Raw genomic sequence first — 72,089 nt, 5'->3', positions numbered from 1 at the left:
TCCACGAGGGGAACACGATGGGAACACGAGGGGACCACGAGTCCACGAGGGGAACACGAGGGGAACACGAGGGGAACACGAGTCCACGAGGGGAACACGATGGGAACACGAGGAGACCTCGAGTCCACGAGGGGAACACGAGTCCACGAGTCCACGAGGGAAACACGAAGGGAACACGAGGGGAACACGAGTCCACGAGGGGAACACGAGGGGACCACGAGGGGAACACGAGTCCACGAGGGGAACACGAGGGGACCACAAGTCCACGAGTCCACGAGGGGAACACGAGCGGAACACGAGTCCACGAGGGGAACACGATGGGAACACGAGGGGACCACGAGTCCACGAGGGGAACACGAGTCCACGAGGGGAACACGATGGGAACACGAGGGGACCACGAGGGGAACACGAGGGGAACACGAGTCCACGAGGGGAACACGAGGGGACCACGAGTCCACGAGTCCACGAGGGAAACACGAGGGGAACACGAGGGGACCACGAGTCCACGAGGGGAACACGAGTCCACGAGGGGAACACAAGGGGAACACGAGTCCACGATGGGAACACGAGGGGAACACGAGGGGACCACGAGGGGAACACGAGGGGAACACGAGGGGACCACGAGGGGAACACGAGGGGAACACGAGGGGACCACGAGTCCACGAGGGGAACACGAGGGGACCACGAGTCCACGAGGGGACCACGAGGGGAACACGAGGGGACTACGAGGGGAACACGAGGGGAACACGAGGGGATCACGAGGGGACCACGAGGGGAACACGAGGGGACCACGAGACCACGAGGGGACCACGAGGGGAACACGAGTCCACGAGGCGAACACGAGGGGACCACGAGAGGAACACGAGGAGAACACGAGGAGAACACGAGGAGAATACGGGGAGAACATGAGGAGAACACGAGGAGAACACGAGGAGACCACGAGGGGAACACGAGGGGAACACGAGAGGAACACGAGGAGAACACGAGGAGAACACGAGGGGAACACGGGGGGAACACGAGGGGAACACGAGAGGAACACGAGGAGAACACGAGGAGAACACGAGGGGAACACGGGGGGACCACAAGGGGAACACTAGGGGAACACGAGGGGACCACGAGGGGAACACGAAGGGAACACGAGGAGAACACGAGGAGAACACGAGGAGAACACGGGGAGAACACGAGGGAAACACGAGGAGACCACGAAGGGACCACGAGGGGAACACGAGGGGAACACGGGGAGAACACGAGGGGAACACGAGGAGAACACGAGGAGAACACGAGGGGAACACGAGGAGAACACGGGGAGAACACGAGGGGAACACGAGGGGAACACGAGGGGAACACGAGAAGAACACGAGGGGAACACGAGGAGAACACGAGGAGAACACGAGGTGAACACGAGGGGAACAGGGGGGGACCACGAGGGGAACACGAAGGGAACACGAGGAGAGCACGAGGGGAACACGAGGGGAACACGAGGAGAACACGAGGGGAACACGTGGGGACCACGAGGGAACCACGAGACCACGAGGGGACCACGAGGGGAACACGAGTCCACGAGGCGAACACGAGGGGACCACGAGAGGAACACGAGGAGAACACGAGGAGAACACGAGGAGAATACGGGGAGAACATGAGGAGAACACGAGGAGAACACGAGGAGACCACGAGGGGAACACGAGGGGACGAGGAGAACACGAGGGGAACACGAGGGGAACACGAGGAGAACACGAGGGGAACACGAGGGCACGAGGAGAACACGAGGGGAACACGAGGGCAACACGAGGAGAACACGAGGAGAACACGAGGGGAACACGAGGGGAACATGAGTGGAACACGAGTCCACGAGGGGAACACGATGGGAACACGAGGAGACCACGAGGGGAACACGAGGGGACCACGAGTCCACGAGTCCACGAGGGGAACACGAGCGGAACACGAGTCCACGAGGGGAACACGATGGGAACATGAGGGGACCACGAGTCCACGAGGGGAACACGAGGGGAACACGAGGGGAACACGAGTCCACGAGGGGAACACGATGGGAACACGAGGAGACCTCGAGTCCACGAGGGGAACACGAGTCCACGAGTCCACGAGGGAAACACGAAGGGAACACGAGGGGAACACGAGTCCACGAGGGGAATACGATGGGAACACGAGGGGACCACGAGGGGAACACGAGTCCACGAGGGGAACACGAGGGGACCACAAGTCCACGAGTCCACGAGGGGAACACGAGCGGAACACGAGTCCACGAGGGGAACACGATGGGAACACGAGGGGACCACGAGTCCACGAGGGGAACACGAGTCCACGAGGGGAACACGATGGGAACACGAGGGGACCACGAGGGGAACACGAGGGGAACACGAGTCCACGAGGGGAACACGAGGGGACCACGAGTCCACGAGTCCACGAGGGAAACACAAGGGGAACACGAGGGGACCACGAGTCCACGAGGGGAACACGAGTCCACGAGGGGAACACAAGGGGAACACGAGTCCACGAGGGGACCACGAGGGGAACACGAGGGGAACACGAGGGGACCACGAGGGGAACACGAGGGGAACACGAGGGGACCACGAGTCCACGAGGGGAACACGAGGGGACCACGAGTCCACGAGGGGACCACGAGGGGAACACGAGGGGACTACGAGGGGAACACGAGGGGAACACGAGGGGATCACGAGGGGACCACGAGGGGAACACGAGGGGACCACGAGACCACGAGGGGACCACGAGGGGAACACGAGTCCACGAGGCGAACACGAGGGGACCACGAGAGGAACACGAGGAGAACACGAGGAGAACACGAGGAGAATACGGGGAGAACATGAGGAGAACACGAGGAGAACACGAGGAGACCACGAGGGGAACACGAGGGGAACACGAGAGGAACACGAGAGGAACACGAGGAGAACACGAGGAGAACACGAGGGGAACACGGGGGGAACACGAGGGGAACACGAGAGGAACACGAGGAGAACACGAGGAGAACACGAGGGGAACACGGGGGGACCACAAGGGGAACACTAGGGGAACACGAGGGGACCACGAGGGGAACACGAAGGGAACACGAGGAGAACACGAGGAGAACACGGGGAGAACACGAGGGAAACACGAGGAGACCACGAAGGGACCACGAGGGGAACACGAGGGGAACACGGGGAGAACACGAGGGGAACACGAGGAGAACACGAGGAGAACACGAAGGGAACACGTGGAGAACACGAGGGGAACACGAGGAGAACACGAGGAGAACACGAGGGGAACACGAGGAGAACACGGGGAGAACACGAGGGGAACACGAGGGGAACACGAGGGGAACACGAGAAGAACACGAGGGGAACACGAGGAGAACACGAGGAGAACACGAGGTGAACACGAGGGGAACAGGGGGGGACCACGAGGGGAACACGAAGGGAACACGAGGAGAGCACGAGGGGAACACGAGGGGAACACGAGGAGAACACGAGGGGAACACGTGGGGACCACGAGGGGACCACGAGACCACGAGGGGACCACGAGGGGAACACGAGTCCACGAGGCGAACACGAGGGGACCACGAGAGGAACACGAGGAGAACACGAGGAGAACACGAGGAGAATACGGGGAGAACATGAGGAGAACACGAGGAGAACACGAGGAGACCACGAGGGGAACACGAGGGGACGAGGAGAACACGAGGGGAACACGAGGGGAACACGAGGAGAACACGAGGGGAACACGAGGAGAACACGAGGGGAACACGAGGAGAACACGAGGGCACGAGGAGAACACGAGGGGAACACGAGGGCAACACGAGGAGAACACGAGGAGAACACGAGGGGAACACGAGGGGACCACGAGGGGAACATGAGTCCATGAGGGGAACACGATGGGAACACGAGGGGACCACGAGTCCACGAGGGGAACACGAGGGGAACACGAGTGGAACACGAGTCCACGAGGGGAACACGATGGGAACACGAGGAGACCACGAGGGGAACACGAGGGGACCACGAGTCCACGAGTCCACGAGGGGAACACGAGCGGAACACGAGTCCACGAGGGGAACACGATGGGAACACGAGGGGACCACGAGTCCACGAGGGGAACACGAGGGGAACACGAGGGGAACACGAATCCACGAGGGGAACACGATGGGAACACGAGGAGACCTCGAGTCCACAAGGGGAACACGAGTCCACGAGTCCACGAGGGAAACACGAAGGGAACACGAGGGGAACACGAGTCCACGAGGGGAATACGATGGGAACACGAGGGGACCACGAGGGGAACACGAGTCCACGAGGGGAACACGAGGGGACCACAAGTCCACGAGTCCACGAGGGGAACACGAGCGGAACACGAGTCCACGAGGGGAACACGATGGGAACACGAGGGGACCACGAGTCCACGAGGGGAACACGAGTCCACGAGGGGAACACGATGGGAACACGAGGGGACCACGAGGGGAACACGAGGGGAACACGAGTCCACGAGGGGAACACGAGGGGACCACGAGTCCACGAGTCCACGAGGGAAACACGAGGGGAACACGAGGGGACCACGAGTCCACGAGGGGAACACGAGTCCACGAGGGGAACACAAGGGGAACACGAGTCCACGATGGGAACACGAGGGGAACACGAGGGGACCACGAGGGGAACACGAGGGGAACACGAGGGGACCACGAGGGGAACACGAGGGGAACACGAGGGGACCACGAGTCCATGAGGGGAACACGAGGGGACCACGAGTCCACGAGGGGACCACGAGGGGAACACGAGGGGACTACGAGGGGAACACGAGGGGAACACGAGGGGATCACGAGGGGACCACGAGGGGAACACGAGGGGACCACGAGACCACGAGGGGACCACGAGGGGAACACGAGTCCACGAGGCGAATACGAGGGGACCACGAGAGGAACACGAGGAGAACACGAGGAGAACACGAGGAGAATACGGGGAGAACATGAGGAGAACACGAGGAGAACACGAGGAGACCACGAGGGGAACACGAGGGGAACACGAGAGGAACACGAGAGGAACACGAGGAGAACACGAGGAGAACACGAGGGGAACACGGGGGCAACACGAGGGGAACACGAGAGGAACACGAGGAGAACACGAGGAGAACACGAGGGGAACACGGGGGGACCACAAGGGGAACACTAGGGGAACACGAGGGGACCACGAGGGGAACACGAAGGGAACACGAGGAGAACACGAGGAGAACACGAGGAGAACACGGGGAGAACACGAGGGAAACACGAGGAGACCACGAAGGGACCACGAGGGGAACACGAGGGGAACACGGGGAGAACACGAGGGGAACACGAGGAGAACACGAGGAGAACACGAAGGGAACACGTGGAGAACACGAGGGGAACACGAGGAGAACACGAGGAGAACACGAGGGGAACACGAGGAGAACACGGGGAGAACACGAGGGGAACACGAGGGGAACACGAGGGGAACACGAGAAGAACACGAGGGGAACACGAGGAGAACACGAGGAGAACACGAGGTGAACACGAGGGGAACAGGGGGGGACCACGAGGGGAACACGAAGGGAACACGAGGAGAGCACGAGGGGAACACGAGGGGAACACGAGGAGAACACGAGGGGAACACGTGGGGACCACGAGGGGAACTCGAGGGGAACACGAGGAGAACACGAGGCGAACACGAGTGGAACACGAGGAGAACACGAGGGGAACACGAGGGGAACACGAGTCCGCGAGGGGAACACGAGGAGAACACGAGGGGAACACGAGGGGAACACGAGGAGAACACGAGGGGAACACGAGGGGAACACGAGGAGAACACGAGTCCGCGAGGGGAACACGAGGAGAACACGAGGGGAACACGAGGAGAACACGAGGGGAACACGAGGGGAACACGAGGAGAACACGAGGGGATGAGGAGAACACGAGGGGAACACGAGGGGAACACGAGGGGACCACGAGGGGAACACGAGGGGAACACGAGGGGACCACGAGGGGAACACGAGGGGAACACAAGGGGAACACGAAGGGAACACGAGGAGAACACGAGGGGAACACGAGGAGAACACGAGGGGAACACGAGGAGACCACGAAGGGTCCACGAGGGGAACACGAGGGGAACACGAAGGGAACACGAGAGGAACACGAGGGGAACACGGGGAGAACACGAGGGGAACACGAGGAGAACACGAGGGGAACACGAGGGTCCACGAGGGGAACACGAGGGGAACACGAGAGGAACACGAGGGGAACACGGGGAGAACACGAGGGGAACACAAGGGGAACACGAGGGGAACACGAGGAGAACACGAGGGGAACACGAGGGGAACACGAAGGGAACACGAGGGGAACACGAGGAGAACACGAGGAGAACACGAGGGGAACACGAGGAGAACACGGGGGGAACACGAGGGGAACACGAGGAGAACACGAGGGGAACACGAAGGGAACACGAGGGGAACACGAGGAGAACACGAGGAGAACAGGAGGGGAACACGAGGGGACCACGAGGAGAACACGAGGGGAACACGAGGAGAACACGAGGGGAACACGAGGGGACCACGAGGAGAACACGAGGGGAACATGAGGGGAACACGAGGAGAACACGAGGGGAACACGAGGGGACCATGAGGGGAACACGAGGAAAACGCGGGGAGACCACGAGGGGAACACGAGGGGAACACGAGGGGAACACGAGGGGACCACGAGGAGAACACGAGGGGAACACGAGGTGACCACGAGGGGAACACGAGGGGAACACAAGGGGAACACGAGGAGAAGACGAGGGGAACACGAAGAGAACACGGGGAGAACACGAGGGGAACACGAGGGGAACACGAGGGCAACACGAAGGGAACACGAGGGGAACACGAGGAGAACACGAGGGGAACACGAGGGGAACACGAAGGGAACACGAGGGCAACACGAGGGGAACACGAGGAGAACACGAGGGCAACACGAGGGGAACACGAGGAGAACAGGAGGGGACCACGAGGGGAACACGAGGGCAACACGAGGAGAACACGAGGAGACCACGAGGTGAACACGAGGGGAACACCAGGGGAACACGAGGGGAACACGAGGGGAACACGAGGGGAACACGAGGGCAACACGAGGGGAACACGGGGAGAACACGGGGAGAACACGAGGGGAACACGAGGGGAACACGAGTGGAACACGAGGGCAACACGAGGAGAACACGAGGAGACCACGAGAGGAACACGAGGGGAACACGAGGGGAACACGGGGGGACCACGAGAGAAGAACACGAGGGGAACACGGGGAGAACACGGGGCGAACACGAGGGGAACACGAGGGGAACACGAGGGGAACACGAGAAGAACACGAGGGGAACACGAGGAGAACACGGGGAAAACACGAGGGGAACACGAGGAGAACACGAGGAGAACACGGGGAGAACACGAGGAGAACACGAGGGGAACACGAGAAGAACACGAGGGGAACGCGAGGAGAACACGAGGAGAACATGAGGGGAACACGAGGGGAACACGAGGAGAACACGAGGAGAACACGAGGGGAACACGAGAAGAACACGAGGGGAACACGAGGGGAACACGAGGAGAACACGATGGGAACACGAGGGGAACACGATGGGAACACGTGGGGACCACGAGGAGAACACGATGGGAACACGAGGGGAACACGAGGGGAACACGAGGAGAACACGATGGGAACACGTGGGGACCACGAGGAGAACACGATGGGAACACGAGGGGAACACGAGGGGAACACGAGAAGAACACGAGGGGAACACGAGAAGAACACGAGGGGAACACGAGGAGAACACGGGGAGAACACGAGGGGAACACGAGGGGAACACGAGGTGAACACGAGAAGAACACGAGGGGAACACGAGGAGAACATGAGGAGAACACGAGGTGAACATGAGGGGAACAGGGGGGGACCACGAGGGGAAGACGAGGAGAACACGAGGGGAACACGAGGGGAACACGAGGAGAACACGAGGGGAACACGAGGGGACCACGAGGGGAACACGAGGGGAACACGAGGAGAACACGAGGCGAACACGAGGGGAACACGAGGAGAACACGAGGGGAACACGAGGGGAACACGAGGAGAATAGGAGGGGAACACGAGGGGAACACGAGTCCGCGAGGGGAACACGAGGAGAACACGAGGGGAACACGAGGGCAACACGAGGAGAACACGAGGGGAACACGAGGGGAACACGAGGAGAACACGAGGGGAACATGAGGGGACGAGGAGAACACGAGGGGAACACGAGGGGAACACGAGGAGAACACGAGGGGAACACGAGGGCACGAGGAGAACACGAGGGGAACACGAGGGCAACACGAGGAGAACACGAGGAGAACACGAGGGGAACACGAGGAGAACACGAGGGAAACACGAGGGGACCACGAGGGGAACACGAGTCCACGAGGGGAACACGATGGGAACACGAGGGGACCACGAGTCCACGAGGGGAACACGAGGGGAACACGAGGGGAACACGAGTCCACGAGGGGAACACGATGGGAACACGAGGGGACCACGAGGAGAACACGAGTCCACGAGGGGAACACGAGGGGACCACGAGTCCACGAGGGGAACACGATGGGAACACGAGGCGACCACGAGTCCACGAGGGGAACACGAGTCTACGAGGGGAACACGAGGGGACCACGAGGGGAACACGAGGGGAACACGAGTCCACGAGGGGAACACGAGGGGACCACGAGTCCACGAGTCCACGAGGGAAACACGAGGGGAACACGAGGAGACCACGAGTCCACGAGGGGAACACGAGAGGAACACGAGTCCACGAGGGGAACACGAGTCCACGAGGGGAACACAAGGGGAACACGAGTCCACGATGGGAACACGAGGGGAACACGAGGGGACCACGAGGGGAACACGAGGGGAACACGAGGGGACCACGAGGGGAACACGAGGGGAACACGAGGGGACCACGAGTCCACGAGGGGAACACGAGGGGACCACGAGTCCACGAGGGGACCACGAGGGGAACACGATGGGACTACGAGGGGAACACGAGGGGAACACGAGGGGATCACGAGGGGACCACGAGGGGAACACGAGGGGACCACGAGTCCACGAGGGGACCACGAGGGGAACACGAGTCCACGAGGGGAACACGAGGGGACCACGAGAGGAACACGAGGAGAACACGAGGAGAACACGAGGAGAACACGAGGAGACCACGAGGGGAACACGAGGGGAACACGAGAGGAACACGAGAGGAACACGAGGAGAACACGAGGAGAACACGAGGGGAACACGGGGGGAACACGAGGGGAACACGAGAGGAACACGAGGAGAACACGAGGAGAACACGAGGGGAACACGGGGGGACCACAAGGGGAACACTAGGGGAACACGAGGGGACCACGAGGGGAACACGAAGGGAACACGAGGAGAACACGAGGAGAACACGAGGAGAACACGGGGAGAACACGAGGGGAACACGAGGAGACCACGAAGGGACCACGAGGGGAACACGAGGGGAACACGGGGAGAACACGAGGGGAACACGAGGAGAACACGAGGAGAACACGAGGGGAACACGTGGAGAACACGAGGGGAACACAAGGAGAACACGAGGGGACCACGAGTCCACGAGGGGACCACGAGGGGAACACGAGTCCACGAGGGGAACACGAGGGGACCACGAGAGGAACACGAGGAGAACACGAGGAGAACACGAGGAGAACACGAGGAGACCACGAGGGGAACACGAGGGGAACACGAGAGGAACACGAGAGGAACACGAGGAGAACACGAGGAGAACACGAGGGGAACACGGGGGGAACACGAGGGGAACACGAGAGGAACACGAGGAGAACACGAGGAGAACACGAGGGGAACACGGGGGGACCACAAGGGGAACACTAGGGGAACACGAGGGGACCACGAGGGGAACACGAAGGGAACACGAGGAGAACACGAGGAGAACACGAGGAGAACACGGGGAGAACACGAGGGGAACACGAGGAGACCACGAAGGGACCACGAGGGGAACACGAGGGGAACACGGGGAGAACACGAGGGGAACACGAGGAGAACACGAGGAGAACACGAGGGGAACACGTGGAGAACACGAGGGGAACACGAGGAGAACACGAGGGGAACACGAGGAGAACATGGGGAGAACACGAGGGGAACACGAGGGGAACACGAGGAGAACACGAGGTGAACACGAGGGGAACAGGGGGGGACCACGAGGGGAACACGAAGGGAACACGAGGAGAACACGAGGGGAACACGAGGAGAACACGAGGGGAACACGAGGGGAACACGAGGAGAACACGAGGGGAACACGAGGGGAACACGAGGTGAACACGAGGGGAACACAAGGGGACGAGGAGAACACGAGGGGAACACGAGGGGAACACGAGGAGAACACGAGGGGAACACGAGGAGAACACGAGGGGAACACGAGGGGAACACGAGGGCACGAGGAGAACACGAGGGGAACACGAGGGCAACACGAGGAGAACACGAGGAGAACACGAGGGGAACACGAGGGGACCACGAGGGGAACATGAGTCCACGAGGGGAACACGATGGGAACACGAGTCCACGAGGGGAACACGATGGGAACACGAGGGGACCACGAGTCCACGAGGGGAACACGAGGGGAACACGAGTGGAACACGAGTCCACGAGGGGAACACGAGGGGACCACGAGTCCACGAGTCCATGAGGGGAACACGATGGGACCACGAGGGGAACACGAGTCCACGAGGGAAACACGAGGGGACCACGAGTCCACGAGTCCACGAGGGGAACACGAGCGGAACACGAGTCCACGAGGGGAACACGATGGGAACACGAGGAGACCTCGAGTCCACGAGGGGAACACGAGTCCACGAGGGGAACACGATGGGAACACGAGGGGACCACGAGGGGAACACGAGGGGAACACGAGTCCACGAGGGGAACACGAGGGGACCACAAGTCCACGAGTCCACGAGGGGAACACGATGGGAACACGAGGAGAACACGAGGGGAACACGAGGGGAACACGAGGGGAACACGAGGTGAACACGAGGGGAACACGAGGAGAACACGAGGGGAACACGAGGAGAACACGAGGGGAACACGAGGGGAACACGAGGGCACGAGGAGAACACGAGGGGAACACGAGGGCAACACGAGGAGAACACGAGGAGAACACGAGGGGAACACGAGGGGACCACGAGGGGAACATGAGTCCACGAGGGGAACACGATGGGAACACGAGTCCACGAGGGGAACACGATGGGAACACGAGGGGACCACGAGTCCACGAGGGGAACACGAGGGGAACACGAGTGGAACACGAGTCCACGAGGGGAACACGAGGGGACCACGAGTCCACGAGTCCATGAGGGGAACACGATGGGACCACGAGGGGAACACGAGTCCACGAGGGAAACACGAGGGGACCACGAGTCCACGAGTCCACGAGGGGAACACGAGCGGAACACGAGTCCACGAGGGGAACACGATGGGAACACGAGGAGACCTCGAGTCCACGAGGGGAACACGAGTCCACGAGGGGAACACGATGGGAACACGAGGGGACCACGAGGGGAACACGAGGGGAACACGAGTCCACGAGGGGAACACGAGGGGACCACAAGTCCACGAGTCCACGAGGGGAACACGATGGGAACACGAGGGGACCACGAGTCCACGAGTCCACGAGGGGAACACGAGCGGAACACGAGTCCACGAGGGGAACACGAGTCCACGAGGGGAACACGAGGGGACCACGAGTCCACGAGGGGAACACGAGTCCACGAGGGGAACACGATGGGAACACGAGGGGACCACGAGGGAACACGAGGGGAACACGAGTCCACGAGGGGAACACGAGGGGTCCACGAGTCCACGAGTCCACGAGGGAAACACGAGGGGAACACGAGGGGACCATGAGTCCACGAGGGGAACACGAGTCCACGAGGGGAACACGAGGGGAACACGAGTCCACGAGGGGAACACAAGGGGAACACGAGTCCACGATGGGAACACGAGGGGAACACGAGGGGACCACGAGGGGAACACGAGGGGACCACGAGGGGAACACGAGGGGAACACGAGGGGACCACGAGTCCACGAGGGGAACACGAGGGGACCACGAGTCCACGAGGGGACCACGAGGGGAACACGAGGGGACTACGAGGGGAACACGAGGGGAACACGAGGGGATCACGAGGGGACCACGAGGGGAACACGAGGGGACCACGAGTCCACGAGGGGACCACGAGGGGAACACGAGTCCACGAGGGGAACACGAGGGGACTACGAGAGGAACACGAGGAGAACACGAGGAGAACACGAGGAGAACACGGGGAGAACATGAGGAGAACACGAGGAGAACACGAGGAGACCACGAGGGGAACACGAGGGGAACACGAGAGGAACACGAGAGGAACACGAGGAGAACACGAGGAGAACACGAGGGGAACACGGGGGGAACACGAGGGGAACACGAGAGGAACACGAGGAGAACACGAGGAGAACACGAGGGGAACACGGGGGGACCACAAGGGGAACACAAGGGGAACACGCGGGGACCACGAGGGGAACACGAAGGGAACACGAGGAGAACACGAGGAGAACACGAGGAGAACACGGGGAGAACACGAGGGGAACACGAGGAGACCACGAAGGGACCACGAGGGGAACACGAGGGGAACACGGGGAGAACACGAGGGGAACACGAGGAGAACACGAGGAGAACACGAAGGGAACACGTGGAGAACACGAGGGGAACACGAGGAGAACACGAGGAGAACACGAGGGGAACACGAGGAGAACATGGGGAGAACACGAGGAGAACACGAGGGGAACACGAGGGGAACACGAGAAGAACACGAGGGGAACACGAGGAGAACACGAGGAGAACACGAGGGGAACAGGGGGGGACCACGAGGGGAACACGAAGGGAACACGAGGAGAACACGAGGGGAACACGAGGGGAACACGAGGAGAACACGAGGGGAACACGAGGGGACCACGAGGGGAACACGAGGGGAACACGAGGAGAACACGAGGCGAACACGAGGAGAACACGAGGGGAACACGAGGGGAACACGAGGAGAATACGAGGGGAACACGAGGGGAACACGAGTCCGCGAGGGGAACACGAGGAGAACACGAGGGGAACACGAGGGGAACACGAGGAGAACACGAGGGGAACACGAGGGGAACACGAGGAGAACACGAGGGGAACACGAGGGGACGAGGAGAACACGAGGGGAACACGAGGGGAACATGAGGAGAACACGAGGGGAACACGAGGAGAACACGAGGGGAACACGAGGGGAACACGAGGGCACGAGGAGAACACGAGGGGAACACGAGGGCAACACGAGGAGAACACGAGGGGAACACGAGGGGACCACGAGGGGAACACGAGTCCACGAGGGGAACACGATGGGAACACGAGGGGACCACGAGTCCACGAGGGGAACACGAGTGGAACACGAGTCCACGAGGGGAACACGATGGGAACACGAGGGGACCACGAGGGGAACACGAGTCCACGAGGGGAACACGAGGGGACCACGAGTCCACGAGTCCACGAGGGGAACACGAGCGGAACACGAGTCCACAAGGGGAACACGATGGGAACACGAGGGGACCACGAGGGGAACACGAGTCCACGAGGGGAACACGAGGGGACCACGAGTCCACGAGTCCACGAGGGGAACACGAGTCCACGAGGGGAACACGATGGGAACACGAGGGGACCACGAGGGGAACACGAGGGGAACACGAGTCCACGAGGGGAACACGAGGGGACCACGAGTCCACGAGTCAACGAGGGGAACACGAGGGGAACACGAGGGGACCACGAGTCCACGAGGGGAACACGAGTCCACGATGGGAACACGAGGGGACCACGAGGGGAACACGAGGGGAACACGAGAGGAACACGAGGGGACTACGAGGGGAAACTGAGGGGAACACGAGGGAATCACGAGGGGACCACGAGAGGAAGACGAGGGGACCACGAGTCCACGAGGGTACACGAGTCCACGAGGGGACCACGAGAGGAACACGAGGAGAACACGAGGAGAACACGGGGAGAACATGAGGAGAACACGAGGAGAACACGAGGAGACCACGAGGGGAACACGAGGGGAACACGAGAGGAACACGAGTCCACGAGGGGAACACGAGGGGACCACGAGAGGAACACGAGGAGAACACGAGGAGAACACGAGGAGAACACGAGGAGAACACGAGGAGACCACGAGGGGAACACGAGGGGAACACGAGAGGAACACGAGGAGAACACGAGGAGAACACGAGGGGAACACGGGGGGACCACAAGGGGAACACGAGGGGAACACGAGGAGACCACGAAGGGACCACGAGGGGAACACGAGGGGAACACGAAGGGAACACGAGGGGAACACAAGGGGAACACGAGGGGAACACGAGGGGAACACGAGGGGAACACGAAGGGAACACGAGGGGACCATGAGGGGAACACGAGGGGAACACGAGGAGAACACGAGGAGAACACGAGTGGAACATGAGGGGAACACGAGGGGAACACGAGGGGAACACGAGGGGAACACGAGGAGAACACGAGGGGAACACGAGGAGAACGCGGGGAGACCACGAGGGGAACACGAGGGGACCACGAGGGAAACACGAGGGGAACACGAGGAGAAACACGAGGGGAACACGAGGGGAACGGGGGTACCACGAGGGGAACACGAAGGGAACACGAGGAGAACACGAGGGGAACACGAGGGGAACCCGAGGGGAACACGAGGAGAACACGAGGGGAACACGGGGGGAACACGAGGGGACCACGAGGGGAACACGAGGAGAACACGAGGAGAACACGAGGGGAACACGAGGGGAACACGGGGAGAATACGAGGGGAACACGAGGGGAACACGAGTCCGCGAGGGGAACACGAGGAGAACACGAGGGGAACACGAGGGGAACACGAGGAGAACACGAGGGGAACACGAGGGGACGAGGAGAACACGAGGGGAACACGAGGAGAACACGAGGGGAACACGAGGAGAACACGAGTCCGCGAGGGGAACACGAGGAGAACACGAGGGGAACACGAGGGGAACACGAGGAGAACACGGGGGGAACACGAGGGGACGAGGAGAACACGAGGGGAACACGAGGAGAACACGAGGGGAACACGAGGGGAACACGAGGGCACGAGGAGAACACGAGGGGAACACGAGGGGAACACGAGGAGAACACAAGGGGAACACGAGGGCAACACGAGGAGAACACGAGGAGAACACGAGGAGAACACGAGGGGAACACGAGGGGAACACGAGTCCACGAGGGGAACACGAGTCCACGAGGGGAACACGATGGGAACACGAGGGGACCACGAGGGGAACACGAGGGGAACACGAGTCCACGAGGGGAACACGAGGGGACCACGAGTCCATGAGGGGAACACGAGTCCACGAGGGGAACACGAGTCCACGATGGGAACACGAGGGGAACACGAGGGGACCACGAGGGGAACACGAAGGGAACACGAGGGGACCACGAGGGGAACACGAGGGGAACACGAGGGGACCACGAGTCCACGAGGGGAACACGAGGGGACCACGAGTCCACGAGGGGACCACGAGGGGAACCCGAGGGGACCACGAGGCCACGAGGGGACCACGAGGGGAACCCGAGGGGACCACGAGGGGAACACGAGAGGACCACGAGGGGACCACGAGGGGAACATGAGGGGACCACGAGTCCACGAGTGGACCATGAGGGGAACACGAGTCCACGAGGGGAACACGAAGGGAACATGAGGGGACCACGAGTCCACGAGGGGACCACGAGGGGAACACGAGGGGACCACGAGTCCACGAGGGGACCACGAGGGGAACACGAGGGGACCACGAGTCCACGAGGGGAACACGAGGGGACCACGAGTCCACGAGGGGACCACGAGGGGAACACGAGTCCACGATGGGAACACGAGGGGAACACGAGGGGACCACGAGGGGAACACGAGTCCACGATGGGAACACGAGGGGAACACGAGGGGACCACGAGGGGAACACGAGGGGAACACGAGGGGACCACGAGGGGAACACGAGGGGAACACGAGGGGACCACGAGTCCACGAGGGGAACACGAGGGGACCACGAGTCCACGAGGGGACCACGAGGGGAACACGAGGGGACTACGAGGGGAACACGAGGGAAAACGAGGGGATCACGAGGGGACCACGAGGGGAACACGAGGGGACCACGAGTCCACGAGGGGACCACGAGGGGAACACGAGTCCACGAGGGGAACACGAGGGGACCACGAGAGGAACACGAGGAGAACACGAGGAGAACACGAGGAGAACACGGGGAGAACATGAGGAGAACACGAGGAGAACACGAGGAGACCACGAGGGGAACTCGAGGGGAACACGAGAGGAACACGAGGAGAACACGAGGAGAACACGAGGGGAACACGGGGGGACCACAAGGGGAACACGAGGGGAACACGAGGAGACCACGAAGGGACCACGAGGGGAACACGAGGGGAACACGAAGGGAACACGAGGGGAACACAAGGGGAACACGAGGGGAACACGAGGAGACCACGAGGGGAACACGAGGGGAACACGAGGGGAACACGAGGGGACCACGAGGGGAACACGAGGAGAACACGAGGAGAACACGAGGGGAACACGAGGGGACCACGAGTGGAACATGAGGGGAACACGAGGAGAACACGAGGGGAACACGAGGGGAACACGAAGGTAACACGAGGGGAACACGAGGAGAACACGAGGGGAACACGAGGAGAACACGGGGAGACCACGAGGGGAACACGAGGGGAACACGAGGGGAACACGAGGGGAACACGAGGGGACGAGGAGAACACGAGGGGAACACGAGGGGACCACGAGGGGAACACGAGTCCACGAGGGGAACACGAGCGGAACACGAGTCCACGAGGGGAACACGATGGGAACACGAGGGGACCACGAGTCCACGAGGGGTACACGAGTCCACGAGGGGAACACGATGGGAACACGAGGGGACCACGAGGGGAACACGAGGGGAACACGAGTCCACGAGGGGAACACGAGGGGACCACGAGTCCACGAGTCCACGAGGGGAACACGAGGGGACCACGAGTCCACGATGGGAACACGAGGGGAACACGAGGGGACCACGAGGGGAACACGAGTCCACGATGGGAACACGAGGGGACCACGAGGGGAACACGAGGGGAACACGAGGGGATCACGAGGGGACCACGAGGGGAACACGAGGGGACCACGAGTCCACGAGGGGACCACGAGGGGAACACGAGTCCACGAGGGGAACACGAGGGGACCACGAGAGGAACACGAGGAGAACACGAGGAGAACACGAGGAGAACACGGGGAGAACATGAGGAGAACACGAGGAGAACACGAGGAGACCACGAGGGGAACTCGAGGGGAACACGAGAGGAACACGAGGAGAACACGAGGAGAACACGAGGGGAACACGGGGGGACCACAAGGCGAACACGAGGGGAACACGAGGAGACCACGAAGGGACCACGAGGGGAACACGAGGGGAACACGAAGGGAACACGAGGGGAACACAAGGGGAACACGAGGGGAACACGAGGAGACCACGAGGGGAACACGAGGGGAACACGAGGGGAACACGAGGAGAACACGAGGGGAACACGAAGGGAACACGAAGGGAACACGAGGGGACCATGAGGGGAACACGAGGGGAAGACGAGGAGAACACGAGGAGAACACGAGGGGAACACGAGGGGACCACGAGTGGAACATGAGGGGAACACGAGGAGAACACGAGGAGAACACGAGGGGAACACGAAGGTAACACGAGGGGAACACGAGGAGACCACGAGGGAAACACGAGGGGACCATGAAGGGAACACGAGGGGAACACGAGGGGAACGGGGGGGACCACGAGGGGAACACGAAGGGAACACGAGGAGAACACGAGGGGAACACGAGGGGAACCCGAGGGGAACACGAGGAGAACACAAGGGGAACACGGGGGGAACACGAGGGGACCACGAGGGGAACACGAGGAGAACACGAGGGGAACACGAGGGGAACACGAGGAGAATACGAGGGGAACACGAGGGGAACACGAGTCCGCGAGGGGAACACGAGGAGAACACGAGGGGAACACGAGGGGAACACGAGGAGAACACGAGGGGAACACGAGGGGACGAGGAGAACACGAGGGGAACACGAGGGGAACACGAGGAGAACACGAGGGGAACACGAGGGGAACACGAGGGCACGAGGAGAACACGAGAGGAACACGAGGGGAACACGAGGAGAACACAAGGGGAACACGAGGGCAACACGAGGAGAACACGAGGAGAACACGAGGGGAACACGAGGGGAACACGAGTCCACGAGGGGAACACGAGTCCACGAGGGGAACACGATGGGAACACGAGGGGACCACGAGGGGAACACGAGGGGAACACGAGTCCACGAGGGGAACACGAGGAGAACACGAGGAGAACACGGGGAGAACATGAGGAGAACACGAGGAGAACACGAGGAGACCACGAGGGGAACACGAGGGGAACACGAGAGGAACACGAGAGGAACACGAGGAGAACACGAGGAGAACATGAGGGGAACACGGGGGGAACACGAGGGGAACACGAGAGGAACACGAGGAGAACACGAGGAGAACACGAGGGGAACACGGGGGGACCACAAGGGGAACACTAGGGGAACACGAGGGGACCACGAGGGGAACACGAAGGGAACACGAGGAGAACACGAGGAGAACACGAGGAGAACACGGGGAGAACACGAGGGGAACACGAGGAGACCACGAAGGGACCACGAGGGGAACACGAGGGGAACACGGGGAGAACACGAGGGGAACACGAGGAGAACACGAGGAGAACACGAAGGGAACACGTGGAGAACACGAGGGGAACACGAGGAGAACACGAGGAGAACACGAGGGGAACACGAGGAGAACACGAGGAGAACACGAGGGGAACAGGGGGGGACCACGAGGGGAACACGAAGGGAACACGAGGAGAACACGAGGGGAACACGAGGGGAACACGAGGAGAACACGAGGGGAACACGAGGGGACCACGAGGGGAACACGAGGGGAACACGAGGAGAACACGAGGCGAACACGAGGAGAACACGAGGGGAACACGAGGGGAACACGAGGAGAATACGAGGGGAACACGAGGGGAACACGAGGGGAACACGAGGGGAACACGAGGGGACGAGGAGAACACGAGGGGAACACGAGGGGACCACGAGGGGAACACGAGTCCACGAGGGGAACACGAGCGGAACACGAGTCCACGAGGGGAACACGATGGGAACACGAGGGGACCACGAGTCCACGAGGGGTACACGAGTCCACGAGGGGAACACGATGGGAACACGAGGGGACCACGAGGGGAACACGAGGGGAACACGAGTCCACGAGGGGAACACGAGGGGACCACGAGTCCACGAGTCCACGAGGGGAACACGAGGGGACCACGAGTCCACGATGGGAACACGAGGGGAACACGAGGGGACCACGAGGGGAACACGAGTCCACGATGGGAACACGAGGGGACCACGAGGGGAACACGAGGGGAACACGAGGGGATCACGAGGGGACCACGAGGGGAACACGAGGGGACCACGAGTCCACGAGGGGACCACGAGGGGAACACGAGTCCACGAGGGGAACACGAGGGGACCACGAGAGGAACACGAGGAGAACACGAGGAGAACACGAGGAGAACACGGGGAGAACATGAGGAGAACACGAGGAGAACACGAGGAGACCACGAGGGGAACTCGAGGGGAACACGAGAGGAACACGAGGAGAACACGAGGAGAACACGAGGGGAACACGGGGGGACCACAAGGCGAACACGAGGGGAACACGAGGAGACCACGAAGGGACCACGAGGGGAACACGAGGGGAACACGAAGGGAACACGAGGGGAACACAAGGGGAACACGAGGGGAACACGAGGAGACCACGAGGGGAACACGAGGGGAACACGAGGGGAACACGAGGAGAACACGAGGGGAACACGAAGGGAACACGAAGGGAACACGAGGGGACCATGAGGGGAACACGAGGGGAAGACGAGGAGAACACGAGGAGAACACGAGGGGAACACGAGGGGACCACGAGTGGAACATGTGGGGAACACGAGGAGAACACGAGGGGAACACGAGGGGAACACGAAGGTAACACGAGGGGAACACGAGGAGACCACGAGGGAAACACGAGGGGACCATGAAGGGAACACGAGGGGAACACGAGGGGAACGGGGGGGACCACGAGGGGAACACGAAGGGAACACGAGGAGAACACGAGGGGAACACGAGGGGAACCCGAGGGGAACACGAGGAGAACACAAGGGGAACACGGGGGGAACACGAGGGGACCACGAGGGGAACACGAGGGGAACACGAGGAGAACACGAGGGGAACACGAGGGGAACACGAGGAGAATACGAGGGGAACACGAGGGGAACACGAGTCCGCGAGGGGAACACGAGGAGAACACGAGGGGAACACGAGGGGAACACGAGGAGAACACGAGGGGAACACGAGGGGACGAGGAGAACACGAGGGGAACACGAGGGGAACACGAGGAGAACACGAGGGGAACACGAGGGGAACACGAGGGCACGAGGAGAACACGAGAGGAACACGAGGGGAACACGAGGAGAACACAAGGGGAACACGAGGGCAACACGAGGAGAACACGAGGAGAACACGAGGGGAACACGAGGGGAACACGAGTCCACGAGGGGAACACGAGTCCACGAGGGGAACACGATGGGAACACGAGGGGACCACGAGGGGAACACGAGGGGAACACGAGTCCACGAGGGGAACACGAGGAGAACACGAGGAGAACACGGGGAGAACATGAGGAGAACACGAGGAGAACACGAGGAGACCACGAGGGGAACACGAGGGGAACACGAGAGGAACACGAGAGGAACACGAGGAGAACACGAGGAGAACATGAGGGGAACACGGGGGGAACACGAGGGGAACACGAGAGGAACACGAGGAGAACACGAGGAGAACACGAGGGGAACACGGGGGGACCACAAGGGGAACACTAGGGGAACACGAGGGGACCACGAGGGGAACACGAAGGGAACACGAGGAGAACACGAGGAGAACACGAGGAGAACACGGGGAGAACACGAGGGGAACACGAGGAGACCACGAAGGGACCACGAGGGGAACACGAGGGGAACACGGGGAGAACACGAGGGGAACACGAGGAGAACACGAGGAGAACACGAAGGGAACACGTGGAGAACACGAGGGGAACACGAGGAGAACACGAGGAGAACACGAGGGGAACACGAGGAGAACATGGGGAGAACACGAGGGGAACACGAGGGGAACACGAGGGGAACACGAGAAGAACACGAGGGGAACACGAGGAGAACACGAGGAGAACACGAGGGGAACAGGGGGGGACCACGAGGGGAACACGAAGGGAACACGAGGAGAACACGAGGGGAACACGAGGGGAACACGAGGAGAACACGAGGGGAACACGAGGGGACCACGAGGGGAACACGAGGGGAACACGAGGAGAACACGAGGCGAACACGAGGAGAACACGAGGGGAACACGAGGGGAACACGAGGAGAATACGAGGGGAACACGAGGGGAACACGAGTCCGCGAGGGGAACACGAGGAGAACACGAGGGGAACACGAGGGGAACACGAGGAGAACACGAGGGGAACACGAGGGGAACACGAGGAGAACACGAGGGGAACACGAGGGGACGAGGAGAACACGAGGGGAACACGAGGGGAACACGAGGAGAACACGAGGGGAACACGAGGAGAACACGAGGGGAACACGAGGGGAACACGAGGGCACGAGGAGAACACGAGGGGAACACGAGGGCAACACGAGGAGAACACGAGGGGAACACGAGGGGACCACGAGGGGAACACGAGTCCACGAGGGGAACACGATGGGAACACGAGGGGACCACGAGTCCACGAGGGGAACACGAGTCCACGAGGGGAACACGATGGGAACACGAGGGGACCACGAGGGGAACACGAGTCCACGAGGGGAACACGAGGGGACCACGAGTCCACGAGTCCACGAGGGGAACACGAGCGGAACACGAGTCCACAAGGGGAACACGATGGGAACACGAGGGGACCACGAGGGGAACACGAGTCCACGAGGGGAACACGAGGGGACCACGAGTCCACGAGTCCACGAGGGGAACACGAGTCCACGAGGGGAACACGATGGGAACACGAGGGGACCACGAGGGGAACACGAGGGGAACACGAGTCCACGAGGGGAACACGAGGGGACCACGAGTCCACGAGTCAACGAGGGGAACACGAGGGGAACACGAGGGGACCACGAGTCCACGAGGGGAACACGAGTCCACGATGGGAACACGAGGGGACCACGAGGGGAACACGAGGGGAACACGAGAGGAACACGAGGGGACTACGAGGGGAAACTGAGGGGAACACGAGGGAATCACGAGGGGACCACGAGAGGAAGACGAGGGGACCACGAGTCCACGAGGGTACACGAGTCCACGAGGGGACCACGAGAGGAACACGAGGAGAACACGAGGAGAACACGGGGAGAACATGAGGAGAACACGAGGAGAACACGAGGAGACCACGAGGGGAACACGAGGGGAACACGAGAGGAACACGAGTCCACGAGGGGAACACGAGGGGACCACGAGAGGAACACGAGGAGAACACGAGGAGAACACGAGGAGAACACGGGGAGAACATGAGGAGAACACGAGGAGAACACGAGGAGACCACGAGGGGAACACGAGGGGAACACGAGAGGAACACGAGGAGAACACGAGGAGAACACGAGGGGAACACGGGGGGACCACAAGGGGAACACGAGGGGAACACGAGGAGACCACGAAGGGACCACGAGGGGAACACGAGGGGAACACGAAGGGAACACGAGGGGAACACAAGGGGAACACGAGGGGAACACGAGGGGAACACGAGGGGAACACGAAGGGAACACGAGGGGACCATGAGGGGAACACGAGGGGAACACGAGGAGAACACGAGGAGAACACGAGTGGAACATGAGGGGAACACGAGGGGAACACGAGGGGAACACGAGGGGAACACGAGGAGAACACGAGGGGAACACGAGGAGAACGCGGGGAGACCACGAGGGGAACACGAGGGGACCACGAGGGGAACACGAGGGGAACACGAGGAGAAACACGAGGGGAACACGAGGGGAACGGGGGGGACCACGAGGGGAACACGAAGGGAACACGAGGAGAACACGAGGGGAACACGAGGGGAACCCGAGGGGAACACGAGGAGAACACGAGGGGAACACGGGGGAAACACGAGGGGACCACGAGGGGAACACGAGGAGAACACGAGGAGAACACGAGGGGAACACGAGGGGAACACGAGGGGAACACGGGGAGACCACGAGGGGAACACGAGGGGAACACGAGGAGAACGCGGGGAGACCACGAGGGGAACACGAGGGGACCACGAGGGGAACACGAGGGGAACACGAGGAGAAACACGAGGGGAACACGAGGGGAACGGGGGGGACCACGAGGGGAACACGAAGGGAACACGAGGAGAACACGAGGAGAACACGAGGGGAACACGAGGGGAACACGAGGAGAATACGAGGGGAACACGAGGGGAACACGAGTCCGCGAGGGGAACACGAGGAGAACACGAGGGGAACACGAGGGGAACACGAGGAGAACACGAGGGGAACACGAGGGGAACACGAGTCCACGAGGGGAACACGAGGGGACCACGAGTCCATGAGGGGAACACGAGTCCACGAGGGGAACACGAGTCCACGATGGGAACACGAGGGGAACACGAGGGGACCACGAGGGGAACACGAAGGGAACACGAGGGGACCACGAGGGGAACACGAGGGGAACACGAGGGGACCACGAGTCCACGAGGGGAACACGAGGGGACCACGAGTCCACGAGGGGACCACGAGGGGAACCCGAGGGGACCACGAGGCCACGAGGGGACCACGAGGGGAACCCGAGGGGACCACGAGGGGAACACGAGGGGACCACGAGGGGACCACGAGGGGAACATGAGGGGACCACGAGTCCACGAGTGGACCATGAGGGGAACACGAGTCCACGAGGGGAACACGAGGGGAACATGAGGGGACCACGAGTCCACGAGGGGACCACGAGGGGAACACGAGGGGACCACGAGTCCACGAGGGGACCACGAGGGGAACACGAGGGGACCACGAGTCCACGAGGGGAACACGAGGGGACCACGAGTCCACGAGGGGACCACGAGGGGAACACGAGGGGACCACGAGGGGAACACGAGGGGACCACGAGTCCACGAGGGGACCACGAGGGGAACACGAGGAGAACACGAGGGGAACACGAGGGGACGAGGAGAACAAGAGGGGAACACGAGGGGAACACGAGGAGAACACGAGGGGAACACGAGGGGAACACGAGGAGAACACGAGGGCAACACGAGGAGAACACGAGGAGAACACGAGGGGAACACGAGGGGACCACGAGGGGAACATGAGTCCACGAGGGGAACACGATGGGAACACGAGTGGAACACGAGTCCACGAGGGGAACACGAGGGGACCACGAGGGGAACACGAGTCCACGAGGGGAACACGAGTCCACGAGGGGAACACGATCGGAACACGAGGGGACCACGAGTCCACGAGGGGTACACGAGTCCACGAGGGGAACACGATGGGAACACGAGGGGACCACGAGGGGAACACGAGGGGAACACGAGTCCACGAGGGGAACACGAGGGGACCACGAGTCCACGAGTCCACGAGGGGAACACGAGGGGAACACGAGGGGACCACGAGTCCACGAGGGGAACACGAGTCCACGATGGGAACACGAGGGGAACACGAGGGGACCACGAGGGGAACACGAGTCCACGATGGGAACACGAGGGGAACACGAGGGGACCACGAGGGGAACACGAGGGGAACACGAGGGGACCACGAGGGGAACACGAGGGGAACACGAGGGGACCACGAGTCCACGAGGGGAACACGAGGGGACCACGAGTCCACGAGGGGACCACGAGGGGAACACGAGGGGACTACGAGGGGAACACGAGGGAAAACGAGGGGATCACGAGGGGACCACGAGGGGAACACGAGGGGACCACGAGTCCACGAGGGGACCACGAGGGGAACACGAGTCCACGAGGGGAACACGAGGGGACCACGAGAGGAACACGAGGAGAACACGAGGAGAACACGAGGAGAACACGGGGAGAACATGAGGAGAACACGAGGAGAACACGAGGAGACCACGAGGGGAACTCGAGGGGAACACGAGAGGAACACGAGGAGAACACGAGGAGAACACGAGGGGAACACGGGGGGACCACAAGGGGAACACGAGGGGAACACGAGGAGACCACGAAGGAACCACGAGGGGAACACGAGGGGAACACGAAGGGAACACGAGGGGAACACAAGGGGAACACGAGGGGAACACGAGGAGACCACGAGGGGAACACGAGGTAAACACGAGGGGAACACGAGGGGACCATGAGGGGAACACGAGGGGAACACGAGGAGAACACGAGGAGAACACGAGGGGAACACGAGGGGACCACGAGTGGAACATGAGGGGAACACGAGGAGAACACGAGGGGAACACGAGGGGAACACGAGGAGAACACGAGGGGAACACGAGGGGAACACGAGGGGAACACGAGGGGACGAGGAGAACACGAGGGGAACACGAGGGGACCACGAGGGGAACACGAGTCCACGAGGGGAACACGAGCGGAACACGAGTCCACGAGGGGAACACGATGGGAACACGAGGGGACCACGAGTCCACGAGGGGTACACGAGTCCACGAGGGGAACACGATGGGAACACGAGGGGACCACGAGGGGAACACGAGGGGAACACGAGTCCACGAGGGGAACACGAGGGGACCACGAGTCCACGAGTCCACGAGGGGAACACGAGGGGAACACGAGGGGACCACGTGTCCACGATGGGAACACGAGGGGAACACGAGGGGACCACAAGGGGAACACGAGTCCACGATGGGAACACGAGGGGACCACGAGGGGAACACGAGGGGAACACGAGGGGACCACGAGGGGAACACGAGGGGAACACGAGGGGACCACGAGTCGACGAGGGGAACACGAGGGGACCACGAGTCCACGAGGGGACCACGAGGGGAACACGAGGGAACTACGAGGGGAACACGAGGGAAAACGAGGGGATCACGAGGGGACCACGAGGGGAACACGAGGGGACCACGAGTCCACGAGGGGACCACGAGGGGAACACGAGTCCACGAGGGGAACACGAGGGGACCACGAGAGGAACACGAGGAGAACACGAGGAGAACACGAGGGGAACACGGGGGGACCACAAGGGGAACACGAGGGGAACACGAGGAGACCACGAAGGGACCACGAGGGGAACACGAGGGGAACACGAAGGGAACACGAGGGGAACACAAGGGGAACACGAGGGGAACACGAGGAGACCACGAGGGGAACACGAGGGGAACACGAGGGGAACACGAGGAGAACACGAGGGGAACACGAAGGGAACACGAGGGGACCATGAGGGGAACACGAGGGGAACACGAGGAGAACACGAGGAGAACACGAGGGGAACACGAGGGGACCACGAGTGGAACATGAGGGGAACACGAGGAGAACACGAGGGGAACACGAGGGGAACACGAAGGTAACACGAGGGGAACACGAGGAGACCACGAGGGGAACACGAGGGGACCATGAAGGGAACACGAGGGGAACACGAGGGGAACGGGGGGGACCACGAGGGGAACACGAAGGGAACACGAGGAGAACACGAGGGGAACACGAGGGGAACCCGAGGGGAACACGAGGAGAACACAAGGGGAACACGGGGGGAACACGAGGGGACCACGAGGGGAACACGAGGGGAACACGAGGAGAACACGAGGGGAACACGAGGGGAACACGAGGAGAATACGAGGGGAACACGAGGGGAACACGAGTCCGCGAGGGGAACACGAGGAGAACACGAGGGGAACACGAGGGGAACACGAGGAGAACACGAGGGGAACACGAGGGGACGAGGAGAACACGAGGGGAACACGAGGGGAACACGAGGAGAACACGAGGGGAACACGAGGGGAACACGAGGGGAACACGAGGGCACGAGGAGAACACGAGAGGAACACGAGGGGAACACGAGGAGAACACAAGGGGAACACGAGGGCAACACGAGGAGAACACGAGGAGAACACGAGGGGAACACGAGGGGAACACGAGTCCACGAGGGGAACACGAGTCCACGAGGGGAACACGATGGGAACACGAGGGGACCACGAGGGGAACACGAGGGGAACACGAGTCCACGAGGGGAACACGAGGGGACCACGAGTCCACGAGGGGAACACGAGTCCACGAGGGGAACACGAGGGGAACACGAGTCCACGATGGGAACACGAGGGGAACACGAGGGGACCACGAGGGGAACACGAAGGGACCACGAGGGGAACACGAGGGGAACACGAGGGGAACACGAGGGGACCACGAGTCCACGAGGGGAACACGAGGGGACCACGAGTCCACGAGGGGAACACGAGTCCACGAGGGGAACCCGAGGGGAACACGAGTCCACGATGGGAACACGAGGGGAACACGAGGGGACCACGAGGGGAACACGAAGGGAACACGAGGGGACCACGAGGGGAACACGAGGGGAACACGAGGGGACCACGAGTCCACGAGGGGACCACGAGGGGAACCCGAGGGGACCACGAGGGGAACACGAGGGGACCACGAGGTGACCACTAGGGGAACACGAGGGGACCACGAGTCCACGAGGGGACCACGAGGGGAACACGAGTCCACGAGGGGAACACGAGGGGAACACGAGGGGACCACGAGTCCACGAGGGGACCACGAGGGGAACACGAGGGGACCACGAGTCCACGAGGGACCACGAGGGGAACACGAGGGGACCACGAGTCCACGAGGGGAACACGAGGGGACCACGAGTCCACGAGGGGAACACGAGGGGAACACGAGTGGACCACGAGTCCACGAGGGGAACACGAGGGGACCACGAGTCCACGAGGGGACCACGAGGGGAACACGAGGGGACCACGAGGGGAACACGAGGGGACCACGAATCCACGAGGGGACCACGAGGGGAACACGAGGGGACCACGAGTCCACGAGGGGAACACGAGGGGACCACGAGTCCACGAGGGGACCACGAGGGGAACACAAGGGGACCACGAGGGGACCACGAGGGGACCATGAGGGGAACACGAGGGGAACACGAGGGGACCACGAGGGGACCACGAGGGGAACACGAGGGGACCACGAGGGGAACACGAGGGGACCACGAGTCCACGAGGGGAACACGAGTCCACGAGGGGAACACGATGGGAACACGAGGGGACCACGAGGGGAACACGAGGGGAACACGAGTCCACGAGGGGAACACGAGGGGACCACGAGTCCACGAGTCCACGAGGGGAACACGAGGGGACCACGAGTCCACGAGGGGAACACGAGTCCACGATGGGAACACGAGGGGAACACGAGGGGACCACGAGGGGACCACGAGGGGAACACGAGGGGAACACGAGGGGACCACGAGGGGAACACGAGGGGAACACGAGGGGACCACGAGTCCACGAGGGGAACACGAGGGGACCACGAGTCCACGTGGGGACCACGAGGGGAACACGAGGGGACTACGAGGGGAACACGAGGGGAACACGAGGGGATCACGAGGGGACCACGAGGGGAACACGAGGGGACCACGAGTCCACGAGGGGACCACGAGGGGAACACGAGTCCACGAGGGGAACACGAGGGGACCACGAGAGGAACACGAGGAGAACACGAGGAGAACACGAGGAGAACACGGGGAGAACATGAGGAGAACACGAGGAGAACACGAGGAGACCACGAGGGGAACACGAGGGGAACACGAGAGGAACACGAGGAGAACACGAGGGGAACACGGGGGGACCACAAGGGGAACACGAGGGGAACACGAGGAGACCACGAAGGGACCACGAGGGGAACACGAGGGGAACACGAAGGGAACACGAGGGGAACACAAGGGGAACACGAGGGGAACACGAGGAGACCACGAGGGGAACACGAGGGGAACACGAGGGGAACACGAAGGTAACACGAGGGGAACACGAGGGGAACACGAGGAGAACACGAGGGGAACACGAGGAGAACACGGGGAGACCACGAGGGGAACACGAGGGGACCATGAAGGGAACACGAGGGGAACACGAGGAGAACGCGGGGAGACCACGAGGGGAACACGAGGGGACCACGAGTGGAACACGAGGGGAACACGAGGAGAAACACGAGGGGAACACGAGGGGAACGGGGGGGACCACGAGGGGAACACGAAGGGAACACGAGGAGAACACGAGGGGAACACGAGGGGAACCCGAGGGGAACACGAGGAGAACACGAGGGGAACACGGGGGGAACACGAGGGGACCACGACGGGAACACGAGGGGAACACGAGGGGAACACGAGGGCACGAGGAGAACACGAGGGGAACACGAGGGGAACACGAGGAGAACACAAGGGGAACACGAGGGCAACACGAGGAGAACACGAGGAGAACACGAGGAGAACACGAGGGAAACACGGGTCCACGAGGGGAACACGATGGGAACACGAGGGGACCACGAGGGGAACACGAGGGGAACACGAGTCCACGAGGGGAATACGAGGGGACCACGAGTCCACGAGGGGAACACGAGTCCACGAGGGGAACACGAGGGGAACACGAGTCCACGATGGGAACACGAAGGGAACACGAGGGGACCACGAGGGGAACACGAGGGGAACACGAGGGGAACACGAGGGGACCACGAGTCCACGAGGGGAACACGAGGGGACCACGAGTCCACGAGGGGAACAGGAGTCCACGAGGGGAACACGAGGGGAACACGAGTCCACGAGGGGAACACGAGGGGAACACGAGTCCACGAGGGGAACACGAGGGGAACACGAGTCCACGATGGGAACACGAGGGGAACACGAGGGGACCACGAGGGGAACACGAAGGGAACACGAGGGGACCACGAGGGGAACACGAGGGGAACACGAGGGGAACACGAGGGGACCACGAGTCCACGAGGGGACCACGAGGGGAACCCGAGGGGACCACGAGGGGAACACGAGGGGACCACGAGGGGACCACTAGGGGAACACGAGGGGACCACGAGTCCACGATGGGAACACGAGGGTAACACGAGGGGACCACGAGGGGAACACGAGGGGAACACGAGGGGAACACGAGGGGACCACGAGTCCACGAGGGGACCACGAGGGGAACCCGAGGGGACCACGAGGGGAACACGAGGGGACCATGAGGGGACCACTAGGGGAACACGAGGGGACCACGTGTCCACGAGGGGACCACGAGGGGAACACGAGTCCACGAGGGGAACACGAGGGGACCACGAGTCCACGAGGGGACCACGAGGGGAACACGAGGGGACCACGAGTCCACGAGGGGACCACGAGGGGAACACGAGGGGACCACGAGTCCACGAGGGGAACACGAGGGGACCACGAGTCCACGAGGGGACCACGAGGGGACCACGAGTCCACGAGGGGACCACGAGGGGACCACGAGGGGACCACGAGGGGACCACGAGGGGACCACGAGGGGAACACGAGGGGAACACGAGGGCAACACGAGGGGAACACGAGGGCAACACGAGGGGAACACGAGGGGAACACGAGGAGACCACGAGGGGAACACGAGGGGAACACGAGAAGAACACGAGGGGAACACGGGAAGAACACGAGGGGAACACGAGGGGAACACGAGTGCACGAGGGGAACACGAGGGGAACACGAGGGGAACATGAGGGGAACACGGGGAAAAACGAGGAGACCATGAGGGGAACACGAGGGGAACATGAGGGGAACACGAGGGCAACACGAGGGAAACACGAGGGGAACACGAGAGGAACACGAGGGGACCACGAGGGGAACACGAGGGGAACACGAGGGGAACACGAGGGGACCACGAGTCCACGAGGGGAACACGAGGGGAACACGAGTCCACGATGGGAACACGAGGGGAACACGAGGGGACCACGAGGGGAACACGAAGGGACCACGAGGGGAACACGAGGGGAACACGAGGGGAACACGAGGGGACCACGAGTCCACGAGGGGAACACGAGTCCACGAGGGGAACCCGAGGGGAACACGAGTCCACGATGGGAACACGAGGGGAACACGAGGGGACCACGAGGGGAACACGAAGGGAACACGAGGGAACCACGAGGGGAACACGAGGGGAACACGAGGGGACCACGAGTCCACGAGGGGACCACGAGGGGAACCCGAGGGGACCACGAGGGGAACACGAGGGGACCACGAGGTGACCACTAGGGGAACACGAGGGGACCACGAGTCCACGAGGGGACCACGAGGGGAACACGAGTCCACGAGGGGAACACGAGGGGACCACGAGTCCACGAGGGGAACACGAGGGGACCACGAGTCCACGAGGGGAACACGAGGGGAACACGAGTGGACCACGAGTCCACGAGGGGAACACGAGGGGACCACGAGTCCACGAGGGGACCACGAGGAGAACACGAGGGGACCACGAGGGGAACACGAGGGGACCACGAATCCACGAGGGGACCACGAGGGGAACACGAGGGGACCACGAGTCCACGAGGGGACCACGAGGGGAACACGAGGGGACCACGAGTCCACGAGGGGACCACGAGGGGAACACGAGGGGACCACGATGGGACCACGAGGGGACCATGAGGGGAACACGAGGGGACCACGAGGGGACCACGAGGGGAACACGAGGGGACCACGAGTCCACGAGGGGAACACGAGTCCACGAGGGGAACACGATGGGAACACGAGGGGACCACGAGGGGAACACGAGGGGAACACGAGTCCACGAGGGGAACACGAGGGGACCACGAGTCCACGAGTCCACGAGGGGAACACGAGGGGAACACGAGGGGACCACGAGTCCACGAGGGGAACACGAGTCCACGATGGGAACACGAGGGGAACACGAGGGGACCACGAGGGGAACACGAGGGGAACACGAGGGGACCACGAGGGGAACACGAGGGGAACACGAGGGGACCACGAGTCCACGAGGGGAACACGAGGGGACCACGAGTCCACGAGGGGAACACGAGGGGAACACGAGGGGACTACGAGGGGAACACGAGGGGAACACGAGGGGATCACGAGGGGACCACGAGGGGAACACGAGGGGACCACGAGTCCACGAGGGGACCACGAGGGGAACACGAGTCCACGATGGGAACACGAGGGGACCACGAGAGGAACACGAGGAGAACACGAGGAGAACACGAGGAGAACACGGGGAGAACATGAGGAGAACACGAGGAGAACACGAGGAGACCACGAGGGGAACACGAGGGGAACACGAGAGGAACACGAGGAGAACACGAGGAGAACACGAGGGGAACACGGGGGGACCACAAGGGGAACACGAGGGGAACACGAGGAGACCACGAAGGGACCACGAGGGGAACACGAGGGGAACACGAAGGGAACACGAGGGGAACACAAGGGGAACACGAGGGGAACACGAGGAGACCACGAGGGGAACACGAGGGGAACACGAGGGAAACACGAAGGTAACACGAGGGGAACACGAGGGGAACACGAGGAGAACACGAGGGGAACACGAGGAGAACACGGGGAGACCACGAGGGGAACACGAGGGGACCATGAAGGGAACACGAGGGGAACACGAGGAGAACGCGGGGAGACCACGAGGGGAACACGAGGGGACCACGAGTGGAACACGAGGGGAACACGAGGAGAAACACGAGGGGAACACGAGGGGAACGGGGGGGACCACGAGGGGAACACGAAGGGAACACGAGGAGAACACGAGGGGAACCCGAGGGGAACACGAGGAGAACACGAGGGGAACACGGGGGGAACACGAGGGGACCACGACGGGAACACGAGGGGAACACGAGGAGAACACGAGGGGAACACGAGGGGAACACGAGGAGAATACGAGGGGAACACGAGGGGAACACGAGGAGAACACGAGGGGAACACGAGGAGAACACGAGGGGAACACGAGGGGAACACGAGGAGAACACGAGGGGAACACGAGGGGAACACGAGGGGAACACGAGGGGACCACGAGTCCACGAGGGGAACACGAGGGGACCACGAGTCCACGAGGGGAACACGAGTCCACGAGGGGAACCCGAGGGGAACACGAGTCCACGATGGGAACACGAGGGGAACACGAGGGGACCACGAGGGGAACACGAAGGGAACACGAGGGGACCACGAGGGGAACACGAGGGGAACACGAGGGGACCACGAGTCCACGAGGGGACCACGAGGGGAACCCGAGGGGACCACGAGGGGAACACGAGGGGACCACGAGGTGACCACTAGGGGAACACGAGGGGACCACGAGTCCACGAGGGGACCACGAGGGGAACACGAGTCCACGAGGGGAACACGAGGGGAACACGAGGGGACCACGAGTCCACGAGGGGACCACGAGGGGAACACGAGGGGACCACGAGTCCACGAGGGACCACGAGGGGAACACGAGGGGACCACGAGTCCACGAGGGGAACACGAGGGGACCACGAGTCCACGAGGGGAACACGAGGGGAACACGAGTGGACCACGAGTCCACGAGGGGAACACGAGGGGACCACGAGTCCACGAGGGGACCACGAGGGGAACACGAGGGGACCACGAGGGGAACACGAGGGGACCACGAATCCACGAGGGGACCACGAGGGGAACACGAGGGGACCACGAGTCCACGAGGGGAACACGAGGGGACCACGAGTCCACGAGGGGACCACGAGGGGAACACAAGGGGACCACGAGGGGACCACGAGGGGACCATGAGGGGAACACGAGGGGAACACGAGGGGACCACGAGGGGACCACGAGGGGAACACGAGGGGACCACGAGGGGAACACGAGGGGACCACGAGTCCACGAGGGGAACACGAGTCCACGAGGGGAACACGATGGGAACACGAGGGGACCACGAGGGGAACACGAGGGGAACACGAGTCCACGAGGGGAACACGAGGGGACCACGAGTCCACGAGTCCACGAGGGGAACACGAGGGGACCACGAGTCCACGAGGGGAACACGAGTCCACGATGGGAACACGAGGGGAACACGAGGGGACCACGAGGGGAACACGAGGGGAACACGAGGGGACCACGAGGGGAACACGAGGGGAACACGAGGGGACCACGAGGGGAACACGAGGGGAACACGAGGGGACCACGAGTCCACGAGGGGAACACGAGGGGACCACGAGTCCACGTGGGGACCACGAGGGGAACACGAGGGGACTACGAGGGGAACACGAGGGGAACACGAGGGGATCACGAGGGGACCACGAGGGGAACACGAGGGGACCACGAGTCCACGAGGGGACCACGAGGGGAACACGAGTCCACGAGGGGAACACGAGGGGACCACGAGAGGAACACGAGGAGAACACGAGGAGAACACGAGGAGAACACGGGGAGAACATGAGGAGAACACGAGGAGAACACGAGGAGACCACGAGGGGAACACGAGGGGAACACGAGAGGAACACGAGGAGAACACGAGGGGAACACGGGGGGACCACAAGGGGAACACGAGGGGAACACGAGGAGACCACGAAGGGACCACGAGGGGAACACGAGGGGAACACGAAGGGAACACGAGGGGAACACAAGGGGAACACGAGGGGAACACGAGGAGACCACGAGGGGAACACGAGGGGAACACGAGGGGAACACGAAGGTAACACGAGGGGAACACGAGGGGAACACGAGGAGAACACGAGGGGAACACGAGGAGAACACGGGGAGACCACGAGGGGAACACGAGGGGACCATGAAGGGAACACGAGGGGAACACGAGGAGAACGCGGGGAGACCACGAGGGGAACACGAGGGGACCACGAGTGGAACACGAGGGGAACACGAGGAGAAACACGAGGGGAACACGAGGGGAACGGGGGGGACCACGAGGGGAACACGAAGGGAACACGAGGAGAACACGAGGGGAACACGAGGGGAACCCGAGGGGAACACGAGGAGAACACGAGGGGAACACGGGGGGAACACGAGGGGACCACGACGGGAACACGAGGGGAACACGAGGGGAACACGAGGGCACGAGGAGAACACGAGGGGAACACGAGGGGAACACGAGGAGAACACAAGGGGAACACGAGGGCAACACGAGGAGAACACGAGGAGAACACGAGGAGAACACGAGGGAAACACGGGTCCACGAGGGGAACACGATGGGAACACGAGGGGACCACGAGGGGAACACGAGGGGAACACGAGTCCACGAGGGGAATACGAGGGGACCACGAGTCCACGAGGGGAACACGAGTCCACGAGGGGAACACGAGGGGAACACGAGTCCACGATGGGAACACGAAGGGAACACGAGGGGACCACGAGGGGAACACGAGGGGAACACGAGGGGAACACGAGGGGACCACGAGTCCACGAGGGGAACACGAGGGGACCACGAGTCCACGAGGGGAACAGGAGTCCACGAGGGGAACACGAGGGGAACACGAGTCCACGAGGGGAACACGAGGGGAACACGAGTCCACGAGGGGAACACGAGGGGAACACGAGTCCACGATGGGAACACGAGGGGAACACGAGGGGACCACGAGGGGAACACGAAGGGAACACGAGGGGACCACGAGGGGAACACGAGGGGAACACGAGGGGAACACGAGGGGACCACGAGTCCACGAGGGGACCACGAGGGGAACCCGAGGGGACCACGAGGGGAACACGAGGGGACCACGAGGGGACCACTAGGGGAACACGAGGGGACCACGAGTCCACGATGGGAACACGAGGGTAACACGAGGGGACCACGAGGGGAACACGAGGGGAACACGAGGGGAACACGAGGGGACCACGAGTCCACGAGGGGACCACGAGGGGAACCCGAGGGGACCACGAGGGGAACACGAGGGGACCATGAGGGGACCACTAGGGGAACACGAGGGGACCACGTGTCCACGAGGGGACCACGAGGGGAACACGAGTCCACGAGGGGAACACGAGGGGACCACGAGTCCACGAGGGGACCACGAGGGGAACACGAGGGGACCACGAGTCCACGAGGGGACCACGAGGGGAACACGAGGGGACCACGAGTCCACGAGGGGAACACGAGGGGACCACGAGTCCACGAGGGGACCACGAGGGGACCACGAGTCCACGAGGGGACCACGAGGGGACCACGAGGGGACCACGAGGGGACCACGAGGGGACCACGAGGGGAACACGAGGGGAACACGAGGGCAACACGAGGGGAACACGAGGGCAACACGAGGGGAACACGAGGGGAACACGAGGAGACCACGAGGGGAACACGAGGGGAACACGAGAAGAACACGAGGGGAACACGGGAAGAACACGAGGGGAACACGAGGGGAACACGAGTGCACGAGGGGAACACGAGGGGAACACGAGGGGAACATGAGGGGAACACGGGGAAAAACGAGGAGACCATGAGGGGAACACGAGGGGAACATGAGGGGAACACGAGGGCAACACGAGGGAAACACGAGGGGAACACGAGAGGAACACGAGGGGACCACGAGGGGAACACGAGGGGAACACGAGGGGAACACGAGGGGACCACGAGTCCACGAGGGGAACACGAGGGGAACACGAGTCCACGATGGGAACACGAGGGGAACACGAGGGGACCACGAGGGGAACACGAAGGGACCACGAGGGGAACACGAGGGGAACACGAGGGGAACACGAGGGGACCACGAGTCCACGAGGGGAACACGAGTCCACGAGGGGAACCCGAGGGGAACACGAGTCCACGATGGGAACACGAGGGGAACACGAGGGGACCACGAGGGGAACACGAAGGGAACACGAGGGAACCACGAGGGGAACACGAGGGGAACACGAGGGGACCACGAGTCCACGAGGGGACCACGAGGGGAACCCGAGGGGACCACGAGGGGAACACGAGGGGACCACGAGGTGACCACTAGGGGAACACGAGGGGACCACGAGTCCACGAGGGGACCACGAGGGGAACACGAGTCCACGAGGGGAACACGAGGGGACCACGAGTCCACGAGGGGAACACGAGGGGACCACGAGTCCACGAGGGGAACACGAGGGGAACACGAGTGGACCACGAGTCCACGAGGGGAACACGAGGGGACCACGAGTCCACGAGGGGACCACGAGGAGAACACGAGGGGACCACGAGGGGAACACGAGGGGACCACGAATCCACGAGGGGACCACGAGGGGAACACGAGGGGACCACGAGTCCACGAGGGGACCACGAGGGGAACACGAGGGGACCACGAGTCCACGAGGGGACCACGAGGGGAACACGAGGGGACCACGATGGGACCACGAGGGGACCATGAGGGGAACACGAGGGGACCACGAGGGGACCACGAGGGGAACACGAGGGGACCACGAGTCCACGAGGGGAACACGAGTCCACGAGGGGAACACGATGGGAACACGAGGGGACCACGAGGGGAACACGAGGGGAACACGAGTCCACGAGGGGAACACGAGGGGACCACGAGTCCACGAGTCCACGAGGGGAACACGAGGGGAACACGAGGGGACCACGAGTCCACGAGGGGAACACGAGTCCACGATGGGAACACGAGGGGAACACGAGGGGACCACGAGGGGAACACGAGGGGAACACGAGGGGACCACGAGGGGAACACGAGGGGAACACGAGGGGACCACGAGTCCACGAGGGGAACACGAGGGGACCACGAGTCCACGAGGGGAACACGAGGGGAACACGAGGGGACTACGAGGGGAACACGAGGGGAACACGAGGGGATCACGAGGGGACCACGAGGGGAACACGAGGGGACCACGAGTCCACGAGGGGACCACGAGGGGAACACGAGTCCACGATGGGAACACGAGGGGACCACGAGAGGAACACGAGGAGAACACGAGGAGAACACGAGGAGAACACGGGGAGAACATGAGGAGAACACGAGGAGAACACGAGGAGACCACGAGGGGAACACGAGGGGAACACGAGAGGAACACGAGGAGAACACGAGGAGAACACGAGGGGAACACGGGGGGACCACAAGGGGAACACGAGGGGAACACGAGGAGACCACGAAGGGACCACGAGGGGAACACGAGGGGAACACGAAGGGAACACGAGGGGAACACAAGGGGAACACGAGGGGAACACGAGGAGACCACGAGGGGAACACGAGGGGAACACGAGGGAAACACGAAGGTAACACGAGGGGAACACGAGGGGAACACGAGGAGAACACGAGGGGAACACGAGGAGAACACGGGGAGACCACGAGGGGAACACGAGGGGACCATGAAGGGAACACGAGGGGAACACGAGGAGAACGCGGGGAGACCACGAGGGGAACACGAGGGGACCACGAGTGGAACACGAGGGGAACACGAGGAGAAACACGAGGGGAACACGAGGGGAACGGGGGGGACCACGAGGGGAACACGAAGGGAACACGAGGAGAACACGAGGGGAACCCGAGGGGAACACGAGGAGAACACGAGGGGAACACGGGGGGAACACGAGGGGACCACGACGGGAACACGAGGGGAACACGAGGAGAACACGAGGGGAACACGAGGGGAACACGAGGAGAATACGAGGGGAACACGAGGGGAACACGAGGAGAACACGAGGGGAACACGAGGAGAACACGAGGGGAACACGAGGGGAACACGAGGAGAACACGAGGGGAACACGAGGGGACGAGGAGAACACGAGGGGAACACGAGGGGAACACGAGGAGAACACGAGGGAAACACGAGGGGAACACGAGGGCACGAGGAGAACACGAGGGGAACACGAGGGGAACACGAGGAGAACACAAGGGGAACACGAGGGCAACACGAGGAGAACACGAGGAGAACACGAGGAGAACACGAGGGGAACACGAGGGGAACACGAGTCCACGAGGGGAACACGATGGGAACACGAGGGGACCACGAGGGGAACACGAGGGGAACACGAGTCCACGAGGGGAACACGAGGGGACCACGAGTCCACGAGGGGAACACGAGTCCACGAGGGGAACACGAGTCCACGATGGGAACACGAAGGGAACACGAGGGGACCACGAGGGGAACACGAGGGGAACACGAGGGGAACACGAGGGGACCACGAGTCCACGAGGGGAACACGAGGGGACCACGAGTCCACGAGGGGAACACGAGTCCACGAGGGGAACACGAGGGGAACACGAGTCCACGATGGGAACACGAGGGGAACACGAGGGGACCACGAGGGGAACACGAAGGGAACACGAGGGGACCACGAGGGGAACACGAGGGGAACACGAGGGGAACACGAGGGGACCACGAGTCCACGAGGGGACCACGAGGGGAACACGAGGGGACCATGAAGGGAACACGAGGGGAACACGAGGAGAACGCGGGGAGACCACGAGGGGAACACGAGGGGACCACGAGTGGAACACGAGGGGAACACGAGGAGAAACACGAGGGGAACACGAGGGGAACGGGGGGGACCACGAGGGGAACACGAAGGGAACACGAGGAGAACACGAGGGGAACCCGAGGGGAACACGAGGAGAACACGAGGGGAACACGGGGGGAACACGAGGGGTCCACGACGGGAACACGAGGGGAACACGAGGAGAACACGAGGGGAACACGAGGGGAACACGAGGAGAATACGAGGGGAACACGAGGGGAACACGAGGAGAACACGAGGGGAACACGAGGAGAACACGAGGGGAACACGAGGGGAACACGAGGAGAACACGAGGGGAACACGAGGGGACGAGGAGAACACGAGGGGAACACGAGGGGAACACGAGGAGAACACGAGGGAAACACGAGGGGAACACGAGGGCACGAGGAGAACACGAGGGGAACACGAGGGGAACACGAGGAGAACACAAGGGGAACACGAGGGCAACACGAGGAGAACACGAGGAGAACACGAGGAGAACACGAGGGGAACACGAGGGGAACACGAGTCCACGAGGGGAACACGATGGGAACACGAGGGGACCACGAGGGGAACACGAGGGGAACACGAGTCCACGAGGGGAACACGAGGGGACCACGAGTCCACGAGGGGAACACGAGTCCACGAGGGGAACACGAGTCCACGATGGGAACACGAAGGGAACACGAGGGGACCACGAGGGGAACACGAGGGGAACACGAGGGGAACACGAGGGGACCACGAGTCCACGAGGGGAACACGAGGGGACCACGAGTCCACGAGGGGAACACGAGTCCACGAGGGGAACACGAGGGGAACACGAGTCCACGATGGGAACACGAGGGGAACACGAGGGGACCACGAGGGGAACACGAAGGGAACACGAGGGGACCACGAGGGGAACACGAGGGGAACACGAGGGGAACACGAGGGGACCACGAGTCCACGAGGGGACCACGAGGGGAACACGAGGGGACCACGAGGGGACCACTAGGGGAACACGAGGGGACCACGAGTCCACGACGAGGGGACCACGAGGGGAACACGAAGGGAACACGAGGGGAACACGAGGGGAACACGAGGGGACCACGAGTCCACGAGGGGACCACGAGGGGAACCCGAGGGGACCACGAGGGGAACACGAGGGGACCACGAGGGGACCACTAGGGGAACACGAGGGGACCACGAGTCCACGAGGGGACCACGAGGGGAACACGAGTCCACGAGGGGAACACGAGGGGACCACGACTCCACGAGGGGACCACGAGGGGAACACGAGGGGACCACGAGTCCACGAGGGGACCACGAGGGGAACACGAGGGGACCACGAGTCCACGAGGGGAACACGAGGGGACCACGAGTCCACGAGGGGACCACGAGGGGAACACGAGGGGACCACGAGGGGACCACGAGTCCACGAGGGGACCACGAGGGGACCACGAGGGGACCATGAGGGGAACACGAGGGGAACACGAGGGGACCACGAGGGGAACACGAGGGGAACACGAGGGCAACACGAGGGGAACACGAGGAGAACACGAGGGGAACACGAGGGGAACACGAGGAGACCACGAGGGGAACACGAGGGGAACACGAGAAGAACACGAGGGGAACACGGGAAGAACACGAGGGGAACACGAGGGGAACACGAGTGCACGAGGGGAACACGAGGGGAACACGAGGGGAACACGGGGAAAAACGAGGAGACCACGAGGGGAACACGAGGGGAACATGAGGGGAACACGAGGGCAACACGAGGGAAACACGAGGGGAACACGAGAGGAACACGAGGGGAACACGAGAAGAACACGAGGGGAACACGGGGAGAACACGGGGAGAACACGAGGGGAACACGAGAAGAACACGAGGGGAACACGAGGGGAACACGAGGGGAACACGGGGGGACCACGAGGAGAACACGAAGGGAACACGAGTAGAACACGATGGGACCACGAGGTGAACACGAGGGGAACACGAGGAGAACACGAGGGGAACACGAGGGGAACACGAGGAGAATACGAGGGGAACATGAGGGGAACACGAGGGGAACACGAGGAGAACACGAGGGGAACACGAGGGGAACACGAGGAGAACACGAGGGGAACACGGGAAGAACACGAGGGGAACACGAGTGCACGAGGGGAACACGAGGGGAACACGAGGGGAACACGGGGAGAACACGAGGAGACCACGAGGGGAACACGAGGGGAACACGAGGGGAACACGAGGGCAACACGAGGGAAACACGAGGGGAACACGAGAGGAACACGAGGGGAACACGAGAAGAACACGAGGGGAACACGGGGAGAACACGGGGAGAACACGAGGGGAACACGAGAAGAACACGAGGGGAACACGAGGGGAACACGAGGGGAACACGGGGGGACCACGAGGGGAACACGAAGGGAACACGAGTAGAACACGATGGGACCACGAGGGGAACACAAGGGGAACACGAGGAGAACACGAGGGGAACACGAGGGGAACAGCAGGAGAATACGAGGGGAACACGAGTCCGCGAGGGGAACACAAGGAGAACACGAGGGGAACACGAGGGGAACACGAGGAGAACACGAGGGGAACACGAGGGGACGAGGAGAACACGAGGGGAACACGAGGGGAACACGAGGGGAACACGAGGAGAACACGAGGGGAACACGAGGGCACGAGGAGAACACGAGGGGAACACGAGGGGAACACGAGGAGAACACGAGGGGGACACGAGGGCACGAGGAGAACACGAGGAGAACACGAGGTGAACACGAGGAGAACACGAGGGGAACACGAGGGGAACACAAGGAGACCACGAGGGGAACACGAGGGGACCATGAGGGGAACACGAGGAGAACAAGAGGAGAACACGAGGGGAACACGATGGGAACACGAGGGGACCACGAGTCCACGAGGGGACCACGAGGGGAACACGAGGGGACCACGAGTCCACGAGGGGACCACGAGGGGAACACGGGGGGACCACGAGGGGAACACGAAGGGAACACGAGTAGAACACGATGGGACCACGAGGGGAACACGAGGGGAACACGAGGAGAACACGAGGGGAACACGAGGGGAACACGAGGAGAATACGAGGGGAACATGAGGGGAACACGAGGGGAACACGAGGAGAACACGAGGGGAACACGAGGGGAACACGAGGGGAACACGAGAAGAACACTAGGGGAACACGGGAAGAACACGAGTGGAACACGAGGGGAACACGAGTGCACGAGGGGAACATGAGGGGAACACGAGGGGAACACGAGGGGAACACGAGGAGACCACGAGGGGAACACGAGGGGAACACGAGGGGAACACGAGGGCAACACGAGGGAAACATGAGGGGAACACGAGAGGAACACGAGGGGAACACGAGAAGAAAACGAGGGGAACACGGGGAGAACACGAGGGGAACACGAGGGGACCACGAGTCCACGAGGGGACCACGAGGGGAACCCGAGGGGACCACGAGGGGAACACGAGGGGACCACGAGGGGACCACTAGGGGAACACGAGGGGACCACGAGTCCACGAGGGGACCACGAGGGGAACACGAGTCCACGAGGGGAACACGAGGGGACCACGACTCCACGAGGTGACCACGAGGGGAACACGAGGGGACCACGAGTCCACGAGGGGACCACGAGGGGAACACGAGGGGACCACGAGTCCACGAGGGGAACACGAGGGGACCACGAGTCCACGAGGGGACCACGAGGGGAACACGAGGGGACCACGAGGGGACCACGAGTCCACGAGGGGACCACGAGGGGACCACGAGGGGACCATGAGGGGAACACGAGGGGAACACGAGGGGACCACGAGAAGAACACGAGGGGAACACGAGGGGAACACGAGGGGAACACGGGGGGACCACGAGGAGAACACGAAGGGAACACGAGTAGAACACGATGGGACCACGAGGTGAACACGAGGGGAACACGAGGAGAACACGAGGGGAACACGAGGGGAACACGAGGAGAATACGAGGGGAACATGAGGGGAACACGAGGGGAACACGAGGAGAACACGAGGGGAACACGAGGGGAACACGAGGAGAACACGAGGGGAACACGGGAAGAACACGAGGGGAACACGAGTGCACGAGGGGAACACGAGGGGAACACGAGGGGAACACGGGGAGAACACGAGGAGACCACGAGGGGAACACGAGGGGAACACGAGGGGAACACGAGGGCAACACGAGGGAAACACGAGGGGAACACGAGAGGAACACGAGGGGAACACGAGAAGAACACGAGGGGAACACGGGGAGAACACGGGGAGAACACGAGGGGAACACGAGAAGAACACGAGGGGAACACGAGGGGAACACGAGGGGAACACGGGGGGACCACGAGGGGAACACGAAGGGAACACGAGTAGAACACGATGGGACCACGAGGGGAACACAAGGGGAACACGAGGAGAACACGAGGGGAACACGAGGGGAACAGCAGGAGAATACGAGGGGAACACGAGTCCGCGAGGGGAACACAAGGAGAACACGAGGGGAACACGAGGGGAACACGAGGAGAACACGAGGGGAACACGAGGGGACGAGGAGAACACGAGGGGAACACGAGGGGAACACGAGGGGAACACGAGGAGAACACGAGGGGAACACGAGGGCACGAGGAGAACACGAGGGGAACACGAGGGGAACACGAGGAGAACACGAGGGGGACACGAGGGCACGAGGAGAACACGAGGAGAACACGAGGTGAACACGAGGAGAACACGAGGGGAACACGAGGGGAACACAAGGAGACCACGAGGGGAACACGAGGGGACCATGAGGGGAACACGAGGAGAACAAGAGGAGAACACGAGGGGAACACGATGGGAACACGAGGGGACCACGAGTCCACGAGGGGACCACGAGGGGAACACGAGGGGACCACGAGTCCACGAGGGGACCACGAGGGGAACACGGGGGGACCACGAGGGGAACACGAAGGGAACACGAGTAGAACACGATGGGACCACGAGGGGAACACGAGGGGAACACGAGGAGAACACGAGGGGAACACGAGGGGAACACGAGGAGAATACGAGGGGAACATGAGGGGAACACGAGGGGAACACGAGGAGAACACGAGGGGAACACGAGGGGAACACGAGGGGAACACGAGAAGAACACTAGGGGAACACGGGAAGAACACGAGGGGAACACGAGGGGAACACGAGTGCACGAGGGGAACATGAGGGGAACACGAGGGGAACACGAGGGGAACACGAGGAGACCACGAGGGGAACACGAGGGGAACACGAGGGGAACACGAGGGCAACACGAGGGAAACATGAGGGGAACACGAGAGGAACACGAGGGGAACACGAGAAGAAAACGAGGGGAACACGGGGAGAACACGGGGAGAACACGAGGGGAACACGAGAAGAACACGAGGGGAACACGAGGGGAACACGAGGGGAACACGGGGGGACCACGAGGGGAACACGAAGTGAACACGAGTAGAACACGATGGGACCACGAGGGGAATACGAGGGGAACACGAGGGGAACACGAGGGGAACACGAGGAGAACACGAGGGGAACACGAGGGCACGAGGAGAACACGAGGGGAACACGAGGGGAACACGAGGAGAACACGAGGGGAACACGAGGGCACGAGGAGAACACGAGGAGAACACGAGGGTAACACGAGGAGAACACGAGGGGAACACGAGGGGAACACAAGGAGACCACGAGGGGAACACGAGGGGACCATGAGGGGAACACGAGGAGAACAAGAGGAGAACACGAGGGGAACACGAGGGGACCACGAGGGGAACACGAGTCCACGAGGGGAACACGAGGGGACCATGAGGGGAACACGAGGAGAACAAGAGGAGAACACGAGGGGAACACGAGGGGACCACGAGGGGAACACGAGTCCACGAGGGGAACACGAGGGGACCACGAGTCCACGAGGGGCCCACGAGGGGAACACGAGGGGACCACGAGTCCACGAGGGGACCACGAGGGGAACACGAGGGGACCACGAGTCCACGAGGGGAACACGAGGGGACCACGAGTCCACGAGGGGACCACGAGGGGAACACGGGGGGACCACGAGGGGAACACGAGGGGACCACGAGTCCACGAGGGGACCACGAGGGGAACACGAGGGGACCACGAGTCCACGAGGGGACCACGAGGGGAACACGAGGGGACCACGAGAGGACCACGAGGGGACCATGAGGTGAACACGAGGGGAACACGAGGGGACCACGAGGGGACCACGAGGGGAACACGAGGGCAACACGAGGGGAACACGAGGAGAACACGAGCGGAACACGAGGGGAACACGAGGAGAACACAAGGAGACCACGAGGGGAACACGAGGGGAACACGAGAAGAACACGAGGGGAACACGGGAAGAACACGAGGGGAATACGAGGGGAACACGAGTGCACAAGGGGAACACGAGGGGAACACGAGGGGAACACGAGGGGAACACGGGGAGAACACGAGGAGACCACGAGGGGAACACGAGGGGAACACGAGGGGAACACGAGGGCAACACGAGGGAAACACGAGGGGAACACGAGAGGAACACGAGGGGAACACGAGAAGAACACGAGGGGAACACGGGGAGAACACGGGGAGAACACGAGGGGAAAACGAGAAGAACACGAGGGGAACACGAGGGGAACACGAGGGGAACACGGGGGGACCACGAGGGGAACACGAAGGGAACACGAGTAGAACACGATGGGACTACGAGGGGAACACGAGGGGAACACGAGGAGAACACGAGGGGAACACGAGGGGAACACGAGGAGAATACGAGGGGAACACGAGGGGAACACGACGGGAACACGAGGAGAACACGAGGGGAACACGAGGGGAACACGAGGGGAACACGAGGAGAACACGAGGAGACCACGAGGGGAACACGAGGGGAACACGAGAAGAACACGAGGGGAACACGGGAAGAACACGAGGGGAACACGAGTGCACGAGGGGAACACGAGGGGAACACGGGGAGAACACGAGGGAAACACGAGGGGAACACGAGAGGAACACGAGGGGCACACGAGAAGAACACGAGGGGAACACGGGGAGAACACGGGGAGAACACGAGAAGAACACGAGGGGAACACGAGGGGAACACGAGGGGAACACGGGGGGACCACGAGGGGAACACGAAGGGAACACGAGTAGAACACGATGGGACCACGAGGGGAACACGAGGGGAACACGAGGAGAACACGAGGGGAACACGAGGGGAACACGAGGAAATTACGAGGGGAACACGAGGGGAACACGAGTCCGCGAGGGGAACACGAGGAGAACACGAGGGGAACACGAGGGGAACACGAGGAGAACACGAGGGGAACACGAGGGGACGAGGAGAACACGAGGGGAACACGAGGGGAACACGAGGGGAACACGAGGGGAACACGAGGGCACGAGGAGAACACGAGGAGAACACGAGGGGAACACGAGGAGAACACGAGGGGAACACGAGGGGAACACAAGGAGACCACGAGGGGAACACGAGGGGAACATGAGAGGAACACGAGGAGAACACGAGGAGAACACGAGGGGAACACGAGGGGACCACGAGGGGAACACGAGTCCACGAGGGGAACACGATGGGAACACGAGGGAACCACGAGTCCACGAGGGGAACACGAGGGGAACACGACTCGAACACGAGGGGAACACGAGGGGCACACGAGGGCAACACGAGGAGAACACGAGGAGACCACGAGGGGAACACGAGGGCAACACGAGGGGAACACGAGGAGAACAGGAGGGGAACACGAGGGGAACACGAGGGCAACACGAGGAGAACACGAGGAGACCACGAGGTGAACACGAGGGGAACACCAGGGGAACACGAGGGGAACACGAGAAGAACACGAGGGGAACACGAGGAGAACACGAGGAGAACACGAGGAGAACACGGGGAGAACACGATGGGAACACGAGGGGAACACGAGGGGAACACGAGAAGAACACGAGGGGAACACGAGGAGAACACGAGGATAACACGAGGGGAACACGAGAAGAACACAAGGGGAACACGAGGAGAACACGGGGAGAACACGAGGGGAACACGAGGGGAACACGAGGGGAACAGGGGGGGACCACGAGGGGAACACGAAGGGAACACGAGGAGAATAAGAGGGGAACACGAGGGGAACACGAGTCCGTGAGGGGAACACGAGGAGAACACGAGGGGAACACGAGGGGAACACGAGGAGAACACGAGGGGAATACGAGGGGATCACGACGAGACCACGAGGGGAACACGAGGGGAACAGGAGGAGAACACGAGGGGAACACGAGGAGAACACGAGGGGAACACGAGGGCACGAGGAGAACACGAGGGGAACACGAGGGGAACACGAGGAGAACACGAGGAGAACACGAGGGGAACACGAGAGGAACACGAGGAGAACACGAGGGGAACACGGGGGGACCACAAGGGGAACACTAGGGGAACACGAGGAGAACACGAGGAGAACACGAGGGGAACACGAGGAGACCACGAAGGCACCACGAGGGGAACACGAGGGGAACACGAGGGGAACACGAAGGGAACACGAGGGGAACACGAGGGGAACACGAGAACACGAGGGGAACACGAGGGGACCACGAGGAGAACACGAGGGGAACACGAAGGGAACACGAAGGGACCACGAGGGGAACACGAGGGGAATACGAGGGGAACACGAGGAGACCACGAGGGGAACACGAGGGGAATACGAGGGGAACACGAGGAGCACACGAGGAGAACACGAGGAGAACAAGAGGGGAACACGAAGGGAACACGAGGGGAACACGAGGAGAACACAAGGGGAACACGAGGGGAACACGAGGAGAACACGAGGGGAACACGAGGGGAACACGAGGAGTACACGAGGGGAACACGAGGAGAACACGAGGGGAACACGAGGAGAACACAAGGGGAACACGAGGGCACGAGGAGAACACGAGGGGAACACGAGGGGAACACGAGGAGAACACAAGCGGAACACGAGCGCAACACGAGGAGAACACGAGGGGAACACGAGGAGACCACGAGGGGAACACGAGTCCACGAGGGGAACACGATGGGAACACGAGGGGACCACGAGTCCACGAGGGGAACACAAGCGGAACACGAGTCCACGAGGGGAACACGATGGGAACACGAGGGGACCACGAGTCCACGAGGGGAACACGAGGGGAACACGAGTCCACGAGGGGAACACGAGGGGACCACGAGGGGAACACGAGGGGATCACGAGGGGACCACGAGGGGAACACGAGGGGACCACGAGTCCACGAGGGGACCACGAGGGGAACACGAGGAGAACACGAGGAGAACACGGGGAGAACATGAGGAGAACACGAGGAGAACACGAGGAGACCACGAGGGGAACACGAGGGGAACACGAGAGGAACACGAGGAGAACACGAGGAGAACACGAGGGGAACACGGGGGGACCACAAGGGGAACACTAGGGGAACACGAGGGGACCACGAGGGAAACACGAAGGGAACACGAGGAGAACACGAGGAGAACACGAGGGGAACACGAGGGGAACACGAGGAGAACACGAGGGGAACACGAGGGGACCACGAGGGGAACACGAGGGGAACACGAGGGGAACACGAGGGGAACACGAGGTGACAACGAGGGGAACACGAGGGGAACACGAGGAGAACACGAGGGGAACACGGGGAGAACACGAGGGGAACACGAGGGGAACACGAGAAGAACACGAGGGGAACACGAGGAGCACACGAGGAGAACACGAGGTGAACACGAGGGGAACAGGGGGGGACCACGAGGGAAACACGAAGGGAACACGAGGAGAACATGAGGGGAACACGAGGGGAACACGAGGGGAACACGAGGAGAACACGAGGGCACGAGGAGAACACGAGGGGAACACGAGGGGAACACGAGGAGAACACAAGCGGAACACGAGGGCAACACGAGGAGAACACGAGGAGAACACGAGGGGAACACGAGGGGACCACGAGGGGAACACGAGTCCACGAGGGGAACACGATGGGAACACGAGGGGACCACGAGTCCACGAGGGGAACACAAGCGGAACACGAGTCCACGAGGGGAACACGATGGGAACACGAGGGGACCACGAGGGGAACACGAGGGGACCACGAGTCCACGAGGGGACCACGAGGGGAACACGAGTCCACGAGGGGAACACGAGGGGAACACGAGGGGAACACGAGGGGACCACGAGTCCACGAGGGGACCACGAGGGGAACACGAGGAGAACACGAGGAGAACACGAGGAGAACACGGGGAGAACATGAGGAGAACACGAGGAGAACACGAGGAGACCACGAGGGGAACACGAGGGGAACACGAGAGGAACACGAGGAGAACACGAGGAGAACACGAGGGGAACACGAAGGGACCACGAGGAGAACACGAGGAGAACACGAGGGGAACACGAGGGGACCACGAGGGGAACACGAGGGGAACACGAGGGGAACACGAAGGGAACACGAGGGGAACACGAGGAGACCACGAGGGGAACACGAGGGGAATACGAGGGGAACACGAGGAGCACACGAGGAGAACACGAGGAGAACACGAGGGGAACACGAAGGGAACACGAGGGGAACACGAGGGGAACACGAGGAGAACACGAGGGGAACACGAGAGGACGAGGAGAACACGAGGGGAACACGAGGGGAACACGAGGAGTACACGAGGGGAACACGAGGAGAACACGAGGGGAACACGAGGGCACGAGGAGAACACGAGGGTGAACACGAGGGGAACACGAGGAGAACACAAGCGGAACACGAGGGCAACACGAGGAGAACACGAGGAGAACACGAGGGGAACACGAGGAGACCACGAGGGGAACACGAGTCCACGAGGGGAACACGATGGGAACACGAGGGGACCACGAGTCCACGAGGGGAACACAAGCGGAACACGAGTCCACGAGGGGTACACGATGGGAACACGAGGGGACCACGAGTCCACGAGGGGAACACGAGGGGAACACGAGTCCACGAGGGGAACACGAGGGGATCACGAGGGGACCACGAGGGGAACACGAGGGGACCACGAGTCCACGAGGGGACCACGAGGGGAACACGAGTCCACGAGGGGAACACGAGGGGACCACGAGTCCACGAGGGGTCCACGAGGGGAACACGAGGAGAACACGAGGAGAACACGAGGAGAACACGGGGAGGACATGAGGAGAACACGAGGAGAACACGAGGAGACCACGAGGGGAACACGAGGGGAACACGAGAGGAACACGAGGAGAACACGAGGAGAACACGGGGGGACCACAAGGGGAATACTAGGGGAACACGAGGGGACCACGAGGGGAACACGAAGGGAACACGAGGAGAACACGAGGAGAACACGAGGAGAACACGAGGGGACCACGCGGGGAACACGAGGGGAACACGAGGGGAACACGAGGGGAACACGAGGAGAACACGAGGGGAACACGAGAGGAACACGAAGGGAACACGAAGGGACCACGAGGGGAACACGAGGGGAACACGAAGGGAACACGAGGGGAACAAGAGGAGAACACGAGGGGAACACGAGGAGAACACAAGGGGAACACGAGGGCACGAGGAGAACACGAGGGGAACACGAGGGGAACACGAGGAGAACACAAGCGGAACACGAGGGCAACACGAGGAGAACACGAGGAGAACATGAGGGGAACACGAGGAGACCACGAGGGGAACACGAGTCCACGAGGGGAACACGATGGGAACACGAGGGGACCACGAGTCCACGAGGGGAACACAAGCGGAACACGAGTCCACGAGGGGAACACGATGGGAACACGAGGGGACCACGAGTCCACGAGGGGAACACGATGGCAACACGAGGGGAACACGAGGGGACCACGAGGGGAACACGAGGGGATCACTAGGGGACCACGAGGGGAACACGAGGGGACCACGAGTCCACGAGGGGACCACGAGGGGAACACGAGTCCACGAGGGGAACACGATGGGAACACGAGGGGCCCACGAGTCCACGAGGGGAACACGATGGGAACACGAGGGGAACACGAGGGGACCACGAGGGGAACACGAGGGGATCACGAGGGGACCACGAGGGGAACACGAGGGGACCACGAGTCCACGAGGGGACCACGAGGGGAACACGAGTCCACGAGGGGAACACGAGGGGACCACGAGTCCACGAGGGGACCACGAGGGGAACACGAGGAGAACACGAGGAGAACACGGGGAGAACATGAGGAGAACACGAGGAGAACACGAGGAGACCACGAGGGGAACACGAGGGGAACACGAGAGGAACACGAGGAGAACACGAGGAGAACACGAGGGGAACACGGGGGGACCACAAGGGGAACACTAGGGGAACACGAGGGGACCACGAGGGGAAGACGAAGGGAACACGAGGAGAACACGAGGAGAACACGAGGGGAACACGAGGGGAACACGAGGAGACCACGAGGGGAACACGAGGGGAACACGAGAGGAACACGAGGAGAACACGAGGAGAACACGAGGGGAACACGGGGGGACCACAAGGGGAACACTAGGGGAACACGAGGGGACCACGAGGGGAACACGAAGGGAACACGAGGAGAACACGAGGAGAACACGAGGAGAACGCGAGTGGACCACGAGGGGAACACGAGGGGAACACGAGGAGAACACGAGGGGAACACGAGGGGAACACGAGGAGAATACGAGGGGAACACGAGAGGAACACGAGTCCACGAGGGGAACACGAGGGGAACACGAGGAAAACACGAGGGGAACACGAGGGGACGAGGAGAACACAAGGGGAACACGAGGGGAACACGAGGAGAACACGAGGGGAACACGAGGGGAACACGAGGGCACGAGGAGAACACGAGGGGAACACGAGGGGAACACGAGTCCACGAGGGGACAAGGAGAACACGAGGGCAACACGAGGGGATCACGAGGGGACCACGAGGGGAACACGAGGGGACCACGAGTCCACGAGGGGACCACGAGGGGAACACGAGTCCACGAGGGGAACACGATGGGAACACGAGGGGACCACGAGTCCACGAGGGGAACACGATGGGAACACGAGGGGAACACGAGGGGATCACGAGGGGACCACGAGGGGAACACGAGGGGACCACGAGTCCACGAGGGGACCACGAGGGGAACACGAGTCCACGAGGGGAACACGAGGGGACCACGAGTCCACGAGGGGACCACGAGGGGAACACGAGGAGAACACGAGGAGAACACGGGGAGAACATGAGGAGAACACGAGGAGAACACGAGGAGACCACGAGGGGAACACGAGGGGAACACGAGAGGAACACGAGGAGAACACGAGGAGAACACGAGGGGAACACGGGGGGACAACAAGGGGAACACTAGGGGAACACGAGGGGACTACGAGGGGAAGACGAAGGGAACACGAGGAGAACACGAGGAGAACACGAGGGGAACACGAGGGGAACACGAGGAGACCACGAGGGGAACACGAGGGGAACACGAGAGGAAGACGAGGAGAACACGAGGAGAACACGAGGGGAACACGGGGGGACCACAAGGGGAACACTAGGGGAACACGAGGGGCCCACGAGGGGAACACGAAGGGAACACGAGGAGAACACGAGGAGAACACGAGGAGAACGCGAGTGGACCACGAGGGGAACACGAGGGGAACACGAGGAGAACACGAGGGGAACACGAGGGAAACACGAGGAGAATACGAGGGGAACACGAGGGGAACACGAGTCCGCGAGGGGAACACGAGGGGAACACGAGGAGAACACGAGGGGAACACGAGGGGACGAGGAGAACACAAGGGGAACACGAGGGGAACACGAGGAGAACACGAGGGGAACACGAGGGGAACACGAGGGCACGAGGAGAACACGAGGGGAACACGAGGGGAACACGAGTCCACGAGGGGACGAGGAGAACACGAGGGCAACACGAGGAGAACACGAGGGGAACACGAGGAGAACACGAGGGGAACACGAGGGGAACACGAGTCCACGAGGGGAACACGATGGGAACACGAGGGGACCACGAGTCCACGAGGGGAACACGAGGGGAACACGAGTCCACGAGGGGAACACGAGTCCACGAGGGGAACACGATGGGAACACGAGGGGACCACGAGGGGAACACGAGGGGAACACGAGTCCACGAGGGGAACACGAGGGGACCACGAGTCCACGAGTCCACGAGGGGAACACGAGGGGACCACGAGTCCACGAGGGGAACACGAGTCCACGATGGGAACACGAGGGGAACACGAGGGGAACACGAGGGGACCACGAGGGGAACACGAGGGGACCACGAGTCCACGAGGGGAACACGAGGGGACCACGAGGGGACCACGAGGGGAACACGAGTCCACGAGGGGACCACGAGGGGAACACGAGGGGACCACGAGGGGAACACGAGGGGACCACGAGTCCACGAGGGGACCACGAGAGGAACACGAGGGGACCACGAGTCCACGAGGGGACCACGAGGGGAACACAAGGGGACCACGAGGGGAACACGAGGGGACCACGAGTCCACGAGGGGACCACGAGGGGAACACAAGGGGACCACGAGGGGAACACGAGGGGACCACGAGTCCACGAGGGGACCACGAGGGGAACACTAGGGGACCACGAGTCCACGAGGGGAACACGAGGGGACCACGAGGGGACTACGAGGGGAACACGAGGGCAACACGAGGGGAACACGAGGGAAACACGAGGGGACCACGAGTCCACGAGGGGACCACGAGGGGAACACGAGGGGACCACGAGGGGAACACGAGGGGACCACGAGTCCACGAGGGGACCACGAGGGGAACACGAGGGGAACACGAGAACACGTGGGGAACACGGGGAGAACACGGGGAGAACACGAGGGGACCACGAGGGGACCACGAGGGGAACACGAGGGGCACACGGGGGGACCACGAGGGGAACACGAAGGGAACACGAGTAGAACACGAGGGGACCACGAGGGGAACACGAGGGGAACACGAGGAGAACACGAGGGGAACACGAGGAGAACACGAGGGGAACACGAGGGCACGAGGAGAACACGAGGGGAACACGAGGAGAACACGAGGGGAACACGATGGGAACACGAGGGGACCACGAGGGGAACACGAGGGGAACACGAGTGCACGAGGGGAACACGAGGGAACCACGAGTCCACGAGTCCACGAGGGGAACACGAGGGGACCACGAGTCCACGAGGGGAACACGAGTCCACGAGGGGAACACGAGGGGACCACGACGGGACCACGAGTCCACGAGGGGAACACGAGGGGAACACGAGGTGACCACGAGGGGAACACGAGGTGACCACGAATCCACTAGGGGACCACGAGGGGAACACGAGTCCACGAGGGGAACTCGAGGGGACCACGAGTCCACGAGGGGACCACGAGGGGAACACGGGGAGAACACGAGGGGAACACGAGGGGAACACGGGGAGAACACGAGGGGACCACGAGGGGATCACGAGGGGACCACAAGTCCACGAGGGGACCACGAGGGGAACACAAGTCCACGAGGGGAACACGAGGGGAACACGAGGGGACCACGAGGGGAACACGAGGGGAACACGAGGGGACCACGAGTCCATGAGGGGAACACGATGGGAACACGAGGGAACCACGAGGGGAACACGATGGGAACACGAGGAGAACACGAGGGGACCACGAGGGGAACACGAGTCCACGAGGGGAACACGAGGAGAACACGAGGGGAACACGAGGAGAACACGAGGGGAACACGAGGGGAACACAAGGAGACCACGAGGGGAACACGAGGGGACCATGAGGGGAACACGAGGAGAACACAAGGGGAACACGATGGGAACACGAGGGGACCACGAGGGGAACACGAGGGGAACACGAGTCCACGAGGGGAACACGAGGGGACCACGAGTCCACGAGTCCACGAGGGGAACACGAGGGGACCACGAGTCCACGAGGGGAACACGAGTCCACGATGGGAACACGAGGGGAACACGAGGGGAACACGAGGGGACCACGAGGGGAACACGAGGGGACCACGAGTCCACGAGGGGAACACGAGGGGACCACGAGGGGACCACGAGGGGAACACGAGGGGACCACGAGTCCACGAGGGGACCACGAGGGGAACACGAGGGGACCACGAGTCCACGAGGGGAACACGAGGGGAACACGAGGGGACCACGAGTCCACGAGGGGACCACGAGGGGAACACAACGAGTCCACGAGGGGAACACGAGGGGACCACGAGGGGACTACGAGGGGAACACGAGGGCAACACGAGGGGAACAAGAGGGGAACACGAGGGGACCACGAGTCCACGAGGGGACCACGAGGGGAACACGAGGGGACCACGAGGGGACCACGAGGGGAACACGAGGGGACCACGAGTCCACGAGGGGACCACGAGGGGAACACGAGGGGAACACGAGAAGAACACGTGGGGAACACGGGGAGAACACGGGGAGAACACGAGGGGACCACGAGGGGACCACGAGGGGAACACGAGGGGCACACGGGGGGACCACGAGGGGAACACGAAGGGAACACGAGTAGAACACGAGGGGACCACGAGGGGAACACGAGGGGAACACGAGGAGAACACGAGGGGAACACGAGGGCACGAGGAGAACACGAGGGGAACACGAGGAGAACACGAGGGGAACACGATGGGAACACGAGGGGACCACGAGGGGAACACGAGGGGAACACGAGTGCACGAGGGGAACACGAGGGAACCACGAGTCCACGAGTCCACGAGGGGAACACGAGGGGACCACGAGTCCACGAGGGGAACACGAGTCCACGAGGGGAACACGAGGGGACCACGAGGGGACCACGAGTCCACGAGGGGAACACGAGGGGAACACGAGGTGACCACGAGGGGAACACGAGGTGACCACGAGTCCACGAGGGGACCACGAGGGGAACACGAGTCCACGAGGGGACCACGAGGGGACCACGAGGGGAACACGGGGAGAACACGAGGGGAACACGAGGGGAACATGGGGGGAACACGAGTGCACGAGGGGAACACGAGGGAACCACGAGTCCACGAGTCCACGAGGGGAACACGAGGGGACCACGAGTCCACGAGGGGAACACGAGTCAACGAGGGGAACACGAGGGGAACACGAGGGGACCATGAGGGGACCACGAGTCCACGAGGGGAACACGAGGTGACCACGAGGGGAACACGAGGTGACCACGAGTCCACGAGGGGACCACGAGGGGAACACGAGTCCACGAGGGGAACTCGAGGGGACCACGAGTCCACGAGGGGACCACGAGGGGACCACGAGGGGAACACGGGGAGAACACGAGGGGAACACGAGGGAAACATGGGGAGAACACGAGGGGACCACGAGGGGAACACAAGGGGACCACGAGTCCACGAGGGGACCACGAGGGGAACACGAGGGGAACATGGGGAGAACACGAGGGGACCACGAGGGGAACACGAGGGGACCACGAGTCCACGAGGGGACCACGAGGGGAACACGAGGGGACCACGAGGGGAACACGAGGGGACCACGAGGGGAACACGAGGGGACCACGAGTCCATGAGGGGAACACGATGGGAACACGAGGGGACCACGAGGGGAACACGATGGGAACACGAGGAGAACACGAGGGGACCACGAGGGGAACACGAGTCCACGAGGGGAACACGAGGAGAACACGAGGGGACCACGAGGGGAACACGAGGGGACCATGAGGGGAACACGAGTCGAACACGAGGGGAACACGAGTCCACGAGGGGAACACGATGGGAACACGAGGGGACCACGAGGGGAACACGAGGGGAACACGAGTGCACGAGGGGAACACGAGGGAACCACGAGTCCACGAGTCCACGAGGGGAACACGAGGGGAACACGAGGGGACCACGAGTCCACGAGGGGAACACGAGGGGACCACGAGTCCACGAGGGGACCACGAGGGGAACACGAGGTGACCACGAGGGGAACACGAGGTGACCACGAGTCCACGAGGGGACCACGAGGGGACCACGAGTCCACGAGGGGACCACGAGGGGAACACGGGGAGAACACGAGGGGACCACGAGGGGACCACGAGTCCACGAGGGGACCACGAGGGGAACACGGGGAGAACACGGGGAGAACACGAGGGGACCACGAGGGGAACACGAGGGGACCACGAGTCCACGAGGGGACCACGAGGGGAACACGAGGGGACCACGAGTCCACGAGGGGAACACGAGGGGAACACGAGAGGACCACGAGGGGAACACGAGGGGAACACGAGGGGACCACGAGTCCATGAGGGGAACACGATGGGAACACGAGGGGACCACGAGGGGAACACGATGGGAACACGAGGAGAACACGAGGGGACCACGAGGGGAACACGAGTCCACGAGGGGAACACGATGGGAACACGAGGGGAACACGAGGGGACCACGAGGGGAACGCGAGTCCACGAGGGGAACACGAGAGGACCACGAGGGGAACACGAGGGGACCACGAGTCCACGAGGGGAACACGATGGGACCACGAGGGGAACACGAGGGGACCACGAGGGGACCACGAGGGGAACACGAAGGGCCAGTTCCATCAGTGGAGCCAGAAGTAGCTCAGAGGTTACCCCACCAGTTGTCCAGCATTGTTCGGGGGGAAACGGACAAGGGGTACTGAAGTGACGTGAGGGATGGAACGTACCCAGAGGGAACAGCACTGCACAGAACAGCCAGAAGATCTAGCCGCCAGTCACAGAACCAATGACCACAAACCTACAATAGCTACAGCCAGGAAGGGCGATTGCGTATTTTCAGTCCATTTCTCTCAGAAGTCGAGTCCTATAGTTCTCGTCGGTTTTTGTGTAATAAAACGGACAATGGGTTAAGCCTAAATTTTGTGCCACATGTCCTTTCCTGCTATCAGTTCTGGGGTCCAAGCCTCAGGGTAGACTGAAAAACAAACACCCTACAGGAGTTCTCCCCGGTGTCCTGGGGCCAATATTTATCCCTCAAACAACATCACTAAAACAGATTATCTGGTCATTATCACATTGCTGTTTGTGGGAGCTTGCTGTGCACAAATTGGCTGCCATATTTCCTACATTACGACAGTGACAACACTTTACAAAGTACTTCATTGGCTGTAAAGTGCTTTGGGATGTTCGGTGGTTGTGAAAGGTGCTATATAAATGCAAGTCTTTTTTTTTAACAGGAGTCGGCCATTCTGCCCCTCGAGCCTGCTCCGCCATTCAATAAAATCACGGCTGATCTTCGACTTCAACACCACCTTCCCGCCTGATCCTCATTTCCCTCACCAGATTTTACCCTCGATTGGAGTCAGTGGGGAGTAACGTGTGGCGGGGCAAGGGGGTAACCCCATTCCACCCCATCCCCTGGGTTTCCCACCTGGCCAATTAGATCTCTCTCTCTCTCTCTGTCTCTCTATCTCTATTTCTCTCTCTCTGTCTGTCTCTCTCCCTGTCTCTCTCTCTCTCTCTGTCACTCATTCTCTCTCTGTCTCTCTCTCTATCTCTCTGTGTCTGTCTCTCTCTCTCTATCTCTCTGTCTCTCTCTCTATCTCTCTGTCTCTCTCTATCACTCTCTGTCTCTCTCTCTCTGTCTCTCTCTCGGTCTCTCTCTCTCTCGTTCTCTCTCTCGGTGTCTCCCCCTCTCTGTCTCTGTGTCTCTCTCTCTTTCTCTCTCTCTCTCCCTGTCACTGTCTCTGCCTGTCTCTCTCTCTCTGTCTCTCTCTCTCCCTCTCTCTGTCTGCCTCTCTCTGCCTCTCTCTCTCGCATCTGCCTCTCTCTCTCTCTCTCTCTCCCTGTCACTCTCTCGCTCTCTCTCTCCCTGTCACTCTCTCTCTCTGTCTCTCTCTCTCTCTGTCTCTTCTTCTCCATATGTTTTCTCCTCCCTGAGTGGACCAACGCACTCCATTCTTCCCAGTCTCGGATCAGCACCTGCCGTTGCCTCACACCACCCAGCCAGGTTCCCTATTTCCTGCTTGTTGATCTATCAGCTTTGCCAGACAGTGACTAGCTCAACAACGTCCCTGGAGCCTGCCATTGTTCTCGTGGTGCTCAGCCTAGTCACTTTGTTCCGTCCCTGTCCTGGGTCAAGCACCGTCTCGTTCGTTGTCCGACTGATTTTACCCAGATGTCTGCGGCCTCAGGACTCAGTGTCCCCAGGATCCGTCCTCCCATGTTCAAGGTCCCATGACCACCTCGGGATGCTGCCTCTGACTGCACACACTCCCTGATCATCGACTATCTTCATCAGCTTGATACTGAGGGCATGTAGAAACTGCTCCATGTTGTTCTATATCCCTTTCCCCACTTGCTATCCTCCATTTAATCTCTTTGTGACTTTGATTCTCAATGTTACTGGCCTTCCCCAGTAAATATTCATCGCTCGTCCTATTTCTCAGGCGTAAGGCCCATTTTTCACCGCTCCTCTCTCCTTGATTATCATTGGTTTTATTTTCTTGCCTGATTTACTTCATTAAGTGCCTTGTGTAATCCCACTTCTCAATCTGCAATCAGTTCTGTTTGTCCCATACCTGGGGAACTTATCAGTTCTCCATTGACTCTCCTGTAATGATGCTAAGTGTATATATTAAGAAACCTGGTTGGCAAAACACGGCCTTATCTCACATCCCTTCTGAACTATTATTTCTAACTCATTATCGACGCACACTCTTGATTGCTGTTGTCAGTAATTAGACCTCCACCTCCAAGATCCAAATCACATACCAGCCCGACTTTTTATTAAATTCATTCCTGGGATGTGGGCGTCGCTGGCAAGGCCGGCATTTATTGCCCATCCCTAATTGCCCCTTGAGAAGGTGGTGGTGAGCCGCCTTCTTGAACCGCTGCAGTCCGTGTGGTGAAGGTGCTCCCACAGTGCTGTTAGGGAGGGAGTTCCAGGATTGTGACCCAGCGACGATGAAGGAACGGCCGATATATTTCCCAGTCAGGATGGTGTGTGACTGGGAGGGGAACGTGGAGGTGGTGGTGTCCCCAAGCGCCTGCTGCCCTTGTCCTTCTAGGGGGTAGAGGTCGCGGGTTTGGGAGGTGCTGCCGAAGAAGCCTTGGCGAGTTGCTGCAGTGCATCCTGACTTGGAAATATATCGGCCGTTCCTCCATCGTCACTGGGTCACAATCCTGGAACTCCCTCCCTAACAGCACTGTGGGAGCACCTTCACCACACGGACTGCAGCGGTTCAAGAAGGCGGCTCACCATCACCAGTTTCTCAAGGGGCAATTATGGATGGGCAATAAATGCCGGCCTTGCCAGCGATGCCCACATCCCAGGAATGAATTTTTAAAATAAGTAGATTTCACTCTCCACTGTCTGGGCTGACAGATGAATAACAATCAGTTGCATGAGCTGTAACAGGACAGTCAGTGCGTGTGGCGTGAGCTGCAGTGTGAACGATCGGGACGGATTTAACTCTTGTCGCCTTCAGTTGAGAAGCTTTGCCTTGGTGCAATAAAAGAAAGCAAGAATGTTCATTTCTATAGCGCCTGTCCCGATCTCGAGATTACCCAAAGCGCTTTGCAGCCACTGTTGTAATCATCATAGGCAGTCCCTCGGAGTCGAGGAAGACTTGCTTCCAGTCTAAAAATGAGTTCTCAGGTGACTGAACGTCCAATACGAGAGCCACAGTCCCCTGTCACAGGTGGGACAGACAGTGGTTGAGGGAAGGGGTGGGTGGGACTGGTTTGCCGCACGCTCCTTCCGCTGCCTGCGCTTGGTTTCTGCATGCTCTCGGTGACGAGACTCGAGGTGCTCAGCGCCCTCCCGGATGCTCTTCCTCCACTTAGGGCGGTCTCTGGCCAGGGACTCCCAGGTGTTGGTGGGGATGTTGCATTTTATCAGGGAGGCTTTGAGGGTGTCCTTTTAACGTTTCCTCTGCCCACCTGGGGCTCGCTTGCCGTGTCGGAGTTCCGAGTAGAGCGCTTGCTTTGGGAGTCTTGTGTCGATTCCCTGCACCAGTTACACGTTACTGCTGGAGACCATTTACAATCCCTCACCCACCACCCTGCCACTGTCTCCGGGAAATGGTGAGCAGAACATAAAAACATAAGAACACATGAATTAGGAGCAGGAGTCGGCCATTCGGCCCCTCGAGCCTGCTCCGCCATTCAATAAGATCACAGCTGATCTTCGACCTCAACTCCACTTCCCGACCAATCCCCATATCCCTTAATTCCATTAGGTCAGAAAAATCTATTGACCTCTGTCTTGAATATACTCAACGACTGAGTCCCCACAGTCCTCTGGGGCAGAGAATTCCAAAGATTCACCACCCTCTGAGTGAAGAAATTTCTCCTCATCTCAGCCCTAAATGGCCGACCCCTTATCCTGAGACTGTGACCCCTGGTTCTAGACTCCCCAGCCATGGGAAATGCCTTCTCAACATTAACTCTGTCAAGCCCCTTCAGAGTTTTATATGTTTCAAGAGAAGGAAAGAAAATTCTCTTGCTCGAGGGGAGATTGGTTTATCAAACTGCACAGGGCATCACTTGTGATTGTACAGAAATACTGGCAAAAGAGAGAGCGAGAGAGAGATACGCTTACTAATGAGAATTCCTGATTGTGTACAATTTGATGAAGGAATCTTTTCCGGGAGGATGATTTTTCCAGCTCCTCTTTGATCCTTTAACATGAAGCAAGATACCTACCATGAACAATACACGACGCTCTCCTGCCTGCGCCTGGTGTCACGGTGCTCACAAACAAGCTGGTGTTGGACCTCAGCCACAGAATTTCATTAAATCCCATCGCCGTGTGTATCTTCTAATTCTAGCCGCAGTTTAAGAGTTTGTTCGCTGCGGTTATATTCCAGGCTCTGGCAGGGGCCAGTCGGAGCAAAACTTCTGAGACGCAAAAGTTTTCTGGTTTGTTTGCTGTCCCCACACTCCGTGCTCAGAGTGACACAGTTGATGCAGCAGGGCACCCTGTGTCAGTGGAGGCCGACTGTGTCAAGCACCATTGGAGCCGATTGTCTGGCGGTTTGGTGTTCTGGAGCTGCTGTCAACACCTTTACTGCAATGACCAAGGCCCCAGGAACCTACAGCGGAGGTCACGTTGGCAGAGGTGTGGCAGAAGACCAAGACTGGTTGGCACCGTCAAACCCCAGGAAAAGGAACATGCTCGCAGTGTGGCAGGAGACGGCACTGGCATTACAAAAGAAAGAAAGACTTGCATTTCTATAGTGCCTTTCACGGTCGCTGGATGTCTCAAAGTGCTTTACGGCCAATTAAATACTTTTGGAGTGTAGTCACTTTTGTAATGTAAGCAACGTGGCAGCCAATTTGTGCACAGCAAGCTCCCACAAACAACAATGTGATAATGACCAGATAATCTGCTTTAGTGATGTTGATTGAGGGATAAATATTGGCCCCAGAACACCGGGGATAACTCCCCTGCTCTTCTTCAAAATAATGCCTTTTATGTCCACTTGAGAGAGCAGACGGGGCCTCGGTTTAACGTCTCATCCAAAAGATGGCACCTCCGACAATGCAGCACTCCCTCAGCGCTGCACTGGAGTGTCAGCCTAGATTTATTTTGTACTCAATCCCCTGGAGTGGGACTTGAACCCACAACCTTCTGACAGTCGACAAGAGTGCTACCCACTGAGCCACAGCTGTCACTGGCAATAAATGGCAATATCGTACCAGGAATGTTTTAATGACCTCACCAGGCTTGCCAAGCTAAGTGCAGATGCTGAGATACCGCTGTAAAGGTGATTCACCACCACATCGTCCAGGGCCACACAGAAATGGGTGATTCCCTGAATAGTCAGGGGAGCCCCACCATACCCGGAGGGCACATCTCCTCCTACTGTTGCACTGTCCCACAACACATTCACCGCAACCTTTAAGCTAACTCTGCAGAAAGCAGAGTTGTGGACTGGGAATATGTATGTCCAAGGGGAAATCCCTTTATTGTTGTACTTTGAAGAAGAATATGGGTGGTGATCTTGAAGAGGAGATTGTTGAGGATGCAAACGAGGTCAGATTTCAAGACTGAGATCGATAGACTTGTGTTGGGTAAGGGCATCAAGGGCATGGAGCAAAGATGGGTAAATGGGGCTGAGCTACAGATCATCCATCATCATCATAATAGGCAGTCCCTCGGAATCAAGCCTCGGGGCTGGACCTCCTGCGGTGACTCGGCGTGACCTGGGCCTCCCGGCTGGACCTCCTGTGGCAACTCGGCGTGACCTGGGCCTCCCGGCTGGACCTCCTGCGGTGACTCGGCGTGACCTGGGCCTCCCGGCTGGACCTCCTGCGGTGACTTGGCATGACCTGGGCCTCCCGGCTGGACCTCCTGCGGTGACTTGGCGTGACCTAAGTCTCCCGGCTGGATCTCCTGCGGTGACTCGGCGTGACCTGAGTCTCCCGGCTGGACCTCCTGCGGTGACTTGGCGTGACCTGGGCCTCCCGGCTGGACCTCCTGCGGTGACTCGGCGTGACCTAAGTCTCCCGGCTGGACCTCCTGCGGTGACTCGGCGTGACCTGAGTCTCCCGGCTGGACCTCCTGCGGTGACTCGGCGTGACCTGGGCCTCCCGGCTGGACCTCCTGCGGTGACTCGGCGTGACCTGGGCCTCCCGGCTGGACCTCCTGCGGTGACTTGGCGTGACCTGGGCCTCCCGGCTGGACCTCCTGCGGTGACTTGGCGTGACCTGGGCCTCCCGGCTGGACCTCCTGCGGCAACTGGGTGGCTGAGCCTGGCTACAGATCAGCCATAACTTGATTGAATGGCGGAAGGGGCTGGAGGGACTGAGTGGCCTCCTCCTAGTCCTGGGTTCCTATGATTGGAGGCATTTAGAGTGAGGCACCACAGAAGATGTTTGGTCCCTACACGCTAATACCGACTCTCTGGGCTTTGTAGATCAGGAAGGTCTTGCTTAGATTTTTCCACACGGCTCTGCTTCAGAGAGCTGTGCTGCCCCCTGGAGGCAATTTGCGAGATCTTTCAACTGTTGCCGGACTTAGGCCCATGTGGTGGGAGAGGAAAACTTAACGAGACTGGGATAATTAATGGAGAGTCTTATAACAGGAGGGAAAACATTCAGAAAGTTCTTGGAGAAAAGCATTCTTAAATACAAAAACGTGTACCTTAACCCATCAGCTGCCTTTGTTAAGGTTGGAGGCAGTGGATTAAGAAATGTCAGGCTGAAATGGACAGATGTCACTCTCACCCTTGAGTCAAAAGGTCGTGGAGCCAAGCCTCGCTCCAGAGACTTCAGCACATAATCTTTCTTTCGGATGCGACGTTAAACAGAGGCCCCGTCTGCTCTCTCAGGTGGATGTAAAAGATCCCATGGCACTATTTCGAAGAAGAGCAGGGGAGTTATCCCCGGTGTCCTGGGGCCAATATTTATCCCTCAATCAACATCACAAAAAAAACCAGTTTATCTGGTCATTATCACATTGCTGTGTGTGGGAGTTTAACATCTTATCCGAAAAGCTCCCTCAGCACTGCACTGGCGTTCCAATCTAGATTTTTGTGCTCAAGTCCCTGGAGTGGGACTTGAACCTACAACCTTTTGACCCTGAGGCGAGGGTGCTGCCCACTGAGTCACAGCTGACCTTGACGTGATTGCTGTGATTGGCCAACAACTCTGCAATGGTTGGATGGTGAGACTACCAGGATGGTGGAAGGTGACCAAGATGGACCCGGGTCTTTTATCCTCCATTAATTCCTATGTTCCTATGTGACAGGACTGCATTCTAGTCCAGTGAACATCTCATGAATAAGGCAGTGCAGCATTTTGAAATTTGAATAAGTGGCATTGCATAAGCAAGTGAGTTTAATTTGAGAATGTGCCGGGATTTAGATAAGCATTGTAGGCCCGATAATGGCCAGTCTTGGCCGCATCAAAGCTGCTAGATTCTATTCTATCCCATATTCTCCTGTGTAACTGTAATACGAAGGAAAGCTGTTCCTTTTATTGAAGGTTAATTACACAGCATTGTGGGCTCTGTGGCAGCGTGGAACATTGGTTGCACAGTTTAGCTCCAGAGCTCTCGATCTCCCCGCTGCTGGCAAGCTGGATAATAACACCGAGTTCTTTCAAACCCGTACTGTGTGCAGCCTCAACAGCACAATAGTCCAGAGACACACTCTACAAAAACCACACACATAGGGATTATTGTTTTGTGTGTTAACAAACCCATAATTGATCTAATTTATGCAGAAAACGTGAATGGAATTCTAAGATTCCCTCTCTCCGACGGTTGGGTCCCAGCTAGAATATTGTGTCCAATTCTGGGCTCCACACTTTCAGAAGGATGTGACGGCCTTGGAGAGGGTGCAGGGGAGATTTACCAGAATGGTTCCAGGGATGGGGGACCCAGTTCGGTGGAGAGACTGGAGAAGCTGGGATTGTTCCTCTCAGAGCAGTGAAGGTAAAGAGAAGATTTAATACAGGTGTTCAAAATTATGAGGGGGGGGTTTTGAGAGCGTAACTAACGAGAAACTGTTTGCCCTGGCGGTAGCCAGAGGGACACAGATTTAAGATCATTGGTAAAAGAGCCAAAGGGGGAGACAAGGAGAATGTTTTTACGCAGCGAGTTGTTGTGATCGGGAACGCGCTGCCTGAAAGGGCGGTGGGAGCAGATTCAATAGTAACTTTCAAATGGGGATTGGATAAATACTGGAAAAGGAAAATTTGCAAGTCTGTGGGGAAAGCGCGAGGAGTGGGACTGATTGGATTACTCGTTGACAGAGCCAGCACAGGCACGATGGGCTGAATGGCCTCCTGTGCTGGAGATTCTACGATTCTAGTCCTGACTGCTCCCAACACATGCTTGGCTTCCAATCTCAGTCGGTCGGAGAGAGAGGAGGATGGATGAGGCAGGAGACAATTTCAAACACTATTGTTTTATACCAGGGCCCTAGATTTTAGCTGCAGGTGGGGTTTGGGTGGCGAGGAGAGTTGGAAAATGACCCGCTGCTATTTAACCCTGGGGGGGTTAGAAGTTGGGGAATGTCGCACGGTCAGCTGTCGGCACCAGCAGGTTTGGGGATCGGTGTCCAGGGCCATCTCACGGCGGGGGCACTGGTGCTCTTGGGAAGGAGGTGAGTGGGTGACTCCAAGAACATGGAAAGCTTAAACATTTCTTGTGGGGCCAGGACAACAGCTGCTAGCCGCAGGGAGGGGGAAAACCTAGCTGTTTGGACCTCCTCTGACCTTAGAATCCTCTTTCCACTGTCTTTACCTGGCAGAGAAGCCTGAGGGGCTTCCTCACTCAGGTCAGCAGTTAAAATCAGGACCTGATAAGAAGATTTTTCTTTTCATTCACCGGATGTGGGCGTCGCTGGCAAGGCCGGCGTTTATTGCCCGTCCCTAATTGCCCCTTGAGAAGGTGGTGGTGAGCCGCCTTCTTGAACCGCTGCAGTCCGTGTGGTGAAGGTGCTCCCACAGTGCTGTTAGGGAGGGAGTTCCAGGATTGTGACCCAGCGACGATGAAGGAACGGCCGATATATTTCCCAGTCAGGATGGTGTGTGACTGGGAGGGGAACGTGGAGGTGGTGGTGTTCCCATGCGCCTGCTGCCCTTGTCCTTCTAGCGGGTAGAGATTGTGGGGTTTGGGAGATGCTGCCGAAGAAGCCTTGGCGAGTTGCTGCAGTGCATCTTGTAGATGGTACACACTGCAGCCAGGGGGCGCCGGTGGTGGAGGGAGGGAGTGTTGAAGGTGGGGGATGGGGTGTGGATCAAGTGGCTGCTTTGTCCTGGATGGTGTCGAGCTTCTCGAGTGTTGTTGGAGCAGCACCATCCAGTGAAGTGGAGAGTGTTCCATCACACTCCTGACTTGTGCCTTGTAGGATATGCACTCCCACAGCTCTGTAGTAAGAACAATAAATCACAACGTGTGATTGGGATGCATTGGACATGAAAAGTCTCCCCCTCCACTCAGGATACTAGCCCACTGGCAGTCACTGTCGAAGGTGTCTGAAGAAAGAAAGATCTTGCATTCAACTCGGCTCTTTCACACGCTCAGGACATCCCAAAGCACTTTACAGCCAATGAAGTACTTTTGAAGTGTAGTTAATTTTGTATTGGAACCTGGAGCTGAGCCCATGATTAGATCAGCCATGATCTTATTGAATGGCGGAGCAGGCTCGAGGGGCCGAATGGCCGATTCCTGCTCCTATTTCTTGTGTTCTTATGTAATATAGGGAAACACGGCAGCCAATTTGCGCACAGCAAGCTCCCACACACAGCAATGTGATAATGACCAGATGATCTGTTTTTTTAATGATGTTGGTTGAGGGATAATTGTTGGCCAGAACACCGAGGAGAACTCCCCTGCTCTTCTTTGAAATAGTGCCCATGGGATCTTTCATGCCCACCACAGAGAGCAGGTGCGGCCTCGGATTTGGCGTCTCACCTGAAAGCTCTGACAGTGCGGCACTCCCTCAGCATTGCAACTGGGAGTGTCGGCCGAGATTATGTGCTCAAGTCTCTGCAGTGGGACTGGAGCATGTGGATAAATATAAGCTTAGGCATTAATAAATCAAAGAGGCAATTCAGGAGAAACTTCTTAACCCAGAACAACAACAACTTGCATTTATATAGCGCCTTTAATATAGTGAAACTTCCCAAGGCGCTTCACAGGAGTGTTATGAGACAAGAAATTTGATACTGAGCTGCATAAGGAGAAATTAGCGCAGGTGTCCGAAAGCTAGGTCAACGAGGTGGGTTTTAAGGACCGTCTTGAAGGTGGAGAGAGAGGTAGAGAGGCGGAGAGGTTTAGGGAGGGAGTTCCAGAGCTTGGGGCCCAGGCAACAGAAGACACGGCCACCAATGGTGGAGCGATTATAATCAGGGATGCTCAGGAGGGCAGAATTAGAGGAGCGCAGAGATCTCGGGGGTTGTGGGGCTGAAGGAGATTACAGAGATAGGGAGGGGCGAGGGCCATGGAGGGATTTGAAAATAAGGATAAGAATTTTGAAATCGAGACATTGCTTAACCGGCAGCCAATGTAGGTCAGTGAACACAGGAGGTGATGGGTGAGCGGGATTCGGTGCGAGTTAGGACACGGGGCAGTGAGCACAGGGGGTGATGGGTGAGTGGGACTCGGTGCGAGTTAGGACACGGGGCAGCGAGTACAGGGAATAATGGGTGAGCAGGACTTGGTACGAGTTAGGACACGGGTCAGCGAGCACAGGGGGTGATGAGTGAGCAGGACTTGGTGCGAGTTAGGACACGGGGCAGTGAGCACAGGGGGTGATGGGTGAGTGGGACTGGGTGCGAGTTAGGACACGGGGCAGTGAGCACAGGGGGTGATGGGTGAGTGGGACTGGGTGCGAGTTAGGACACGGGGCAGTGAGCACAGAGGGTGAAGGGTGAGCGGGACTCGGTGCGAGTTAGGACACGGGGCAGTGAGCACAGGGGGTGATGGGTGAGTGGGATTCGGTGCGAGTTAGGACACGGGTCAGTGAGCACAGGGGGTGATGGGTGAACGGGAGTGGGTGCGAGTTAGGACACGGGGCACAGGGGGTGATGGGTGAACGGGACTCGGTGCGAGTTAGGACACGGGGCACAGGGGGTGATGGGTGAACGGGACTCGGTGCGAGTTAGAACATGGGACAGCGAGCAAAGGGGGTGATGGGTGAGTGGGACTGGGTGCGAGTTAGGACACGGGGCACAGGGGGTGATGGGTGAACGGGACTCGGTGCGAGTTAGGACACGGGGCACAGGGGGTGATGGGTGAACGGGACTCGGTGCGAGTTAGAACATGGGACAGCGAGCAAAGGGGGTGATGGGTGAGTGGGACTGGGTGCGAGTTAGGACACGGGGCACAGGGGGTGATGGGTGAGCGGGACTCGGTGCGAGTTAGGACACGGGTCAGTGAGCACAGCGGGTGATGGGTGAGTGGGACTGGGTGCGAGTTAGGACACGGGGCACAGGGGGTGATGGGTGAGTGGGACTCGGTGTGAGTTAGGACATGGGGCAGTGAGCACAGGAGGTGATGGGTGAGTGGGACTGGGTGCGAGTTAGGACACGGGGCACAGGGGGTGATGGGTGAGTGGGACTTGGTGCGAGTTAGGACACGGGGCACAGGGGGTGAAGGGTGAGCGGGACTCGGTGCGAGTTAGGACACGGGGCAGTGAGCACAGAGGGTGATGGGTGAGTGGGACTCGGTGCGAGTTAGGACACGGGGCACAGGGGGTGATGGGTGAATGGGACTCGGTGCGAGTTAGGATATGGGGCAGCGAGCACAGGGGGTGATGGGTGAGTGGGACTGGGTGCGAGTTAGGACACGGGGCACAGGGGTTGATGGGTGAGCGGGACTCGGTGCGAGTTAGGACATGGGTCAGTGAGCACAGCGGGTGATGGGTGAGTGGGACTCGGTGTGAGTTAGGACATGGGGCAGTGAGCACAGGAGGTGATGGGTGAGTGAGACTGGGTGCGAGTTAGGACACGGGGCACAGGGGGTGATGGGTGAGCGGGACTTGGTGCGAGTTAGGACACGGGGCAGTGAGCACAGGGGGTGATGGGTGAGTGGGACTCGGTGCGAGTTAGGACACAGGGCAGTGAGCACAGGGGGTGATGGGTGAGTGGGACTTGGTGCGAGTTAGGACACGGGGCACAGGGGGTGAAGGGTGAGCGGGACTCGGTGCGAGTTAGGACACGGGGCAGTGAGCACAGAGGGTGATGGGTGAGTGGGACTCGGTGCGAGTTAGGACACGGGGCACAGGGGGTGATGGGTGAATGGGACTCGGTGCGAGTTAGGATATGGGGCAGCGAGCACAGGGGGTGATGGGTGAGTGGGACTGGGTGCGAGTTAGGACACGGGGCACAGGGGTTGATGGGTGAGCGGGACTCGGTGCGAGTTAGGACATGGGTCAGTGAGCACAGCGGGTGATGGGTGAGTGGGACTCGGTGTGAGTTAGGACATGGGGCAGTGAGCACAGGAGGTGATGGGTGAGTGAGACTGGGTGCGAGTTAGGACACGGGGCACAGGGGGTGATGGGTGAGCGGGACTTGGTGCGAGTTAGGACACGGGGCAGTGAGCACAGGGGGTGATGGGTGAGTGGGACTGGGTGTGAGTTAGGCCACGGGGCACAGGGGGTGATGGGTGAGTGGGACTCGGTGCGAGTTAGGACACGGGGCAGTGAGCACAGGGGGTGATGGGTGAGTGGGACTGGGTGTGAGTTAGGCCACGGGGCACAGGGGGTGATGGGTGAGCGGGACAGTGAGAGTTAGGGCACGGGGCACAGGGGGTGATGGGTGAGTGGGACAGTGAGAGTTAGGACACGGGGCAGTGAACACAGGGGGTGATGGGTGAGTGGGACTGGGTGCGAGTTAGGCCACGGGGCACAGGGGGTGATGGGTGAGCGGGACAGTGAGAGTTAGGGCACGGGCTGTCGGGTTTTGGATGAGCTCAAGTTGACTGAAAAGGAGTGAATGAAGTGACTGAGTGGGTTGTGGGACAGTCAGTATGTGGCAGTGTGGAGCTGGTCGTTGCTTGGTTACCCTGAGCTACACACAGGCGTCTGTGCTGCCTGATGTGGTGCAGCATGCTGAACACACATTCCTTCTCAGAAGGGATAAATGCAAACCAGAAACCAGGCTCTATTTTAGCTACAAATGTGGCTGTTTTTATTTTAATTTTAAGGCGCTGATTGAAACGTGACAAGACAAAATGTAAACACATTCCTGGCAGCAGTCTGCTGGAACTATGTGTTGGGGAATGGAACAAAGGGGAAGAGGGAGCTTTTGTGGTGGGGAAAAGAACCAATGGTTCTAAGCTGTAAATAATTACAATCCCACGGCATAAATAAATGGGCCAAAGCAGCGTTCCGCGGACTGAACCCCAGCCCAACTCTTTGAGCAGCAATTAACCGAAGTATTGGCGTGTGCCCGCTGTAGGTGCCAATGATGGGAGGGGGGGAGTACCTTCGGGAGACCCTGCCCCTGGTGTGGGGTCTCACCCCATGGGAATACTGCTCTCAGAATCTGCCCACTGGCCTCATTGCACATCCACTGACTGAGGCTCATACTGAACCCACCGGGCCACTAAAGGGAAATCACAGAGCCAGTTTGTGTTACTCTGTGAAGTGCAGCACATGCAAACTTACCGTCCGCAAAGAAAGAAAGACTTGCGTTTCTCTAGCGCCTTTCACAACCACCAGACGTCCCAAAACACTTTGTAGCCAATGAAGTAGAGTCACTGACGTAATGCAGAAAATGCAGCAGTCAATTTGTGCACAGCAAGCTCCCACACACAGCAATGTGATAATGACCAGATAATCTGGTTTAGTGATGTTGATTGAGGGATAAATATTGGCCCCAGGACACCGGGGAGAACTCCACTGCTCTTTTTCAAAATAGTGCCATGAGATCTTTTACATCCACCTGAGAGAGCAAACGGAGCCTCGGTTTAACGTCTCACCCGAAAGACAGCACCTCTGACAGTGTGGCACTCCCTCAGCACTGCCCCTCTGGCAGTGCAATGCTCCCTCAGTAAAACCCCTCCAACAGTGCAGCACTCCCTCAGCACTGCCCCTC

The sequence above is a fragment of the Pristiophorus japonicus genome, chromosome 13, assembly GCF_044704955.1.
Source record: "Pristiophorus japonicus isolate sPriJap1 chromosome 13, sPriJap1.hap1, whole genome shotgun sequence".
In the NCBI taxonomy this organism is placed as follows: domain Eukaryota; kingdom Metazoa; phylum Chordata; class Chondrichthyes; family Pristiophoridae; genus Pristiophorus; species Pristiophorus japonicus.
This window is presented reverse-complemented; position numbering follows the sequence as displayed.